The sequence below is a fragment of the Entelurus aequoreus genome, linkage group LG24 (assembly GCF_033978785.1).
Source record: "Entelurus aequoreus isolate RoL-2023_Sb linkage group LG24, RoL_Eaeq_v1.1, whole genome shotgun sequence".
NCBI classification, from domain to species: Eukaryota; Metazoa; Chordata; class Actinopteri; order Syngnathiformes; family Syngnathidae; genus Entelurus; species Entelurus aequoreus.
In genome coordinates, this window is record NC_084754.1 from 37,634,187 (window position 1) to 37,706,275 (window position 72,089).

Sequence of the window (72,089 nt, forward strand, 5' to 3'; positions counted from 1 at the left end):
GAACAGGCTGTCCCCACTCAGTCTCAGGTCCGCATTGAGCTGGAGGGGGCGTGGCCTCCAGCTCCGGCTGAATACCGGGAGGTTGTCGGGAGAGGCGCTGAATACCGGGATTCTCCCGCTAAAAACGGGAGGGTTGGCAAGTATGATAAAAACAGAATACAATGATTTGAAAATCCTTTTCAACCTATATTCAATTGAATGGACTGCAAAGACTCAAACTGGAAAGCTTTGTTATTTTTTGCAAATATTAGCTCATTTGGAATTTGATGCCTGCTACAAAAAAGCTGGCACAAGTGGCAAAAAAAAGACTGAGAAAGTTGAGGAATTCTCATCAAACACTTATTTGGAACATCCCACAGGTGAACAGGCTGATTGGGAACAGGTGGGTGCCATGATTGGGTATAAAAGCAGCTTCCATGAAATGCTCAGTCATTCACAAACAAGGGTGGGGCGAGGGTCACCACTTTGTGAACACATGCGTGAGCAAATTGTCGAACAGTTTAAGAACAACATATCTCAACCAGCTATTGCAAGGATGTAGGGATTTCACCATTACGGTCCGTAATATCATCAAATGGTTCAGAAAATCTGGAGAAATCACTGCCCGTAAGCGATGATATTACGGACCTTTGATCCCTCAGGCGGTACCGCATCAAAAAGCGACACCAGTGTGTAAAGGATATCACCACATGGGCCCAGAAACACTTCAGAAAACCACTGTCAGTAACTACAGTTGGTCGCTACATTGTGTAAGTGCAAGTTAAAACTCTACTATGCAAAGCCAAAGCCATTTATCAACAACACCCGGAAACGCCGCCGGATTCGCTGGGCCGGAACTCATCTAAGATGGACTGATGCAAAGTGGAAAAGTGTTCTGTGGTCTGATGAGTCCACATTTCAAATAGTTTTTGATAACTGTGGACGTTGTGTCCTCCGAAACAAAGAGGAAAAGAACTATCCGGATTGTTATAGGTGCAAAGTTCAAAAGCCAGCATCTGCATAATGCTGTATAATAGACTGTATTAGCGCCCAAGACATGGGTAACTTACACATCTGTAAAGGCACCATTAATGCTGAAAGGTACATACAGGTTTTGGAGCAACATATGTTGCCATCCAAGTAACGTTATCATGGATGCCCCTGCTTATTTCAGCAAGACAATGCCAAGCCACGTGTTACAACAGTGTGGCTTCATAGTAAAATAATGCAGATACTAGACTGGCCTGCCTGTAGTCCAGATCTGTCTCCCATTGAAAAATGTGTGGGGCATTATGAAGCCTAAAATACCACAACGGAGACCCCGGACTGTTGAACAACTTAAAGGCCTACTGAAAGCCACTACTACCGACCACGCAGTCTGATAGTTTATATATCAATGATGAAATCTTAACATTATAACACATGCCAATACGGCCGGGTTAACTTATAAAGTGACATTTTAAATTTGCCGCTAAACTTCCGGTTCGAAACGCCTCTGAGGATGACGTATGCGCGTGACGTAGCCCGGGGAACACGGGTATGCCTTCCCCATTGAATACAATACAAAAAAGCTCTGTTTTCATTTCATAATTCCACAGTATTCTGGACATCTGTGTTCGTGAATCTGTTGCAATCATGTTCATTGCATTATGGAGAAAGAAGCTGAGCAAGCAAAGAAGAAAGTTGTCGGTGCGAAACGGACGTATTTTTCGAACGTAGTCAGCAACAACAGTACACAGCCGGCGCGTCTTTGTTTACATTCCCGAAAGATGCAGTCAAGATGGAAGAACTCGGATAACAGAGACTCTAACCAGGAGGACTTTTGACTTCGATACACAGACGCCTGTAGAGAACTGGGACAACACGGACTCTTACCAGGATTACTTTGATTTGGATGACAAAGACGCAGACGTGCTACCGTGAGTATACAGCTTTGGCTTCTAAACATTTGATCGCTTGACCGTATGTGCGCAACTTTTTTTTTGCGTATGTACGTAACTTTTTTAAAATATATAAGCTTTATGAACCTTGTGTTAGGTGAACGGTCTTTTGGGCTGAGTGATTGTGTGTGTTGATCAGGTGTTTGAATTGTATTGGCGTGTTCTATGGAGCTAGGAGCTAGCATAGGAGCTAGGAGTTAGCATAACAAAGACGTAGGTGTTTTTATGCAGGATTAATTTGTGTCATATTAAATATAAGCCTGGTTGTGGCTAATAGAGTATATATATGTCTTGTGTTTATTTACTGTTTTAGTCATTCCCAGCTGAATATCAGGTACCGTGAGTATGCAGCCTTGGCTGCTAAACATTTGATAGCTTGACCGTATGTGCGCGTCACGTACGTAACTTTTTAAAAATATATAAGCTTTATGAACCTTGGGTTAGGTGAACGGTCTTTTGGGCTGAGTGATTGTGTGTGTTGATCAGGTGTTTGAATTGTATTGGCGTGTTCTATGGAGCTAGGAGCTAGCAGAGGAGCTAGGAGCTAGCATAACAAACACGTAGGTGTTTTTATGCAGGATTAATTTGTGGCATATTAAATATAAGCCTGGTTGTGTTGTGGCTAATAGAGTATATATATGTCTTGTGTTTATTTACTGTTGTAGTCATTCCCAGCTGAATATCAGGTCACCCCCGGCTCTCACAGCATCTTCCCTATCTGAATAGCTTCAACTCCCCACTAGTCCTTCACTTGCACTTTACTCATCCACAAATCTTTCATCCTCGCTCAAATTAATGGGGAAATTGTCGCTTTCTCGGTCCGAATCTCTCTCACTTCATGCGGCCATCATTGTAAACAATAGGGAACTTTGCGTATATGTTCAACTGACTACGTCACGCTACTTCCGGTAGGGGCAAGCCTTTTTTTTATCAGATACCAAAAGTTGCGATCTTTATCGTCGTTGTTCTATACTAAATCCTTTCAGCAAAAATATGGCAATATCGCGAAATTATCAAGTATGACACATAGAATAGATCTGCTATCCCCATTTAAATAAAAAAAAATTCATTTCAGTAGGCCTTTAAGCTGTACATCAAGAAAGAATGGGAAAGAATTCCACCTGCAAAGCTTCAAAAATTGGTCTCCTCAGTTCCCAAACGTTTACTGAGTGTTGTTAAAAGGAAAGGCCATGTAACACAGTGGTAAAAATGCCACTGTGACAACTTTTTTGCAATGTGTTGCTGCCATTAAATTCTAAGTTAATGATTATTTGAAAAAAAAATTTTGTTATAACAGGACGCAAATGGTCCACAGGGGCCAGGCTTTGGACACCATGTCCTTCAATAATTCTTCTTGAGTAAAATTGTACCTTTTGTTCTGAGGAGGGTGTCCAGCTGTTGGATGCTAAATGATGAAAAGAAGGGCAGGCGGATGGATGAATGTTAGCAGAGAGAGAGGAAGCCTGCAGTCGCTTCCAGATGTTTCAGGGTTTCTCGCCAAAAGCCAAAGAGGCAGCAGCAGCCAAAAGGAGCCATGCCTGGAAATATCAATTAAAAAAATAACGGTTATGTTGCAGCAATCCTGTTTGAGAAAATGCAAGTGCATTATTAAGAAACAGGTGCATTGTCTAGAAATATTTTTGGCTGAAGATAACTTGTTGCATTGAACATTATGCATGTTCCTTTTTGACTGTATTTGAATGTATAATAGACTGTATTTATATTATTCACATGTGAATAATGCTGTATAATAGACTGTATTTATATTATTCACATGTAAAAAATACCAAAGTGTTTATTATTTATTGTGAGCGACCTGTGGTGCTGAATTTCCCTCAGGGATCAATAAAGTACTTTCTATTCTGTTCTATTCTATTATTGAATGTCACCATGTGACACGCTGTATCGATAGATAAGGTTTGCTGAGATAAAATGCTAAAAAAAACAAACAAAAACGTGTCCACTCCTGTTGTATGAGAAGGTTCCGCAACAAAGATAAGTACTTACTTCAGTCTTTCCATTTTGTTTGGGTCTGTTGGTGGAACCAGAACACACTTTTTGCAACTATGATTTAGTAATTATTTGTGATAGGCTGCAGCCCTTCCTGCGCCATTGAGAGGGACAATTGCGGTGGAAAACTGATGGATTTGCTAAGCCACAGAAACTTTGTTCAATGAAAATGAAAATATGGTTTTGCCAGCCGCATCTGTGGACGTAACCTTTGGCTGTGACGTCACGGGCTTGCGTTTATGGTGTCATATTCTCTCTGCCACATGTTCACTTATGCGCACGTGTTTCTTGTTTTACCACAAGTTTTACAGTGTTCACGTCAATAAAACGTGGTTTTTTGTTTGTTTTTTTGTATTCATGTGGAAATCCAGTGCAGTCCGTATACTTTATTTGATTTCAGATTTTTTATTTTATTTTTTAATATCCAAAAACGTTAGTGAGTTCTACATAATGTAGGGCTGTGTTACCTTTTGTCGTTTTAAAAAAAATTAGAAATTAAAAAGTGACATTTATTTTGTTCATTTTCGTGTTCCGTGTCGCTGACGTCACCAGGGAGGCGTGGCTTATGGATGCCATTCACTTCCTGCTTTTTTCTTGTCGCCTGATCAGCTGCTGGAGCATTTCGTCAGACGAGAGACGGTCACCATGTCACACCAGACGGGCATTCAAGGTACATTCCAACCACATTTTGACGACTCAGACTTTTTCTTAATGTGACGAATTGTTTTCAACCCGTGACTGAATGTGAAGAAATAAAAAACGCCCGCGTCAAGTTTCCCAATCGCTCCGAGCTAGCCTTAGCTAGCTTGATGTTTGTCGGCAGACTCTTTGTGAGAGACATCTGTTAGTTTTTGTTTTTTTTACACGGAATATGTGTTGAAATCCATTCAAATACCTCGGTGTAGTCACACAATGTCAGATTATCCTGCTGAGTGAACGGGTGACGCCTTAATTAAAAAAACGCTACCTCTGACTGACTGGCCTGTTCCTACAGCCACTTGATCATCACTAAGCTGCTAGCAGTGTTGGTACCGGTACCAACATGTATTTCGATACTTTTCTAAATAAATATTGCATTATTGGCTTTATTTGACCAAAAAAATCTTAGGGTACATGAAAAAGGCTTAGTTAGCTCTTATTTCCAAAATTGTGTACACTACTGAATTGGGGTCTTATGGCCGCTTATGTGGACACTTATGCTGCCATCTGGTGGTGTCAGAAGAGTATAACATACAATGGAATTTGAAAAAAAAAAGTGTAAAAATAAGAATTAGCATGTCACTAAACATGAAGTACATGTTTGTTACTTATGGACTAAGTACATCATATCAAAAGATAGGGGTATAACGGTACACAAAAATTTCGGTTCGGTACGTACCTCGGTTTAGAGGTCACGGTTCGGTTAATTGTCGGTACAGTAAGAAAACAACAAAATATACATTTTTTGGTTATTCATTTACCAAATTTGCAAAAACTTCCACCAAAAATAGTTTTCTTAGTGGAATATTTGATGTGAAGTAATAGGAACCTTGGATAGGTCAATAATTCATAATAACATTGATTTTTATTCAATATTATGTTTTGAGCACTGACAGTTTGAAAGAAAAAAAACAGCTTTGTTTTATTAGTCAACATTGCAACTTTTTGTAAATTACATTTAACCTTTAGCTTTTTTATTTCACTTTTGTTATGTTTTTGTTTATTTAAATAGAATTTTGAGAATGTGCCGTGGGCCTTTAAAACATTAGCTGTGGGCTGCAAATGGCCTCCGGGGCACACTTTTGACACCCTTGCTATAGATAATAAAAAATTTAATCTGATAAATCTATGGATAAAAAGCAGAGCCTGGCGACGCATGCGCGTTTATCATAACTCTCTCGCTCTCTCTTTCTCTGCCCCTCCCTCACCAATGCTGCTGTGCGCACAATTTGTTTTGTTTTTAACCCCTTCTTAACCCTGAACGTACATTGAAACCACACGCAACCCTAACTCAAAATGCCGGACATTTGAGGCATTTAAGAAACTCCGCCCTGACAGATCCGCAAAAGAGGACATGTCCGGTGAAAAGAGGACGTATGGTCAGTCTATCGTAGCCCGTTCGCTGCTAGCATGCCGTGTGTTGTTTCTTATTGCAATTTTGTCCTTAAAGAAAATAGTGAACATACTAGACAACTTGTCTTTTAGTCATCATCATCGGCGGTCACTCGAAACGAGTATGACGATCATACTTGCCAACCTTGAGACCTCCGAATTTGGGTGATGGGTGGGGTGAGGTAGATGGGGTTTGGTGGTAGCGGGGGTGTATATTGTTGCCCGGAAGAGTTAGGGCTGCAAGGGATTCTGGGTATTTGTTCTGTTGTGTTTATGTTGTGTTACGGTGCGGATGTTCTCCCAAAATGTGTTTGTCATTCTTGTTTGGTGTGGGTTCACAGTGTGGCGCATATTTGTAACAGTGTTAAAGTTGTTTATACGTCCACCCTGAGTGTGACCTGTATGGCTGTTGACCAAGTATGTCTTGCAGTCACTTACGTGTGTCTGCAGAGGTCGCATACAAGATGTGACTGGGTCGGCACGCTGTTTGTACGGTGAAAAAGCGGACGCGACGGCAGGTTGTAGAGGACGCTAAAGGCAGTGCCATCACGGCACGCCCTCAATATTGTTGTCCGGGTGAAAATCGGGAGAAATTCGAGAGAATGGTTGCCCCGGGAGATTTTCGGGAGGGACACTGAAATTTGGGAGTCTCCCAGTAAAATCGGGAGGGTTGGCAAGTATGATGACGATCCTCCTGGTAGGGTTGTCTCCCTTTATGGAGGATGCCTGTGCGTGACTTAGTTTAGCGTGGGGAGACTGGTGCACAGACAGTCACCACACGACCTTTGACAGAATCGGGTCAGGGTCCAGTGGCATGGAGTCCAAGACGACTGGGGACCCTTTTCTGCTGCAGCCTTCTTCCGCCATCGCAGCCGTTGTGGTAGTTCTTAAATCTACCGTCTTCCGCCTGCTCCGCCGTTGAGGTCTTCACCGTATCCCTGGCTAGGGGGCAGTCAGGTACTAGGCCTTTGCCAAGGACCACCTGGGGTAACAGTAGGAAAGGGGTTAACCTCCTGTGCCCCAAGACCCCATAGAGGAGCCTCCACTGCCGGATGCACTTTAACATCATGCCCAGGACATGTCTTTTAGTAGTAAGTAAACAAACAAAGGCTCCTAATTAGTCTGCTGACATATGCAGTAACATATTGTGTCATTTTTCCTTCTATTATTTTGTCAAGATTAAGGACAGGTGGTAGAAAATAAATGGGTTATACTTGTATAGCGCTTTTCTACCTGCAAGGCACTCAAAGCGCTTTGACACTATTTCCACATTCACCCATTCACACGCACATTCACACACTGATGGCGGGAGCTGCCATGCAAGGCCCTAACCACGACCTATCAGGAGCAAGGGTGAAGTGTCTTGCTCAAGGACACGACAGAAGTGACGAGGTTGGTAGAAGGTGGGGATCGAACCAGGAACCCTCAGGTTGCTGGCACAGCCACTCTACCAACCGTGCCACAAAATGAATTATTAATCTACTTGTTGTTTTTCTGCTTACTTTCTCCTTTAACATGTTCTATCAACACTTTTGTTAAAATGTAATAATCACTTATTCTTCTGTTGTTTGGATGCTTTAAATTAGTTTTGGAGGATACCACAAATTTAGGTAACAATGCGATACCAAGTAGTTACAGGATCATACATCGGTCATAGTTAAAGTCCTCATGTGTCCAGGGATGTATTTCCTGAGTTTATAAACATAATACAAATTTTTAAAAAAAAGATTTTGTGATGCTAAAAAATATCGATGTCATCATAGTTTCTCACCTTTTTTGTAAGGGGCGCAGGAAGTTGGGAGACCCGTCAGCGGTCCTGTTCTGACTCCCTGTAATGTTTGTCTGCTCTTGAATGGGATTGTGCTGAAAATCTTAATTTCCCCTCGGGATTATTAAAGTAATTCTGATTCTGATAGTAGTATCGACTAGATACGCTCCTGTACTTGGTATCATTACAGTGGATGTTAGTTGCAGATCCACCAATGGCGTTTGTTTACATTTTGACACCGGTGAGCTACGGTGTGTAGTGAAGCATGTTTCGCTATTCCTTGTCCTGCAGCGATAATGATACTTGTAAGAAACTCACTTTATTTGTCGCCATGGAGACCAGGATTAGTGATTTAGAAGTAGCTAAAACACTGCCGACTGCGGCTGGACTTTAGCCGCGAACTAGCTAGCCATGTCTTAAAGCACCTCTTCCTGAGGGCGTTTCAGTGTTATAACTTCACCTTTATCTTTAGTTTTTAAGCCAAAATGCGTCCGTTCTCCCTTTTCTGTCTACACACTGTGTCTGCTTGTAAGTACTCTGTGTGTGTGCGCTGCTGAACATGCTCCTCTGCCGGCAGCCATGTCCTGCTGCTGCCATATCATCGCGTCTCGGCTAGTCAAAATTATTCTAGATTATGAATCATGCCTCTCATCCGGATTATAAAAGGATTTAGCCATAAATCTAGAAATTGTTCATCTGTGACATTCAATTCATACTCAGGGATGGAGACAAAGACACACAACCGATCATGATTAATTGTTCATCTAAAAGGGAAGATATGGACATCCTTTCAGTCGTCATCGAAGTAAGAGAAGACATTGTACGTTAAGATATCGTTTTATTATGTTTGTAGTTTGTATTTCTTGTTTCATGATGCTATAGTGTTTCACTAAAGCTGGATTTGTTTAGCAGAGCTTCTAAAACTTGTAGCTCACCCTCCTTATATTCAGGATTAACAATTGAAGGTTATTGATCAAAATTTTTCCATAGGTAATAATTGTTGGCTCTCACAAAGTCTGCTTGATTAGCATTGTTGTTGATGGGGAAAGGATCTGCGGTCCCTACCTCTACGTCACGCGATCACGTGACTGGCTTCCTCATTAACTCTCAAAATGGCTTGGGAATCTCTGAGATTGATACTATTTGGATCACATCTATTTATTCGCACATTTTGGAAGTCTTTAGGTGTCATAAATCAGATATATGATAATAGCTTCAATATAGAGGGAACTTGCTTTTCCACTCTACTGCTACTTTAAACAGCTCGTTTTGAGAGGCAAATGAACCCCTCCTCACCACACCCCCCCCGCGCAGCAGAAATGTTTTGTATTTTTTTTAGCTTTTATTGTACACTTTGGACATCGATGACCGGGCACCAGCCACCCGTTGTGAGTGACCTTTACCACAACATCAGTGAAGTCAACGGGCTCACCCTATTTTATTGTTGACGCAATAAGGAGACTATAGAATAGGGCTGGGCGATATGGTCTTTTATTAATATCTCAATATTTTTAGGCCATGTCACGATACACAATATATATGTCGATATTTTGCCTTAGCCTTGAATGAACACTTGATGCATATAATCACAGCAGTATGATGATTCTATGTGTCTACATTAAAACATTCTTGTTCATACTGCATTAATATATGCTCATTTTATACTTTCATGCAGAGAGGGAAATCACAACTAAGTCAATTTACCAAAACTGTATTTATTAAACAGTTATTAAGCAGTGGCACAAACATTCATGTCATTTCCAAAACTGAAAGTGCAAGATTGTCAGAGACTTTTTAAAACAAGCTATGAGTGCACTTTTGTGCATGATGTCACTAAGATGACATATCAAAACACGAAATTAAAGTGCACTTTTTGTGCAGAAGGCCACTACAATAGTTTAAAACAAATAAAGTGCACTTTTGTGCATGATGTCACACAAGATATTTCAATAACTGTCAAATGAAAATTAGCTGCATAATAGGAAATCAAATAGTGTACGTCCTTCGCTATGTGGTAGGTTCCTGCAGACGTTATCTCCTTCTGTTGTTGACTATGTTTTTCATACGGTGTTGATGTGGAAATGGTGTTGATGTGCAGGTTGCTTGGGCATTTTGTTGGTGTTGACATGCGGAGTTTCAAGCACTCTTCATTCTCTAGCGGGTGACTTTTCAAATGATGCTAGTAGTGCTGCTAATTTTTGTAGCAACGCTTTTGCCGCATACCTGACATACTACTGTTGTCTGTTCAACATCTTCCCGCTTGAAGCCAAACCACCTCCAGATGATGGACCCTGTGCTGTTTTTCTTGGGAATTAGATCTTTTCCCTCCATTTGTTACCAGATTCGCACCATCTCTCTCTCGTATTACCACTCGCACCGCTCCGCTTGCACTTGCCACAGAAGTTAGCTGCCACAGATAACTTTACCTATGGTACATTCCTCTCTACTATCTCCCTGCTCGGCGAGAGCGTATGACGTTGCAGGCGCGACGTGTGTAAAAAGATGCGCTTGTTTTATCTCTCTGTGAGAAGGAGAGACAAGAAAGAGTAAGAAACGGCTGTAGTGTAATGCCCGCAGCTAAAAACAACTGCGTGAGAACGTACAGTATACTCGAATACTCACGATATTGTCATTTTCTATATCGCACAGAGACAAACCCGCGATATATCCAGTATATTCCATATATCGCCCAGCCCTACTATAGAAGCATGTAGCTTAGTCATAGTCAAGTTCGGTCATGACACCACATTATTATGGTCTTTGCTGAGGGGGGGGGTAATCTCTCTTAGGTGCCGTGCTTATTTGTTGAAGCGGAATGTGCACCTAATTGAAAAACCAACAAGGATGTCATGTTTTTTTTAGGAGTTTGATAGTTAATTCTCAAACTTTTGCAGTATAAATGATTGCCTGTTTTAAAATGCAAGGATCCTGACATGTTTTATTCCCCAGCGGGCAATGATGTAAAAGACATTTTCGTCAGTGCCAAGAGTGGAGACGAATACCGCGCCTTGAAGATCATCATCGAGGAAGGTAAATGTAAATAAATAAAGATGTTGATGACAGCGCTAGGTTACAATAAAACTTCAGTCAAGATGTCAAACCAGTACGTTTGTGTTTGACTCATACGGCTGTTGCGTTTCCAGAGCAGCTGACTTTGGCCACCGCCAGGAAGGCGTCCAAGACGTGGGACCAGGAGTATGACTCTTTAGTGCTGCCCCTCCTGGAGGACTCCATGCCCTGCTACATCCTCTACAGGCTGGACTCCAGAAACAACCAAGGCTTTGAGTGGGTCTTCCTTGCCTGGACTCCTGACCGGTCTACTGTAAGCAGACTTCTTCTTCATGGTCTTTGTCTTTCTTTTTATTTTCCTGTCTTCTGGGCGGGCTCATCCACCTCAATCCTTCAATTGTTTCCACACCTCCTGGGAACATATTTCCCACCTGATTCAGTGATACTGTTATTTTGCTCGAGTGGAAGCTGAAGAACCGGTTTCAGCGCAATAAATGCATGAATAGACAAATGTTGTTTCTTTGGACAAAGGAATGTTACGAGGACATTACGTTGAAAGTGCGCTCTGATTGACGAGGCAGAGTTGAACATGTTTTGCCTTTTTTCTCAAAAACTAAAAAAAATTATTACACGCTCAGGCTTGTCTGGAACTTGCCAAACTATTTCATAACTTGCACCTCAAGGCTGGAATGAATGTCTGAATGGGTCCGTTTTGCTGCAGATGAAGCGTGTCAAAAAAGGGAAGCAGGGTGAGGACTTTTGCATCAATCAAAAGTGACCGATCGGAACGTGAAGAAAAAAACGGAAGAGGAAGCGGGTCTTTTAAAGTAAAAAATGGTTTCAAAGTAAGATTTGTCACTAAATGTATATAAACATTGTGAATTCTTAACAGGTAGTACCAAATCTTTTTGTGGTGGTCCAAATTTAAATTACTGTATTTTTCGGAGTATAAGTCGCTCCGGAGCATAAGTCGCACCGGCCGAAAATGCATAATAAAGAAGGAAAAAAACATATAAGTCGCACTGGAGTATATGTCGCATTTTTTTGGGGAAATTTATTTGATAAAGCCCAACACCAAGAATAGACATTTGAAAGGCAATTTATAAATAAATAAAGAATAGTGAACAACAGGCTGAATAAGTGTACGTTTTATGACGCATAAATAACCAACTGAGAACGTGCCTGGTATGTTAACGTAACATATTATGGTAAGAGTCATTCAAATAACTATAACATATAGAACATGCTATACGTTTACCAAACAATTTGTCACTCCTAATCGCTAAATCCCATCAAATCTTATACGTCTAGTCTCTTACGTGAATGAGCTAAATAATATGAATTGATATTTTACGGTAATGTGTTAATAATTTCACATATAAGTCGCTCCTGAGTATAAGTCGCACCCCCGGCCAAACTATGAATAAAACTGTGACTTATAGTCCGAAAAATACGGTAATATACACTACAGTGGAACCCTGATTTACAAATTTAATTGTATCTTTAACACGGTTTGCAAATAAAATAGTTTGTATATTGTATAACATTTCTTCATAAGAAACAATGTAAACATGAATAATGGGCTCCAAGATCGACAAAAGTCTATATTTTAGTGGAAGTTTGTCCACTTTGAACACTATATAAAATGCAAACAAGGTTGATGGACCAACTTTCTATTTTTTTTTAATTTTTTAATTTTTTATTTTTTTATTTATTTTTTTTATACCAACTTTCTATTTAATAACAAAGCCAAAACAGAACTGTCTTCATTGCAGCGACGCCCCCCCACCCCCCGCCCCCCCACCCCACCCCACACACACACACACACACACACACACTGTCACTAGCCCTGTGGTGCACCCACAGTTTGAATTCACAAAACTCTTTAACTTTACCGGCCAGGTTCCTACCATGATTAAGAATAAAAAGTAAAACATTAAAGTAAAATCCACTTTCCATGTTGAAGGCCATTGAGTGGGAACAGTGTCAACAACGCTGTGGATACTTCCTGAATGTTTCAAAGCACACATTGCTTGGCTATTGCTTTCTTTGAACTCATACTGAGTTAGCAAAACTAGAAACATATTGTAAAAAAGCTGCAAAAAACTCTTAAGAAGTAGCCAAAGTATCATTTAGCAGAAGGTGTGCTAAAAAAAGATTGACATCGCATTTTTTTCATTCAATTTATTCTGTTTTTAAATCGCTTCTTGATTTTTGGAATCGATTATAAAATATCTTTATTTATTCTTTTAAAGAATGCATTTTTGGATTAAAACATTAAACAACAATTATTGGTATTTTTATTATTGATACTGTTGCTTTTCTACATGCTTGGTATTCTTTTTCCATAGCATTGTATTTAATAAGTATTGTATTTATGTCTTCTCAATTGATTTGTACCGGTAAATGTCTGTCCAAAGTATTGTCAAGCTGGAATAAGTTTGCTCTATTTTCTTTTATTCGATTAACATTCTGTGATTTTCAAATAAGTGGCAAATGGCAGTAAGGAAGTGGCTAAATTGTTTTTACAATGTAATGACCGTTGTTACTTTTAAATGATAACTGTACAGTTAAAGGTTGTACAGTATGTTACAGTATTTTGACTGTGTACTATTAAAGTAAGGTTAAATAATGACCCATAGATAAAAGTAAACAGCAATTTTGCATTATAGCAAAAAATCTAAAATATTTGTTTCTTAAAAATTTTACAGGTGAGAAACAAAATGTTATTTGCCGCTACCAGAGCCACACTGAAGAAGGAGTTCGGGGGCGGCCACATCAGGGATGAGATGTTTGGCACCACAAAGGTTAGTTCCGACTCTGATCAGCTACCAATGGGTGAAGTTGTACCTCCGCTCACTCTAGTAATCAATACTTTGTCCTCCAGGACGACCTGAGCCTGAGTGGATATAGGAAATATCTGACCTCAGAGGCGGCACCGCTGCCCTTCACTGCTGCTGAGGAGGAGCTGAGACAGATTAAACTACAAGAGGTACACACTTGTCACTCATGATGGCCAGTTTGAAATGTATATATCCTAAATTGGTCATCAAGAAAGCTGGATTTAATTAATCAAATGTCTGTTACTGTTTGGAAGCATTGTAGTTGCTATTTGGCCAGCTGGCTAAATGGGCTGCTGGAGAAACAAATTTACCACAGAAGAAAATGATAATAAACTTTGCTGTAGGGCTGGGCGATATGGCCTTTTTTTAATATCTCGATATTTTTAGGCCATGTCACGATACACCATATATATTGTGATATTTTGCCTTAACCTTGAATGAACACTTGATGCATATAATCACAGCAGTATGATGATTCTACATTAAAACATTCTTCTTCATACTGCATTAATATATGCTCAATTTAAACTTTCATGCAGAGAGGGAAATCACAACTAAGTCAATTGACCAAAAGTGTATTTATTAAACAGTTATTAAGCAGTGGCACAAACATTCATGTCATTTCAAAAAACAGAAAGTGCAAGATTGTCAGAGACATTCTAAAGCAAGCTATACATGATGTCACTAAGATGACATCTCAAAACAACACTAAATTAAAGTGCACTTTTTGTAGAGAACGCCACTACAATAGTTTAAAACAAATAAAGTGCACTTTTGTGCATGATGTCACACAATATATTTCAATACCTGCCAAATAAAAATGAGCTGCATAATAGGAAATCAAATAGTGTACGTCTTTCGCTATGTAGTAGGTTCCGGCAGACGTTATCTCCTTATGTTGTGGACTATTTTTTTCATACGGTGTTGATGTGGAAATGGTTGCCTCAGCATTTTGTTGGTGTGGCACCGAACGGAGATGTTGACATGCGGAGTAAGCACTCTTCATTCTCTAGCAGGTGACTTTTCAAATGATGCTACATATTAGCAGTCATGCTACTTTTCGTAGCAACGCTTTTGCCCCACACTTGACAAATTACGGTGGTCTGTTCGACATCTTCCCACTTGAAGCCAAACCAACGCCAGACGATGGACCCCGTGCTGTTTTTCTTGGGAATTAATTCTTCCTTCATTTGTTACCAGATTCGCACCTTCTTTCTCTCGTATTACCACTCGCACCACAGCTAACGTTACCCATGCTGCTACCTCTCTGCTCCGCGAGGGCGTATACATATGTGACGTATGTAAGAAGGTGCGCTTGTTTAAGTCTCTGTGAGAAGGAGAGACTAGAAAGAGTGAGAAGAGCCTGTAGTGTAATGCCTGCAGCTAAAAGCAACTGCGTGAGAATGTATACTCGAATATCACGATATAGTCATTTTCTATATCGCACAGAGACAAACCCGCGATATATCGAGTATATCGATGTATCGCCCAGCCCTACTTTGCTGTAAATATTGCAGTATTGTTTACAACACTGACAGACAGAAAGTGAATGGAGTGGAGGTCCTTAGTTTCTTTGTTACAAGAATGTACAGGCATCATTTAATGATACGCAGGGCAGTATAGCTCGGTTGGTAGAGTGGCGGTGCCAGCAACTTGAGGGTTCCAGGTTCGATCCCCGCTTCCGCCATCCCAGTCACTGCTGTTGTGTCCTTGGGCAAGACACTTTACCTACCTGCTCCCAGTGCCACCTGCACTGGTGTAAATGTAACTTAGATATTGGGTTTCACTATGTAAAAGCGCTTTGAGTCACTAGAGAAAAGCGCTATATAAATATAATTCACTTCACACTTCACTTCATACAACTGGCTTTTATTCGAGGTTTGGTTTTGCCAGCATGTGTTGTGAGCCCTCAGCCCTTAAGTACATAGGCCACACCCATTCTTGTGGACTATGTTTAGCGCCACACACTGTTCCCTATTGTCTCATCTGCAGTGTGTGCGGGTCGGTGTGTTTGTGTGTGTGTGTGTGTGTGTGTGTGTCAAAAAGAAAGCGAGAGCTGCCTCCTTCCAAAACAACTCAAGGTCAGCAGCAGTATGCGTGTGCTTGCCCGGCAGTATCAACTCGATGCAAAACATGCTGACTCATCGGGATTGCGGCGTCTCTTGGGCTCATGTGGGTCACGCCCATTTGTCGTTTGAAAGCAGCGGTGGAGCTCATACTTGTGCAGTGAGAGAGCGCCGTGTGCACATGTGGGTCACGTGACAAGGAACTGTACACAACACTAATGTTGCATCATTTTGTCTTTTCACCATATATGGTCACGTTTAGACGCGCGCTACCTCTCCCGTGCAAAGTGCATTCGATCACTTAAATGCAACTAGGCAAACAGGAAGTGAGGCTCCTAGACGGTAATGAAGAAGAAGCTTTAAAATATTCAGCAGATGGATGAAAGACCTGCAGCCTTGTTTAATATGCGAGCTGGTCTCATCAGGACCTGAAAGATGTTCGCATTTGCTTCTAATTAGCGACACGAAACACGTTCGCGTCAATGCTTTTTCATCATCTTGCCACTGTTTGTTGTTGTGACCAACACGGAATATTGGTAACATTAAAAGAGCTGTTGAAGGAAAATGTACAATAAAAAAAAATGCTATTCCCCATGTGAACAAAATATTTGTTTCCATTTTCAGCTGCAACTTAATCTGGTGTTTTGATTAATCGGCCAATAAATGCTTTAAAATATAATATCGGAAATTATCGGTATCGTTTTTTTTAATTATATCTCTACGCTGCTGACCTGTCTCCGCTCGGGATGGTTTCCTGCTGGTCCCACTACGGACTGGACTTTCGCTGATGTGTTGGATCCACTGTGGACTGGATTTTCACAATATTATGTCAGACCCACTCGACATCCATTGCTTTCGGTCTCCCCTAGAGGGGGTGGGGGGGTTACCCACATATGAGGTCCTCTCCAAGGTTTCTCATAGTCATTCACATTGACGTCCCACTGGGGTGAGTTTTTCCTTGCCCGTATGTGGGCTCTGTACCGAGGATGTCGTTGTGGCTTGTGCAGCCCTTTGAGACACTTGTGATTTAGGGCTATATAAATAAACATTGATTGATTGATTGATTATCTGTATCGGTTGATATCAGTATTGGTATCGGTAATTAAGAGTTGGACAATATCGGAATATTGGATATCGGCAAAAAGCCATTATCGGACATCCCTAGTTTTGATATTTACTATATTTTACAGTGGTTCTCACAGAAGGGCAATCTATTAATGGCAGCCTGTAAGGTATCAAAATGATGTCAACATAATTTGTGTAAAAATCAAGTACTTTAAAAAAAAAAAAAAAAACATGCTACACATGTTTAAATACAAATGTCCTATATTAGTATCAACATTCATCATTTTGCTCTATTTTTGCTGTCTATTTTGTTATTGCAATGCAACACATGCTGTATTTTGTACACTTACATCATTCTGTCCTCCCTGAACATTGGAATAGTCTGGCAGAAAAGTAAACATTCCTTTTAATTACAGATGATACAAGCTTATAACCTGAGGTTGTTAAATCATAGTCTTCACAACAAAGTTACTGTAAAAGTAAGCACACAAAGGAAAGTACATGAATACACACACAAAGTGTACATACATGTAGGAGTCATATTAAATCAACAACACAGGATAAAAGTTATCTCTTATCCCACCAGCTTTATGCTAACAACAGTCGGTCCCCATTAACAGGCTAACAAAAATTTGCATCGCATTTTTGAAAACTTGTACAAACTTTTAACAATTGAGATTTTAACTGAACAAAACTGATGTGAAACGTGCTTACTTAAAGGCATATAAGCCACGTGCACATGGACAACATTTATTTAATCTCATCATCATTCGGATTAGAATGTTCCTGTGTACATGGACCCTGAAAAAAAGTATCTAATCATCATTTTCATGCATCACACCTTAAATCGGAATACTTTACTTTGACATGCGTAGAATCTAACATAACGGAGAGGTGTTTTATTTGTGCTATGGTGCCATCTTTTGGACAAGGTCACTCATTGCAGGTGCTGAATAAGCAGTGACTTCCACTGTAAACAAACATAGCTGTGTGCATTTCTGCTTTTTCAACAATATCACTGTATTTATTTATCATTTTTCCTTCTGTTCACTACTTTTGTTTTACCTCTCTTTTGAAATGGAGCTGTTCTGTGCTTTTTATGTTGTGATTATGTGCGGGTTGCGGCGCATATTCATGCTTCAACATTGTGTGTGTGTTTGAGGCTAGCAGTTAGCACTTGGAGTAGATGTAATATCGTGAATAAAACAGCTCGTTAAGACGACAACTAGATCCCTTTTATTGTTACATGGACACATGACTTTACAAACCATACTTTTGTGTTTGCTGGTCTCGTTTTAAAGCAACAAACAACAGTATATAACACTACTTATGTACATGTTGAATGGGGGAAACAGCAGCAAGACAATTTCTTTATTCCGAGACCATAAATATAGTCCTGCTCCACCACTAAAGTATAGCTGACATCAAAGACATGCGCAGTAAGGATAATTCTAACCCAAATTTCGGAGGATGTGTTTCCATGCGCTACAATCTGAATGACTTTCGGCATGAACCATCCGTCTCGATTAGAGATGTCCGATAATGGCTTTTTTGCAGATATCCGATATTCCGATATTGCCCAACTCTTAATTACCGATTCCGATATCAACCGATACCAATATATACGGTCGTGAAATTAAGACATTATTATGCTTAATTTTGTTGTGATGCCCTGCTGGATGCATTAAACAATGTAACAAGGTTTTCCAAAATAAGAGAACAACTTCAACTCAAATTATGGAAAAAAGTGCCAACATGGCACTGCCCTATTTATTATTGAAGTCACAAAGTGATTTTTTTTTTTAACATGCCTCAAAACAGCAGCTTGGAATTTGGAATATGCTCTCTCTGAGAGACCATGAGGAGGTTGAGATGGGGGTGGGGTGGGGGGGTGTACATTGTAGCGTCCCGGAAGAGTTAGTGCTGCAAGGGGTTCTGGGTATTTGTTCTGTTGTGTTACGTTGTGGATGTTCTCCCGAAATGTATTTGTCATTCTTGTTTGGTGTGGATTCACAGTGTGGCGCATATTTGTAACAGTGTTAAAGTTGTTTATTCGGTCACCCTCAGTGTGACCTGTATGGCTGTTGACCAAGTATGCCTTGCATCCACTTGTGTGTGTGAAAAGCCATAGATATTATGTGACTGGGCCGGCACGCAAAGGCAGTGCCTTTAAGGTTTATTGGCGCTCTGTACTTCTCCCTACGTCCGTGTACACAGCGGCGTTTTAAAAAGTCATAAATGTTACTTTTTGAAACCGATACCGATAATATTGAAACCGATACCGATAATTTCCTATATTACATTTTAAAGCATTTATCGGCCGATAATATCGGCAGTCCGATATTATCGGACATCCCTACTTGCTATAATGCGTTATAATAAATAAATGATAAATGGGTTTTACTTGTATAGCGCTTTTCTACCTTCAAGGTACTCAAAGCGCTTTGACACTATTTCCACATTTACCCATTCACACACACATTCACACACTGATGGCGGGAGCTGCCATGCAAGGCGCTAACCAGCAGCCATCAGAGGCAAAGGGTGAAGTGTCTTGCCCAAGGACACAACGGACGTTTTGTTTTAATACTAATGTCATTTATGTCTGTGTGGTGCGTTCAGGTGCAGACGGACATTAGTGTGGACTCCAAGCAGCAGACCCTTCAGGGCGTGGCCTTTCCCATTCATAAAGATGCAATGGCAGCATTGGAGCGTTTCAGGGAGAGGCAAATCAACTACGTACAGCTGGTGAGTGACAGGAAGGAGAGAGAGAGGGAGGGCAGGTGACTTTGTCAGAACAAAGAAGAATCCATCATGTCTTTTGTCAAAGTCTGACACAAAGCCTTGTTCATGTGGCCTAAAAGGCCTTTGTGAGGGGTTCAAAGTGTCACCGCACGATATCCGTGCTCAGGACAAAGACCACATTGTGCTTTACTTGAATTATAACCCCATTTGTCCCGTAGGAAATGGTCATCCTCTGTTCTGGGGTCAAAGTGTACCTGTGCATGTTCATGAAGTACCAAGGTGGTTTTTGCTTTCCTTCTTAAACAGCAAGTGGACGCGGAACAGGAGCTGATCCGCTTGTGCAGCACCGAGCAAACCGAGCTGAGGGACCTGCCGTCCAGGATCCCCAAAGACTGCGCACGCTACCACTTCTTCCTCTACAAACACTCCCACGAGGGAGACTTCCTGGAGTCCACGGGTGAGTAGCCTGTACTTCCTCCATCTTATCTGCTCTCATTTTGTTGATCTTCCTCTTTGCAGTCTTCATTTATTCCATGCCGGGCTACAAGTGCAGCATCCGAGAGAGGATGCTCTACTCCAGCTGCAAAAACCCTCTTGTTGACATGGTGGAAAACCAGCTGAAGATGGAAATCGAAAAAAAGGTGATTTTGTCCACACGTGAACAAGAAAACACAATCTTAACCAGTCAGGAACCAAAAACTTTACAAGCACAATTTTGTACTTTTATTATCAAAAAACCTTAAAGAAAGTCGTCATTTTACAATTAAAGGCTTAGTGGCCACATGCGTGGACAGCACCTTTTAGCTCTTATTTCCAAAATTGTGTACACTACTGAATTGGGGTCTTATGGCCGCTTATGTGGACATTTATACTGCCGTCTGGTGGTGTCAGAAGAGTATAACATACAATGGAATTTGGGAAAAAAAGTGTAAAAATAAGAATTAGCATGTCACTAAACATGAAGTACCGTATTTTTCGGACTTTCAGTCGCAGTTTTTTTCATAGTTTGGCCGGGGGTGTGACTTATACTCAGGAGCGACTTATGTGTGAAATTATTAACACATTACCGTAAAATATCAAATAATATTATTTAGCCCATTCACGTAAGAGACTAGACGTATAAGATTTCATGGGATTTAGCGATTTGGAGTGACAGATTGTTTGGTAAACGTATAGCATGTTCTATATGTTATAGTTCAGGGGTCGGCAACCTTTACCACTCAAAGAGCCATTTTGGCAAGTTTCACAAATTAAAGAAAATAATGGGAGCCACCAAAAAAAATTTAAAATTTAAAATGAAAAACACTGCATACAAAACTTAAATTGCTTTGTGCTATGTTAACCAGGGGTCTAGGACACACGCACTTTAATATGGAAATTTGATGTTAGTGCGGCCCGCAAGTTTTGAATGAATGGCGCTGGATAGCGTCATACTTGCCAACCCTCTCACTATTTCCGGGAGACTCACGAATATCAGGGCGTGATGGCACTGCTTTTAGCGCCCTCTACAGCCTGCCCATACAGTGTACCTGCTCGTCCACATGTAGAATGCAGCTTCAGCTTGCTCAAGTAAGTGACAGCAAGGCGTACTAGCTCAGCAGCCACACAGCTTACACTGACGGTATAAAACAACTTTAACACTGTTACGTTACAAATATGCGCCACACTTTGAACCCACACCCAAAAAGAATGACAAACACATTTCTGGAGAACATCTGCACTGTAACACAACATAAAGACAACACAACAAATACCCAGAATCCCATGCAGCACTAACTCTTCCGCTCAACCGACACACGGAGGGGGGGGTTGATGTGTGGGGGGGTTTGGTGGTAGCGGGAGTGTATAATCTAGACCGGAAGAGTTAGGGCTGCATGGGATTCTGGGTATTGGTTGTGTTGTGTTTATGTTGTGTTACGGTGGGATGTTCTCCAGAAATGTGTTTTTCATTCTTGTTTGGTGTGGGTTCACAGTGTGGCGCATATTTGTAACGTAACAGTGTTAAAGTTGTTTTTATACGGCTACCGTCAGTGTAAGCTGTGTGGCTGATGAGTAAGTATGCCTTGCTGTCTCCTACGTGTGCAAGTAAAAGCTACATACAACATGTGGCCAGGCTGGCACGCTGTTTGTAAATGCTATAGATGACAACTACTGCAGTGCAATTAGGGCACGCCCTTAATTTAGTAATTAGAGTAAAAATAGGATTGTATTTGCCCTGGGAGTTGTCTAGGAGAGACACTGAGATCCATAAGTCTCCTGGGAAAATCGGGGGGTCGGCAAGTATGCAGCTGAGCCGCATCAGAGTGGTCAAAGAGCTCCGAAAAATACGGTACACGTTTGTGTACTTATGGACTAAAGTACATCATATCAAAAGATGATTCTTAGTTTTTATTCTAATTAGGGTCCAGAAGCCCAAATAGCTAAGAGAAATAAAGAAAGCATGTAAACAAACAGCTTGAGCCTTAAGAGGTTAAAGAAAAATTCAAGTGTACAATGAAATGGCAATTTTTACGAGAAAAAAAATTAAATTAAATTCATGTTTTCTAAAAAAAAAAAAAGACTTTGTAATCACAGTGCATCTGGAAAGTATTCACAGCACTTCACTTTTCCCACATTTTATGTTACAGCCTTATTCCAAAATGGATTAAATTAATTTTAGGCCTCAAAATTCTCCACACAATACCCCGTAAGGACAATTTGCAAATGTATTAAAAATAAAGGAAGAAATCCCATGTACACAAGTATTCACAGCCTTTGCCCTGAAGCTCAAAAGTGAGATCAGCTGCATCCCGTCTCAACTGATCATTCTTGAGATGTTCCTGCGTCTTAACTGGAGTAAACCTGTGGTTAATTAAGTTACATGATTTGGAAAGGCACGCACTTGTCTATATATAAGGCACCGCACTTGACAGTGCATGGCAGAGCACAAACCAAGCATGAAGTCCAAGGAATTGTCTGTAGACCTCTGAGGCAGGATTGTCTTTCAGGCACAAATCTGAGGAAGGGTACAGAAAAATATCTGCTGCCTTGAAGGTGCCAATGAGCACAGTGGCCTCCATCATCTGTAAATGGAAGAAGTTTGGAACCACCATGTCTCTTCCCAAGTTGGTCGATCGTCTAAACTGAGCGATCGAGGGAAAAGGGCCCTGGTCAGGGAGGTGACCGAGAACCCCATGGTTACTCTGTCAGAGCTTTAGTATTCTTCTGTGGAGAGAGGAGAACTTTCCAGAAGGACAACCCACCAATCAGACCTGTATGGTAGAGTGGACAGACTGAAGCCCTTTATTAGTAACAAGTTTTCCAAAATGCACCTGAAATACTCTGACCATGACAAATAGAATTCTCTGGTCTGTTTATAGACAAAGAGATTAAAATCTTTGGTGTGAATGCCAGGCGTCATGGAAAAAACTAGGCACGGCTCACCAGGCCAATACCATCCCTACAGTGAAGCATGGTGGTAGCAGCAGTATGGTGTGGGGATGCTTTTCAGCAGTAGGAACTGGGAGACTAGTCCTTGCCCGTATGTGGGCTCTGTACCGAGGATGTCGTTGTGGCTTGTACAGCCCTTTGAGACACTTGTGATTTAGGGCTATATAAATAAACATTGATTGATTGATTGATAGTCAGGATAGAGGGAAGGGCGACATTTCATCTTTCAACAGCATAACGCCCCTAAGCTCACAGCCAAGATATCAAAGGAATGGCTTCAGAACAACTCTGTAAATGTCCTTGAGTGACCCAGCCAGAGCCCAGGCTTGAATCCAATCAAACATCTTTGGAGAGATCTGAAAATGGCTGGGCACCGACACTTCCCATTCCAACCTGATGGAGCTTGAGAGATGCTGCAAAGAGTGAAAGTGCCCAATCTTGTGGCATGGTATTCAAAAATACTTGAGACTGTACTGGCTGCCAAAGGTGCATCAGCAAAGTATTCAGCAAAGGTGAATACTAATGTACATGTGATTTTTTTAGTTTTAATACATTTGCAAAATAAAAATAAAAAAACCTGTCACATTGCCATTATGAGGTATTGTGTGTAGAATTTTGAAAGCAAAAATTAATGTATTCCATTTTGGAATACGGCTGTAACATAACAAAATGTGGAAAACGTAAAGAGCTGTGAATACTTTCCGGATGCACCGTACATCACAATAATAGACAAATAAAATACACTCATAATTGTACAAAGTACAAGATTGTCAGAGATTTTTTGAGGATAAAAAATATATAAATTGGTGGGAAAAAGCTGGTAATTTTATGATAAAAAGTAGTAATTTTATTTAATTTAAAAAAAATTAAATATTTATTTTACATTTCTTTTCTGTTTTACAAGGGTTGTAATATTCAAAGAGCAGACAGTGATTTCACAAGGTTGAAAATATAACTCTGCATAAAAAAGGTTTTGATTTTCTAAAACATTTTCTGAGATGGAAAGTATTAATACATAAAGCCCAGAGGAAAGTTGTAACATTAGAACACATTTCATGATAATTCATGTTCCTTTTTAATAGATTGTCACAGGAAAAAGTGAAATGAACAAGAATGACGTCATTTTGTGAGAACAAAAAACAGAACTTTTATAAGAATGTATTGTCAAAAAATGTCATGTTTAAAATCCCCCCAAAATTTGTCTGAATTTCATGCAAATTAAGTCACAATCTTGAGACAAATTAAGCAGTAACTTTATACAAAAAATATATATTTTATAAGAAAAACTACACAAATATGACCCAAACTGTCATATTAATAACAGTGTTTTATTTAGATTTTGTAAATGCTCATGAGAGGGGAAACATCAACTTTACAGCAGTAATATTTATAAACCTGCTGTAAACTCTCTTGTCCTGGTATAAACTGACAAACCTATGACGTCGTCAATATCATCAGCATTGAACGTTCTAGATTTGTCCCGATCACCTCTGTCGTTGTCTGTTTTTTAATAAATATTGAATAATGATAAAGTAGTAAAATGTTAATATTGATTTTTTTTGGATACTAGTTGGAAATCGACAACGGCGACGAACTGACCAGCGACTTCATGTATGAAGAGGTGCACCCCAAGCAGCATGCGCACAAGCAGGCCTTCGCCAAGCCCAAAGGCCCGCAAGGGAAGCGGGGCGGCCGCCGCATCACCCGACCCCCCGCCGACAGACAGGAGGACGATTAGGAACAGACCTCTCAGCACCTCCACACGCTGTGCACGTTCCACACTGGAACATCCTGAGATGGAGGCACCCATGTTGCTCGTTTTAAAAGAGAAAAAAAAAGGATGACGACCTCCTCGCATTCCCTAACAGGTTTTTTTTCAACCCCAGATTCAGCTATGCACGCCAAGGACACGTGAGCAACTGCACATTTCAGCAGTTTAGCTTTCTCCTGTTAGATCATTCCCAGCCAATCATTCCTAATATGTCATAACACCCCGCCACGTGTTTTTTTAGGTCGCCCAAATTCTTAACTTGCATTCCTTAAATCACTTAATCTGTGTTTAACGTGTGTGTGTGTGTGTGTGTGTGTGTGTGTGCGTGTGTGTGTGTGTGTGTGCGCACAAGCCTGGTGCTCCAAAGCAGAGATGATAATTATCCCACTCATAATTACATTTTATATTGCATTTTTTTATATATATATAACTGTGGTTTACATTGAGAGCATGAGTGAAAAAAACAAAAAATCATCTGCTGAGAAACATATTTTTCTATGCAAGTGCTGTAAATGTACATATTGTAGTTGTGTGTGTGTGTGTGTGTGTCTGTTTTCTGGCGGTGATGTCGTCGAGGATCACAGTGGAATTGAACACGGGGCTTCCAGAAATATTTCATTCATGTAAATGATTTGCCGCAGAGGAAGCTGTGTGAATAAGAGAAAGAAATAAGAGGCGTAGGAAAGGGAATTTATCCAAAATGTCACCACAGACACTCGTCTACTGATCACCATTATTAGGCTAACGACTACGACACCTCATCTTGTAATCATCCAGTGTCATTAGAAGTAGACAAGTTTGGTCTTATTTGTTTTCTTACAGATCTTTCTTTTTAAGGAAAATAAAATATTTAAATTGCACATCAGCTGGACATGGAGTCGCACTCCTTGTGTTCTTTGTCAGTCCAGTTTGCAATTGTATATACAGGGCATACCTCAAAAATAGTTGCCCTTAGGTATGTTTACACTTATAAGGTGCTAATATATGACACAGGCTCATAACATGCAGCTCAATATATTTCAAGACTTTCCATATCATTTTGACTTACAGCTTATGAAAATCTTAGGTTTTCAAAAACCGTCAGCCATGATCATCAAAACGACAAAAGCTTGACATAGTTCACTTTGCATGTACTGAGTTCATGGCACATATTTTCACAGTTGAAGCTGAATGGCTGACATGAATGGACTTTTCACCACCTGTATACATCCTGATTGAGTTTCAGTCCAAGGTGTGTCTTGACCAATGACTGACACCACCTGTTGACAGACACCAGGTTACATTGTTAATGTATTTGCTCATGTTTAATACCACAGCTGGGCCAGGGAGTACAAGGATAGAAGTGTGCACAGTAAGACCAAGGTGGGCCCTCGAACAGACCCCTGGGGGGACACCAAACTGAAACTTTGAATGAAAACATACCTTCAAATAATGATGCTGAGTTCATCCATTTATGACTAATGATTGTCATCTGTATTACAGATAGTGTCAACGTGTCAGAGGCGGGAAAAACATGATTTTGAGCATTATGTATGGATGTGATGTGTATATGTCACTAAATAGAGCCAATACTGCTTTTTAACACTCAAATTGAAAATGTTTAATGCACTTATTTGATGAGAATGCACTTTTACTGTATGATTGGTATTGTCAGTCATGGTCAACAAGCATGATTTGCATTTAGGCTGTACATTCACACTGTACTCTAATTATTCACCTTGTGTTTCAGTCCTAAGCGTAGGATTCCAGCGAAAGGGTCTTGACAACTCCCTTCAGCTCAGACACCACCTGTTGATGAAGACACTGCGTATGTGTGCCATCACTTCATAACACAGAAAATGCCCATTTCATAAAAAAGCTTTTGTTTTATGCTGACAAACATCAACCCCCTAAAAAGAAAAAAACCCCAGCCTAGTGCCACCTTTTTAGTACCTGCGAGACGAGCGGCCGCCTGTTCTTCCTCTCGTGGAGACAGCTGCTGGCCAAAACGTAGACGCTCTCCGCCAGGCTCAAGTCCCAGTCACTCATCCTCTTGTCCACAAAGGCCTCTAGGGTGAGGTCCTCGTCTTCGTCATCGATGTCATACCTCATGTCCATCTGCCGTAGAGGGGCAGGGGCGTTACCGTATTTTTAGTCCGCCTAGGCCAATACCCCAAATGACTAGAAGACTGTCTTACCAAAAACTGGGGCTCGCGGTTTTCATCTGCTGGAGAAAGTCCAGACAGGATTTCTAACAGCACCTGAAGATGACACATTAACAGTATTCTTGTTCATTCTGAATGCATTTGCTTCTGACTTTTAATGTACAGTTAGTAGAAGGGAAGAAGCATGCTCTAATGAAAATAAGTTGCCAAACTACAATGCAAACAGTCTTGTTGACCTATTATTAATGAACTGTAGTTAGTACAAGGGAAGAAGCATGCCCAATGAAAACAAGATGGGCCCTAAGATAGAACCCTGAGGGACACTAAACTAATATGCAAACAGTCTTGTTGACCTATTATTAATGTATAGTTAGTACAAGGGAAGAAGCATGCACAATGAAAACAATATGGGCCCTAAGATATAATCCTGAGGGACACCAAACTACAATGCAAACAGTCTTGTTGACCTATTATTAATGTAGTTAGGACAAGGGAAGAAGCATGCACAATGAAAACAAGATGGGCCCTAAAATAGAACCCTGGGGGACACCAAACTACAATGCAAACAGTCTTGTTGACCTATTATTAGTGTACTGGAGTTAGTACAAGGGAAGAAGCATGCACAATGAAAACAAGATGGGCCCTAAGATAGAACCTTGAGGGACACCAAACTACAATGCAAACAGTCTTGTTGACCTATTATTTATGTAGTTAGTACAAGGGAAGACACATGCAGAATGAAAACAAGACGGGCCCTAAGACAGAACCCTAAGGGACACTAAACTAATATGCGAACAGTTGTGTTGACCTATTATTAATGTAGTTAATTCAAGGGACACCAAGCAAGAAACAAAGTATGAAAAACAGGTGCCCAGTCCTAAAACTGGGAAGCTGGAATGTCCGAACTATGACACCCGGACACTCAAACGATCTCCAAGACATCAGTGATGCTAGAAAAACGGCTGTCATTAACAATGAGCTACTGAGACTCCAGGTAGACATAGCTGCATTGCAAGAGACCCGCCTAGCCGACTCGGGAACCCTCAGGGAGAAAGACTTTACCTTCTTCTGGCAAGGAAAGAGTGCCGGAGACCGCAGAGAGCATGGCGTTGGATTCGCTGTCAGGAACACCTTGTTAAAGATGGTTGAACCAGGAGACAAAGGATCCGAACGCCTGATGACACTCCACCTCCACACCTCTGATGTCCCAGTGACCCTAGTCTGCGCATATGCTCCCACTCTAATGTCTACAGCAGAAGTTAAGGATACATTTTATGCCAACTTGAATGACGTCATCAAGAACATTCCCCCCAAGGAACATCTCATCATCCTTGGTGACTTCAATGCGAGAGTGGGTGCTGACCATGACTCATGGCCTTCCTGTCTTGGACACTTCGGAGTTGGCAAGGTCAATGACAATGGGCAACGGCTACTGGAGTTCTGTTCCTACCATAACCTTTGCGTCACCAACTCCTACTTTCAGACGAAACCACAGCACAAAGTGACATGGCGCCATCCCCGCTCAAAGCATTGGCATCAGCTAGACATGATCCTGATCCGACAAGCCAGCCTCAAGTTTGTGCTCGTTACTCGTAGTTACCACAGCGCAGACTGCGACACCGACCATTCACTTGTCTGTTGCAAGATCAGGCTACAACCAAAAATGTTTCACAACTCCAAACAGAAAGGCAAGCCCCGCATTGATTCCACCAGCATGCATCTTCCAGAGAAAGTAGAAGAGTTTGCCAAGTCTCTCAACAACATCCTATCTGAAGAACACCAGCACTACTCTGCCTCTGAGAAATGGGGCCACCTCAGGGAGGCCATTCAGAAAACAGCCCTTGCGACTTTTGGGAGGAAGATCTTCAAAAACAACGACTGGTTTGTTGCCAAGTCCAGTGAGATGACCCCCGTCATTGAAGCAAAGCGAGCTGCCCTCGCTGAATACAAACGCTCCCCAAATGAGAAGTCCCTGCAAGCACTGAGAACTACAAGAAGCAAAGTGCAACAGACTGCAAGACATTGTGCCAATGAATACTGGCAACAACTCAGTGAATCCATCCAGTCTGCAGCTACCTCAGGTAACATCAGGGGGATGTACGAGGGCATCAAGACTGCTCTGGGTCCAACACAGAGCAAAACAGCCACCCTAAAGACCACCAGTGGGGAATATATCACTGACAAGGGCAAGCAGATGGACAGATGGGTAGAGCACTATTCAGAACTCTATTCCAGAGAGAACACTGTCGTCGCCTCAGCCCTTGATGCCATTGAACAGCTGCCCATCATTGAGGAATTAGATGCTGAACCAACACTTGCTGAACTTCACAAAGCGATCGACAGCTTAGCAACTGGCAAAGCACCTGGTACTGATGGCATCCCCCCAGACCTCATCAAGCGCTGTAAAGACACCCTCCTGCAGCCTTTGCATGATGTCCTCTGCCAGTGCTGGAAAGAGGGAGCCGTGCCGCAAGACATGAGAGATGCCAAGATTGTCACCCTTTACAAAAATAAGGGTGACAGGAGCGACTGTAACAATTACAGGGGCATCTCCCTCCTGAATATCGTAGGGAAACTCTATGCCCGTGTTGTGCTTGTCCGCCTTCAAAAACTTGCTGAGCGCATTTACCCGGAATCTCAATGCGGCTTTCGCGCCAAGCGCTCTACAGTGGACATGATATTCTCCCTACGCCAACTTCAGGAGAAATGCAGGGAACAACAGAAGCCCCTGTACATATCCTTCATTGACCTGACCAAGGCTTTCGACCTGGTTAGCAGAGAAGGGCTCTTCAGCATCCTACCCAAGATCGGATGCCCTCCAAAGCTCCATAGCCTCATTAGATCTTTTCATGACGACATGAAGGCAACCATCCAGTATGAGGGTAGCATATCCAACCCATTTGACATTAAGAGCGGAGTCAAGCAAGGTTGCGTCCTTGCTCCTACCCTTTTCGGCATCTTCTTTGCCCTGCTCATCAATCATGCTTTTGGGACTGCAACAGAAGGGGTATATCTACGTACCAGATCTGACGGCCGACTTTTCAACCTAGCCCGTCTTAAAGCAAGGACCAAAGTCCGTGAGACAATCATTCGGGACATGCTTTTTGCTGATGATGCCGCCATCGTTTCACACACTGAACAAGAACTCCAGTGCCTTATGGACAGATTCTCCCAGGCCTGCAAAGACTTCGGGCTTACCATCAGCCTAAAAAAGACCAATGTGCTGAGTCAGGAAGTGGACACTCCACCAGCCATCACAATCGATGAGTACCAACTCAAAGTCGTACACCAATTTACATACCTGGGATCCACCATCAGTGACAATCTGTCCCTCGACGGTGAGATCAACAAACGTATTGGCAAAGCTGCCACAACCCTAGGGCGCCTCACGACCCGCGTCTGGGAGAACCGGAAGCTGACAACTCCTACCAAGATGGCAGTGTACAACGCCTGCATCGTCAGCACTCTTCTCTACGGCAGCGAAACATGGACAACATACTCCAAACAGGAGCGCAAACTGAACACCTTCCACATGCGCTGCCTTCGCCGCATCCTCGGCATCCATTGGAGTGACAAGGTGACGAATGCCCAGGTCCTCGAACGCGCTGGTCTTCCTACCATGTTCACGCTGCTCAGACAACGCAGGCTGCGTTGGCTCGGCCACGTGTGCCGTATGGAGGATGGACGTATCCCAAAGGACATCCTGTATGGCGAACTTGGCTCTGGCAAGAGATCTGTTGGCCGGCCAAAACTGCGCTTCAAAGATGTCTGCAAGCGGGACATGAAAGCCCTGGACATAAACACTGAACACTGGGAAGATGCAGCAGCTGACCGCAGCAAATGGCGCAGTGTCCTTCACAAACAGCTGAAGACTGGCGAGGAAAAGATCCATGCCACAGCCAATGAAAAAAGAACCAAGCGGAAGACACGCACTCCTGCAGTTGCGCCTTCCAGCTACATCTGCAGTAAATGCGGCCGTGTTTGCCTCTCCCACATCGGACTCATCAGCCACAGCAGGCGTTGTCGCTGAGTTTAAACTTGACCTCTGGACTGGCGCAGTTTCCATAGTCGTTACGACTGACGGAGGCCTGATGATGATTCAAGGGAAGAAACATGCACAATGAAAACAATACAGGCCCTAAGACAGAACCCTGAGGGACACCAAACTAATATGCAAACAGTTGTGTTGACCTATTATTAATGTAGTTAGTACAAGGGGAGATGCATGCACAATGAAAACAAGATGGGCCCTAAGATAAAACCCTGAGGGACACCAAACTACAATGCAAACAGTCCTGTTGACCTGTTATTAATGTATAGTTAGTACAAGGGAAGAAACATGCACAATGAAAACAAGACGGGCCCTAAGATAGAACCTGAGGGATACCAAACTAATATGCAAACAGTCTTCTGTGACCTATAATTAATGTATAGTTAGTAGAAGGGAAGAAGCATGCACAATGAAAACAAGATGGGCCCTAAGACAGAACGCTGAGGGACACCAAACTACAATCTTTCTGACTTGAGTTCCTCCCTTGTAATTCTTCTTTCTGTTTTGGTAGTGGAAGAGTATCAATGCAGCCAGCCTACCACTCCGAAGCTAAAGATGTCAGATTTCGGCGAAATTTCCCCCCTCAGCGCCTCGGGTGCCATGTACGCGCAGGTACCCACAATCCTCTCTGTCATCACGGTCGTTGCTGTGCGCTTAGCCGAGGCTCTCGTCAGTCCGAAATCTGAGATTTTGGCCGCTAGGTTTTCATCCAGCAGGATGTTGGCACTGCGACAAGAAGAAGACTGAGGTTAGTGAGGCTTTAATGGAGAACTGCACTTTTTGGGGGGGATTTTGCCAATTGTTCACAATCATTAGAGAGACAAAAAGACAAAAGGTTTAGTTTTTTTTGCTTTCTAACGTATAAAAATCGTCTCATTCTCGATGGCTAGCAATGTAGCTAATGGGAGCAATCAATTCTACCTCTAAATCACTTTAAAAATGCATTCAAAAACTGTCAATACTTCATTTACGTTCTGTAACCTGAATAATAACCAAACTGTATCAACATTGTTATTGTACGAGTGAGCACTGAGGAACTCTTTCTAGGTGTGCTACGGTATTAGCTGTGAAAGCTAACTACAGCAAGAGATAAGCTAGCAACTGCGTCAACACGAAACACGTTTTGAGATAGTAATGCACAACACTGTGATAGAACACCAATTTGTACTGAGTGAAAAACAAAGAATTATATTACAGTATCTGTAAAGTATTATTTCATGTTTTGTTTGTACACAGCTAGCCAGACAGTGTATGTACTGTAGTTGTACTAACACACATGACGTGCTGCGTGTATCTTGATCGATATTAAAGTGACTCACTCGATGGACAGTTGTTTGTCTGGTCCAGCTGGCCGGGGACGTTTCCTATTGATTTTGGGTAAGCACTCTACTTATGACAAAATAGCTTGTTTCCAAATTCCATATTTTAAAGCTTTGATTCACTTTCATGGCTTCAGTCTGCTCCAACGTCTCACTCTTACTTCATGCTCGCTTCTAGAAGCAGCAGTTCATCCTCCATAAATTCAGATTCAAAAAGATAACGTTGTAAATCCTGATTTGTCCAAAAATTGTTGTCTTTGTTGTTTGTTACCAAGGCTGCCATGATTAGAAAACACACAAGCGTTTTGTTTCCGGAAGTAGGAACACACTGGAAGTCATAAAATGAGCAAAATACGGTAAATATCGAACATATTACATATTGTTATGAAGGTGTCTGTTACTACATTATATATATACTTGCAGTGTGTATATAAAACATTACATATTGTTATGAAGGTGTCTGTTACTACATTATATATATATACTTGCAGTGTGTATATAAAACATTACATATTGTTATGAAGGTGTATGCAACTACATTATATATATACTTGCAGTGTGTATATAAAACATTACATATTGTTATGGAGGTATCGGTTACTACATTATATATATATACTTGCAGTGTGTATTTAAAATATATTACATATTGTTATGGAGGTGTCGGTTACTACATTATATATATATACTTGCAGTGTGTATATAAAACATTACATATTGTTATGAAGGTGTATGCAACTACATTATATATATACTTGCGGTGTGTATATAAAACATTACATATTGTTATGGAGGTATCGGTTACTACATTATATATATATACTTGCAGTGTGTATTTAAAATATATTACATATTGTTATGGAGGTGTCGGTTACTACATTATACATATACTTGCAGTGTGTATATTGTACATATTAAATATTGTTTTGAAGGTGTCTATTACATTATATATATACTTGCAGTGTGTATATTGTACATATTACATATTGTTATGAAGGTGTCTGTTTGTACATTGTATATATATATATATATATATACTTTCAGTGTGTGTATAAAACATTACATATTGTTATGAAGGTTTCTGTTACTACATTATATATATACTTGCAGTGTGTATATTGTACATATTACATATTGTTTTGAAGGTGTCTGTTACTACATTTTATAATTACTTGCGGTATGTATATTGTACATATTACATATTGTTATGAAGGTGTCTGTTACAACATTATAGATGTGTATATATATACTTGCAGTGTGTATATTGTACATATTACATATTGTTATGAAGGTGTCTGTTACAACATTATAGATATATACTTGCAGTGTGTATATTGTACATATTACATATTGTTATGAAGGTGTCTGTTACTACATTATAAAAATACTTAGTGTGTACATAAAACGTTGATGGAGGGTTTTGAAGTTGTTTTAGAGACTTTCAAGGCTACAACGGTGACTCTCATCAGTTGCATCTTACAAGCGTTTTCTTAAAATCCTACAGTTTTTTTTAAAAAAGACGTATGTTCTTGTCTCTCATAATGATTGTGAACGACAGGCAAATTTCCCCAAAAAAGTGCAGTTCCCCTTTAAAAAGCGGCTGACTCACACATGTTGGACACTTTGACATTTTAAGGGCAACGTGCTTCCACTCAGTTGCGTTGCCAAGAGTGACAGGAGGTCCAGTCCACTCTGATGTGAAAATAAGCAGCTATTCCTTATCACCGGTCAACACATTACTCGTTTGGATAAAACCCAGCTGACTCTCTGATGCATGATTATTGTCACTTTAGCCATATGGTGCTGAGCAGCCAGGACAGATAACAGACATGTAAGGATAGTTGCAAACTAAACTAAGATGTTTTAAAATCCATTTTCTTAGGACCAATCATTTGAGAAAGATTGGTCCTTTCATACTTCTTCCCTTAGAATGACCCCCTCTTTTTCAACACCTGTTTTTGGCAATATATTTTTTCCAAAATTACCAAAAATATATACAGTATATATATATTTTTTCATAACAAGTGAAAGAATACCGTAAATTTCGGATTATAAACCGCTACTTCTTTCCCATGCATGCAAAGACACTGAAAAGGTGTGCTATTGTCTGTGCTATGGCGCCATCTTTTGGACAAGTGCGCTCACTGCAGGTGCTGCTGGGTTAGTGTCTACAGTGTTTGCTGCTGTTTAAAGCCTTAAACCGGAAGTACAAGTGCGGTTCTGTCTTTTCCATTTATCACTCCAAGCAATGTTTGTAAGTTTTACATTATAACTAAAACAATTCTTACTTACTTAATCGTCCCATGTGTGATGTTTGTAGGAGTGTTTTCATGCGTATTTGTACGTGCTACTGTAATTTAGCGTCGTTAGCATGAGCTTATATGCTAACACGTTTACAAGTCTCTGTGTTAGTATTATTACCTTACAGTGGCATTCTTTTTGTATTGCTTCAGGTAAATTTACCAAAACGTCACCGCGGAGTTATTGAGTCTGTTTAGCTGATTGGAGAGCTAGCTTTGGAGCTAGTGGGTCCATGACGATGACTTCTGTTTTGTTTGATCAGCCATTTTACTGCCGTGTTACAGACACCGCTTGGAAACAGTTAGGGTATGTAAATCATACTTGCCAACCTTGAGACCTCCAATATCGGGAGGTGGTGGGGCGTGGTGGGGGGCGTGGTTATTTACAGCTAGAATTCACCAACTCGAGTATTTCATATCTATCTTCATATATATATATATATATTTATTTTATTTACATAAAAGAAATACTTGAATTTCAGTGTTCCGGTGGCTAACCATTAGATGGCAGTATTGTCCTGTTTAATTTCTCCGTTCATGAATGAGTATATCATTCACCAGCCACCGTGTTCAATGGAGAAGTCTGTTCTACATATTTACAGGCAACATACACCTTCCCCTTCGAACTGTCCTGGATGAACTGAAATTCTTGTTTCCATTCGTTTGAATTCGTTAGGCAAGCTGTTTATATTGCGTGAGAACAGGCTGTCCCCACTCAGTCTCAGGTCCGCATTGAGCTGGAGGGGGCGTGGCCTGCAGCTCCGGCTGAATACCGGGAGTTTGTCGGGAGAAAATCCCTGCAGGGAGGTTGTCGGGAGAGGCGCTGAATACCGGGATTCTCCCGCTAAAAACGGGAGGGTTGGCAAGTGTGATGTAAATAAACATTTACAGAAATGTTATGTATAAATACCTCATTTCGCAAAGTACATATCTGCAGCTTATAGTCCGGTGTAGAGATGTCCGATAATATCGGACTGCCGATATCATCGGCCGATAAATGCTTTAAAATGTAATATCGGAAATTATCGGTATCTGTTTCAAAAAGTAAAATGTATGACTTTTTAAAACGCCGCTGTACGGAGTGGTACACGGACGTAGGGAGAAGTACAGAGCAGTTGCGTCTCCCAGTCATACTTGCCAACCCTCCCGATTTTCCCGGGAGACTCACGAATTTCAGTGCCCCTCCCGAAAATCTCCCAGGGCAACCATTCTCCCGATTTCCACCCAGACAACAATATTGGGGGCGTGCCGGCCCAATCACATAATATCTACAGCTTTTCACACACACAAGTGAATGCAAAGCATACTTGGTCAACAGCCATACAGGTCACACTGAGGGTAACCGTATAAACAACTTTAACACTGTTACAAATATGCGCCACACTGTGATCCCACACCAATAAAGAATGACAAACACATTTCGGGAGAACATCCGCACCGTAACACAACATAAACACAACAGTACAAATACCCAGAACCCCTTGCAGCACTAACTCTTCCGGGACGCTATAATATACACCCCCCCGCTACCCCTCCACCTCAACCTCCTCATGCTCTCTCAGGGAGAGCATGTCCCAAATTCCAAGCTGCTGTTTTGAGGCATGTTAAACAAAATAATGCACTTTATGATTTCAATAATAAATATGGCAGTGCCATGTTGGCATTTTTTTCCATAACTTGAGTTGATTTATTTTGGAAAACCTTGTTACATTGTTTAATGCATCCAGCGGGGCATCACAACAAAATTAGGCATAATAATGTGTTAATTCCACGACTGTATATATCGGTATCGGTTGATATCGGAATCGGTAATTAAGAGTTGGACAATATCGGAATATCGGAGATCGGCAAAAAAGCCATTATCAGACATCTCTAGTCCGGTGTGGCTAATATAAGGAAAAATATATTTCTTCTAAAATCTAGTGGGTGTGGCTTATATACTGGTGCATTCCATATTAGAAGACGGAACGGCATTGTACTTCTGGTTCAAAGCTTTAAACAGCACCTGCAGTGAGCAAACTCGTCCAAACGTTGGCGCCGTAGCACAAATTATAACACACCATTTTAGTGTCTTTGCATGTGTTTCGTGAGAACTATTTGCATTACGGCCGTCAGCGAAGAAAAATCCATAAATCCACCGCACCGTTTCATAAGCCGCAGGGTTCAAAACGTAGGAAAAAAGCAGATTGGGTCAGCAACTCTTGCTGTACCTTTTGACATCTCTGTGGACGTGATGGTTGCTGTGCAAATAATCCAAACCTCTCGCTGTGCCGTTAGCTATCAAGCACCTTTGTTTCCAGGACAGAGGAGGACTTCCTTCCTAGAGGACACACGGGAACCGTGACGAAGGCGAAGACTAATGGTGTAGAATCAGCGTGAAGAGGCGGCGCTCACCCAACATGCCAGTCTGTCCAACAGAGAGCCGTTGGCCATGAAGGCGTACACCAAACACGGGTACTGCCCATCACAGGAGTATCCCACCATGTCCACCAGGTTCTCATGTTTCAACCTGATGAAATACAAGTAACATTAATGTCAGAATAATTGTATCTAAGTTATCACAAAACGTTGTGTTTCAATGAGTTCCCGGCGAGCAGACAAAAGCTGTCTTTAATCCTACCAAGAAGAAGGCTTGTAAAACTCCACTGTGTAGGACGGGAAGTAGGGATGATGTTTGATAAGAAATTATCGAATTCGAGCCCATTATCGAATCCTCTTATCGAACCGATTCCTTATCGATTCCAGATAGGTTGTTGTATATGGAAAAAAACACAATATTTGGTTTAACAAAAGCTCACTTTTATTTTATAAGAAAAAAAAAAATATATATATTGACTGTTACCCCCCTAAAAAAATTTTTAAAAAAATATTGACTGTTGTTACCCAAAGTATATTAAGTGGGATTTTTCAGAAAAACAAATATATACAGTAACACAAAAACAACCTGTCTTTGTGATCACTATAGGTGTATAAATAATAATATAGTGTTAAATAAAATCAGTCCCTTGGGCACAAAACTGAAAATAATACAGCTCTCCAAAAAGTGCACTTCTGCTGCTATTGGAACATACTAACTACACACACTATGACACTAAGAACACCACAGTCATCAATCAACAATTCTTCTTCCCTTACATGAGAGCGAAGCCTGGCAATAATTGCATATTGCCTGTTCTGCCCTCACTATACGTGTTGAGGTTATACAGCTTGGCAGACAGCTAACAAACAATCCAAGACGTCTAATAAAGTTCCAAAGCAGATTAATCCATTTAGGCTCTTTATTAATGTTGATCTTGCTTTGTCTTTTCCTATCTTTACTTTTGTCTTGCACTGGACTGTTATTTTATTATTTTTTTTAAACTGAAATACACACAATGACAAATGTATAAACTATGTGATTCAATTAACATACTGAAATGTAATACACAATATGTAAATATTAGCTACACACACATATACAGTACTATCATCAAACAAATACTTCTGAGCGTTGAAACTATTTCGATGGTGGGAATACACGACTGGCAGCCATTGTAAGTCCTCAAAACATCCATTGAAACAGTGCACAAACATTGTTTTTCAATAGACATCTTACTATCAAATTGAAACACTTTCCACCTTAATATTGAGTTACATAAACAAGTTAAACAGTTTACTTACAGACTTATCTTTTCCAAGGCTTGTAGGAGCTAACACAACTTGTCTACTTCTCAATGGTCTCATGAACTGAACTGACTCGCCAACCCGGAAGTGCCCAAACTAATGACGCGTAGTATTTTCATATCGCCACAAAGTGTCAGTAAGAGTCTACAATCAAATGGGCATAACATTGTGTCACAGGGCATTTCCTGTGGGAAGGGATTCGTTCTCAGGGATTTGAATGAATAACCAACTCTTTTTCTTTACTATAGTGGTCTCAATAACGGGTACTGGTTTTCAAAAAGGGATTCGAGTCCGAGGACTCTGTTCTTTTCTTATCGAACAACCGGGAAAAACGGTTTCGAGCGTTACCCCTAACGGGAAGCAACATGAAGGTATTCTGTTTCTTTCATGTATTGTAATCAACAGAAAGATTTTGTCTTGACCCAAGAACTACAAAGCGAAGAGGAAGCAGGACCAGACTCCCCTCAAGGCGACCTCTTCTTTGAACTCTTTTACGACCTTTTCTGTGAACTGTTTACGACCTTCTCTTTGAACTGTTCTGTAACCAAAGGCGATGGCTGTTTACGACCCCCTTCCCTTAGAAACAGCTGTTGCCATGTAATCAGGGAAAGTCCAAATAAAAGAGGATGGCGTACAATCTTTCGTCTGAGCGTGCTGAGACACTGCAAGGGCACAGTGTCCAGGTGTCTCTCCTCAAATTGAGCCACATTTAATTATTTGCTTCTTGTCTTGTTTAATAGATGTCATCAGTGTTTGAACCTGACAATTAAGGTCTTGTTTCGCCACCTCTTTTATCAAGCCACTTACACTTTCAGCGCTTGGACCTCTTGGTTGAACTGAGTTTGCAGCTCCTCAGGTGAGACGTCGTCTACCTACACACAACACACCAGTCACGCACAGGCAGCACTTTGGGGGGATGACTTTGGACTCACTGGGTTGAGCTTTTTCACCGCCACAGCTTTGTCCCCAAGGAGGCCTTTGAAGACGGTCCCGAAGCCTCCTTCCCCCAGCCTGCGGCCACCGGCCGACACGGGACGCTCGTCAAAGTTTCCGGTAATGTTCATCAGCTGGTTGTATGAGAAACTAGTGAAACCTGAGGAATGGCAGCAGCAACACCACCTTAGTTTGGAGCTCACTACTGCCACCTGTCCATAAAATGTTGGAAACTGTCGCCATTGCAAACCCTTCACACTCTCACTCAGATTTTGTTTACCTCTGCATGCACTTTAAAATGTCTGTGGCTCTACTCAGCTGTGTGAAAGTCAACTGTTAATGCTGACCTTATCAATAATCCATCATTGGTTCTGTTGCTGCTGTGTTGGAGCAATTGTTCACTTTCTAAACCAGGGGTCCCCAAACATTTTGACTCGGGCCACATTTAGTTGAAATAATTTGACCAGGAGCCGGGCTATATATAAACCCAAAACTAGTGAAGTTGGAACATTGTGTAAATGGTAAATAAAAACAGAATACAATGATTTGCAAATCATTTTCAACCTATATTCAATTGAATAGACTGCAAAGACAAGATACTTAATGTTCGAACTGGAAAACAAATATTAGCTCATTTGGAATTTGATGCCTGCAACATTTTGCAAAAAAGCTGGCACAAGAGGCAAAAAAGACTGGGAAAGTTGATGAATGCTCATCAAACACTTATTTGGAACATCCCACAGGTGGACAGGCTAATTAGGAACAGGTGGGTGCCATGATTGGGTAAAAAGCAGCTTCCATGAAATGCTCAGTCATTCACAAACAAGGATGGGGCGAGGGTCACCACTTTGTCAACAAATGCGTGCGCAAATTGTCAAACAGTATAAGAACAACATTTCTCAACCAGCTATTGCAAGGAATTTAGGGATTTCACCAATATAATCATCAAAAGGTTCAGAGAATCTGGAGAAATCACTGCACGTAAGCGGCAATGCACATGACCTTCGATCCCTCAGGCGGTACTGCATCAAAAAGCGACATCAGCGTGTAAAGGATATCACCACATGGGCTCAGGAACACTCCATTTATCAACAACACCCAGAAACGCCGCCGGCTTCGCTTGGCCCGAGTTCATCTAAGATGGACTGATGCAAAGTGAAAACGTGTTCTGTGGTCTGACGAGTCCGCATTTCAAATTGTTTTTGGAAACTGTGGACGTCGCTCCTCAGGAACAAAGAGGAAAAGAATTGTTCTAGGCGCAAAGTTGAAAAGCCAGCATCTGTGATGGTATGGGGGTGTATTAGTGCCCAAGACATGGGTAACTTACACATCTGTGAAGGCACCATTAATGCTGAAAGGTACATACAGGTTTTGGAGCAACATATGTTGCCATCCAAGCAACGTTACCATGGACGCCCCTGCTTATTTCATCAAGACAATGCCAAGCCACATTCTGCACGTGTTACAACAGCGCAGCTTTGTAGTAAAAGAGTGCAGGTACTAGACTGGCCTGCCTGTAGTCCAGACCTGTCTCCCATTGAAAATGTGTGGCGCATTATGAAGCCTAAAATACCACAAAGGAGACCCCCGGACTGCTGAACAACTTAAGCTGTACATCAAGCAAGAATGGGACAGAATTCCACCTGAAAAGCTTCAAAATTGGTCTCCTCAGTTCCCAAACGTTTACCGAGTGTTGTTAAAAGGAAAGGCCATGTAACACAGTGGTACAAATGCCCCTGTGAAAACTTTTTTGCAATGTGTTGCTGCCATTAAGTTAATGATTATTTGCAAAAAAAAACCCACGTTTCTCAGTTCGAACATTAAATATCTTGTCTTTGCAGTCTATTCAATTGAATATAAGTTGGAAAGGATTTTCAAATAATTGTATTCTGTTTTTATTAACCATTTACACAACATGCCAACTTCACTGATTTTGTATATACATGATGTATATACAGTATATATACTGCATGTATGTGTGTGTATATATATATATGTATGTATGTCTATCAATCCATCTTCTACCGCTTGTCCCTTTTGGGGTCGTGGTGTTGCTGGAGCCTATCCCAGCTGCACTCCGGCGGAAGGAGCCACCTCATGACAGGCCCACACAGACAGACAACATTCACACACGGACTCATTTAGTGTTGCCAATCAACCTATCCCCAGGTGCATGTCTTTGGAGGAAGTTGGAGTGCCCGAAGTCACAGGGAGAACATGCAAACTCCACATAGAAAGACCCCGAGCCCGGGGCTCGAACCCAGGACCTTCTTATTGTAAGACACACGCACTACACTAACCCCCGTTCCACCGTGCTGCCCATGTAATTTCCCCCTATGTCTTCTTTTTTTCCTTTCCTTTTTCTATTCCTAGCTGAGCCAAACACAAGAGAAGTATCCAACACTCTTCTTTTCTATAGTAAATCTGTACAGCAGATGTGATCATCTACATCAACAATATGATTTGCCTAAAGGGGCTGGACAGGACCGGCCGGATCGGGCCCATGGGCCGTACATTGGGTATCCCTGTTTTAAAGTAACTACATATCTATAATTAATCATTATAACAGAGCCACCTTGTTTAAGGTTTGGTTCACTCTCCTCCGGTTGGATGCGTGGTTGCGGCTCAGCAGGCACTAACTCAGTCTTCTCTGTCTCATTTAGCTTCCTGGTTGGAGAAGTTGGAAGGCTGCTGAGTGTTTGTGTTGCAAAAGAGGCACGGGTCACCTCCATGGAAACATCCTCTTCCACTGTAAGTATAAAAAAACACTTTTAATCAACCATCAGTGATGTCATGGACTGAGATGCTTCTATGGTAGATTAGTAACATAGGAGATAAGTTTGCAAAAACAACTATATTTGTGTGATTATAGACCACAATGTACCCCACAGAGCATCTTTAAATTGATTATGCAAAAAAAAAAAAAAAATATATATATATATATATACAGTATATTTATTAGTCATACCAGGTAAGAGCACACTAGCAGCTGCCAATAACTTGTGGCTCTTGAGGATGTCCACAAGTTCTCCCACCGTGGAGTTGGACACGCCCCAGTCGTGCAGCAGCTCCACTGTGGGACTCTTCCCCTGTGTGACCAGGCTCTCAAATCGCCTGCAAATAAACATACAAAATACAGTACATAACTTGTAGGATGCATATGTTAAAAGATACAACGGCACAGGTTTAAAGAACTAGGGTCACACTAAAAAGGAAGGAAAATAATGAGCAATTAAATTATAATATATAAAAGGTTAGTTTATTAGTACCCAAAGGTAAACTTGTTTTGCAGCCAGCAAAAATCAAGACATCCATTAAACATACAGGAAAAAGCAAATAATAATAAAAAAATATAAATACATTTAAAAATAAAATATATATATAAAATAAAGATCATTGTGGTTGGAGTGTCCGCCCTGAGACTGGAGGGTGGTGAGTTCAAAACCGAGTCATACCAAAGACTATAAAAATGGGAACCGTTGCCTCCCTGCTTGGCACTCAGCATCAAGGGTTGAAATTGAGGGATAAATCTCCAAATGATTCCCGAGCGCGGCCACCGCTGCTGCTCACTGGTCCCCTCCCCTCACCTCCCAGGGGGTGAACATGGGGATGGGTCAAATGCAGAGGATAATTTCACAGCACCCAGTGTGTGTGTGACAATCATTGGTACTTTAACTTTAAACAGGTGTTTAAATAAAATTATTTGTAACATTATTTGGAGAGAATCATATTATTTGTACTCGACTGTAAACTTGTTTTGCATTCAGCAAGGACATTCATTTGGATAAAAAAATCAATTTAAAAAAATAAAAATAAAATTATATATATATATATATATATATATATGTATATATATATATATATATATATATATATATATATATATATATATATATATGTATATATATATATATATATATGTATATATGTATATACAGCGTAAAAATCAGAGTTAAATATACAAGTATAATGTCAAATGTAATTAGATGACCTAAATGGGATTCATTGGTCTTATATTAATTAATAGGATCAATAGTCTACCATCCATCCATCCATTTTTCTACAGCTTGTCCCTTTCGGGGTCGCGGGGGGTGCTGGAGCCTATCTCAGCTGCATTCGGGCGGAAGGCGGGGTACACCCTGGACAAGTCGCCACCTCATCGCAGTCAATAGTCTTTATAATAATGGTAATGCTAATACAACACAAGAAATAATAAGAATGTCAGATACCTATGAGAATAAAGTTCTATTTTTCGTCAACAAAATATGACTTTTTTTTTTGTCAATTTTTAACTTTTTTCGTGGAAATATTTTGCCCCTTTTGTCTTTATTTTGTTAAAGATAGATAGTAATAGAATATTAAATGTTTAAGTTGTTACATCTTTAACAGGAAAATGTTCCTCTAAAATTTCCTGATTAAATTACTAAAAAAAACCACAAACCACATCCAGCTGTATAATCACTCACCATACAGCAATATTACCTGACCGCTTCTATGTTAGCTACCTCTTATTGTTTATAATGTATATTTTCTGCTGGATCTACTCTTTATTTTATGCTGCCCTTTTTTTTTTTTTTTTGGCCTCAGCTGTTACATATACTGTAATGTTGTACATGGTAATTGGGATTTGTTATATATTGTATATATCATATCAAATCAAATCAAATCAACTTTATTTATAAAGCACATTTAAAATTTACCACAGGGGTAGCCAAAGTGCTGTACAATGGGCAGGTTAAAAATAATACGAGAACCGAGCAAACACAACACAAACAGAACACGATAAAAAATAAATAAATAAAATATAAAAACATAAAAACAGGTTCACAGCAGGTGTATTATGGGGCGCCATTGCAGGATGGATATCACTCAGTGTTAAAAGCCATGGAATAAAAGTATGTTTTTAAGAGAGATTTAAAAACAGGAAGAGAGGAGGCTTGTCTAACACTCAGAGGTAGGTCGTTCCAGAGCTATAAATCATATAACAAACAAATCAGATCATATAAAAAATACTACAGTATATAATATATCAGTATATATTATATACTGTATAAATAATATGTAAATATTACATATGTTATATTTTATATTGCTACTGTGGTACATTTTTTGTCTACTTTATACCTGCATTATCCTTTCCATCCTTTGTAACTGAGCTACCGTGTAGAACCATTTCCCTTGTGGATCAATAAAGTTTGTCTAAGTCAAGTTTAAAAAAACATTGACTATATGTTAACATTTAAACCTAAAGTTTGGACGCTTTGTTTATTATAAATATTACAGTACTACTTACATTATTTGGTCATTCTGTGTATTTATTGCAGTAATTGTTTCTATAATTTATAGCTGTAGAATCATAGTTGACGACAGATAGAAATAACAAATGATGACATTAGATAGATAGTTAGATGGATAGAAATAATAAATGATGACATTAGATAGATAGAAATAATAAATGATGACATACTTGACATGATGCTGAGAGTACCTAAAGTCGCCATCTGACTTCCGGATGGACGTGATGACGTCTTTCCATCGGTCCTGTGGATCTAAAAAGTCGGCCAACCTGCACAGCAAACTGTACCGTAGTTTACGAATATAAGTAGAAGGCGTCACCGAGTTATTTGACATGCTGTCATAAAGTCAATTAACTCAATTAGTATTTACGTCTTCTTTTTACGCTGACATGTTTTTAAGCAGCAACTCCATCAAACGTGTGTTCTTCTTTTTCCCATATTGAGCAACTTCCTCAAACGCAACACTCGCTCCTCCTCTTCCTACTCCATGCGGAAATAATCAGAAACCGTGACGTTAAATGCTTATTCTGCTCTTTGTAGTGCCCTAAAATTGATAGTAAGTCGAACTTCTTGGCTATAAGTTATTGTTTTGTTTGAGTTTGGTGCTTCTGTCGGTTTTTAAGATTTAAAATCGGCGGCAACAAGTGAGTTAGATGTCACAGCGTCACAGTGACACCCAATGGATGGCTTTGGAATTACACCCATCAACAGCAGACTCAAGTCTTGTTATATTATGTTGTTTTCAACATTTTTTATACAAGTATCCTAAGTCCCACAATAGAATATTGGCAAACATCTAGCCTTTAATAAGTTTGAAAGTTATTTTGGTAAGCGAGTTTAGCGCAGAGCGGGGATGACCACGCCCCGCTCTCATCGGAGCTCATTTGATTGGTCGCTGCAAAGTCCCTTCTTCTTCTTCTTCTTCTTCTGCTACTCTCACTGATTTCTCATGCAATGCGCCACTTTTGCCCCCATCGGCCGCTGAGGGGGAATTAATGTCTGTCTTTTTCATTATGACACCTGCTGAATGAAGGAAGTATTCTGAAGGTAAAGATGGGATGACAAGTTGACACATTCGCCAGTCGTTATCATGCTAAATGCGAAATGTACACGCTGCCAGCAGCCAGGAAGGAGGAACATCCACTTTTAGGGGTAGGTTAGACCATGATATTAATACTGTTAAATAGGATGACACTGCATGCTCTAGTCCAGTGTTTTTCAACCACTGTGCCGCGGCACTATAGTGTGCCGCGAGATGTTGTTTGGTGTGCCGTGGGAGATTTTATAATTTCACCTAATTGGGTTAAAAATATTTTTTGCAAACCAGTAGTTATAATCCGTAAATGTGCCGTTGTTGAGTGTCTGTACTGTCTAGAGCTCGGCAGAGTAACCGTGTAATACTCTTCCATACTAGTAGGAGGCAGCAGGTAGCTAATTGCTTTGTAGATGTCGGCAACAACGACAATGGTTTGCAGGTAAAAAAGTGTCTAATGCTTAAAGGCGAGTGCCGCTAAGAAAAGGCATTGAAGCTTAGGGAAGGCTATGCAAAACTAAAACTGAACTGGCTGGAAAGTAAACAAAAACAGAATGCTGGAGGACAGCAAAGACTTACAGCGTGTGGAGCAGACGGCGTACACAAAGTACAATCAACAACAAAATAGGAGCGTAAGACAAGAACTCAAACACTACACACAGGAAAACACCAAAAAACTCCAAATAAGTCACGGCGCGATGTGACAGGTCGTGACAGTACACCTACTTTGAGACAAGAGCTTTTTCTTTTAGATTGATTCATTGAGACTTTTATTAGTAGGTTGCACAGTGAAGTACATATTCCGTACAATTGACCGCTAAATGGTAACACTTGAATACGTTTTTCAACTTGTTTAAGTCGGGGTCCACTTAAATTGATTCATGATACAGATATGTACTATCATCATAATACAGTCATCACACAAGATAATCACATTGAATTATTTACATTATTTACAATCCGGGGTGTGGGGGGGTTAGGTTTGGTTGTTATCATCAGTCATCAACAATTGAGAACAGAGAAATGGATATTGGAACAGTGTAGGTCTGACTTGGTAGGATATGTACAGCAAGTAGTGGACATAGAGAGAGAGAGAGAAAGAGATCAGAAGGCATAAGAAAAAGTATCTGCATTTCATTGTTTACATTTGATTATTAACAATCCGGGGAGGGTGTTAGTTTAGGGTTGTAGTTGCCTGGAGGTGTACTATTATTGTGGTTTTGAAGGAGGATAGAGATGCCCTTTCTTTTATACCTGTTGGGAGCGCATTCCACATTGATGTGGCATAGAAAGAGAATGAGTTAAGACCTTTGTTAGTTCGGAATCTGGGTTTAACGCTATGGTGATGCATGCTTGGTTATGGTTTGAATTCATATCAAACAATTGCGAGAACGACTTTTTATTGTCAATATCGGCTGCTGAGTTTAATGTTTTAATGTTTTCTGCTGGTGGCGTGCCTCAGAATTTTTTCAATGGGAAAAAATGTGCCTCGGCTCAGAAAAGGTTGAAAAACACTGCTTCTCGTCTATGCTATCGCTATGTGGCCCTTTGTTGTGAAAACTTCTTCACAAGCTGTAATGTTTTCCTTCACAAACTATTAAGAACCCCGATGATTGAACTTTGTTACACAGACACTTGATATGTGTTGTAGACGGTGCTTAAACAATATAGGTAATCTAAAATGGACTTAAGTATACCTGATGGCAACATGCATGCTGCATAATTGTCCTTCAACCTCTTGTTTCGGCCTCAACATGATTTGATATACAGGTTTTGTATGATGTATACATTACTTAACACTATTGGCCCACTGTACCTGTATGGAAGTAGAATTGTCTCACATCAACTTATATATATCAATATGATAATAATACATATGCATATATTAATAATCATACAAATACAAATGTGATATACAAATAAATAAATTTGTACAAATAAACACGTATTTGTAAATACATTTTTTAGATTTGAAAATATATACAAAAACATGTATAAATATAAAAATGTGACATACAAATAAATCAAGAATTTGTATAAATAAACATGTATTTGTGAATATATTTTTGAGATTTGAATATAAATATGCTTGATTTTGTATTTGTATTTGTATTGAACTTGCATATGCGGATCGCTTTTTTGCTTTTGTGCCGATGAGACATTCCTACCACAAACCAGATGCACAAATAAATGTGACCTAATTTGAATGTGGAGTTACACACTCCCCTGAACAACCAGCAGAGGGCACTGCAGCCAGAGCGGTCTGGGTCACAGACATGGTCAGACACTGGCAAGCCAATCAGAGGCACATTAGGGAGGGTCATATAGTGGATTAAATGGATGGGTAAGTAATAACTAGTATTGATAACTGTTTCAGGTGTGTTGTAGTAGTGCCATGGTTGTATCTTCTAGATAGTTTAGTCAGTCAGGGGTTAATAATTAAAAAAAAATGTATATAGAAACATACTGTAATAACTTGAAGTAAATAATGAAGATTAAAAACCAATTACAAATAAAAAATAACTAAAAGCTTACCTTTTTTATATTTGCATAGTATGTATATATTGATAATGTTGTAAATACAAATATTTATATATCTAGAAAGGGTGGTCCTAATGAGGTAGGCATTTTTCGGAGGTCTGAAGAAGGTAACAAATACAAGAATGTGTGTGTGTGTGTTTTTGTGTGTGCCCGTTCATTATAGCGTGTCTTATAAGTTTAGCACACATTTCCTCCTAATGTCACTATTGCGAGCACATATAATTCTAATGTATAGATTGAGGTCATAGCTACTGCCATTCTGTAGTTTTTGTTGTACATCTCATCATAGAGATCTCTGTGAGGCAAAACTACAAATGTCGGCCATTTTGCAAGTTATGCACGTAATCTATTAAAAAAGTAGAGTTGTTTCCTTACTCAAGACACAAGCCAGAGACTTTGCAGCGACCAATCAAATGAGGTTCGGGGGTGTGGTCATCCCTGCTCCGCGTAGGGTTTCTAAACTCGCCTCCATGCGGAAATAAGCAGAAACCCTGATGTTTAATGCTTATTCTGCTCTTTGTAGTACCCTCAATTGATAGTAAGTGGAACTTCTTCTTTGTTAGAGTTTGGTGCTTCTGTCGGTTTTAAAATTGAGGCGCGAACGGAAAGTTTGTTAGACGTCACAGTGACACCCAATGAATGTCTTTGGAATTACACCCATCAACAGCAGAATCAAGTCTTGTTATATTATGTTGTTTTCAACATTTTTAAACAAGTATCCAAAGTCCCACAATAGAATATTGGCAAACATCTAGCCTTTGATAAGTTTGAAAGTTATTTTAGTAAGCCTAACTGGGCACACTGCTTTTTGTGTATCTGTAGCTTTGATGCTAATGAGCTGTGTTTGAGATAGATAGTACTTTGTTGATTCCTTCAGGAGAGTTCCCTCAGGAAAATGAAAATTCCAGCAGCAGTGTACAAAATTGAGATCGAATTTAAAAAGTAAAAAGTAAATAATGGGGGTATAAATGGAAACAAAATAGAAAAATATTACAATAGAATAAAAAATAAAAAGCAACAATGAGAATAAAAATATAACAGTAACATAAGAATATAACAAAGAAACTAGGCAGTAGTGACCATGTTATGAAAAAGTATTGCACTGTTATTGTTTTGCATCCCCTGTCATTCTAGTTCTACGCCTCCCCCCCAGAGAGGAGTTGTACAGTCTAATGGCGTTTGGGACAAAGGAGTTTTTTAGTCTATTAGTCCTGCACTTGGGATGAAACAGTCTAGCACTGAACAGGCTCCTCTGGCTACTGATAACGGTATGCAGAAGGTGACTGGCATCATCCAGGATGCTCACTAGTTTTTCCACAGTCCTCTTCTCTGCCACCGTCACCAGTGAGTCCAGTTTTATTCCGATCGTAGAACCGGCCCGCCTGATCAGTTTCTCCAGTCTGGAGCTGTCCTTCTTAGATGTACTGCCCCCCCCCCCCCCCCCCCCCCCCCCAGCACACTACGATGTAGTACAGAACACTGGCAACCACAGACTGGTAGTACATCCACAAGAGTTGAAGTTGAAGGAGTGCAGCCTCCTCAGGAAGTACAGCCTGCTCTGTCCTATCCTGTACAAGTGGTCCGTGTTAACAGTCCAGTCCAGCTGTTGTCCACCCACACCCCAAGGTACTTGAATGAGTCCACGGTCTGTACCTCGACTCCCTCGATCACAATGGGTTGTGATCTTGGACTCCACCTCCCAAAGTCAATGACCAGCTCCTTGGTCTTTGACGGATTGAGCTGCAAGAGGTTCCTGTGGCACCAGACAACAAAGTCCCTCACCAGCCTCCGAAACTCCTCCTCTCTGCCGTCCCTGATGCACCCGACGATGGCTGTGTCATCCGCGTACTTCTGGATGTGACACAGCTCTGAGTTGTAGCAGAAGTCAGCGATGTACAGGGTGAAGAGAAGAGGGGCCAGCACCGTTCCCTGCGGTGCTCCGGTGCTGCTGATCACAGTGTCAGATGTGATGTCCTTCAGTCTGACGTACTGTGGCCTATGGGTGAGGTAGTCTGAAATCCAGGCAACCAGGCAGGTGTGTGGCTCAAAGAAACGCCATAGTGCATTTTAGACTTAGGCAAACTTTATTGATCCACAAGGGAAATTTTTCCACACAGTAGCTCAGTTACAAAGGATGGAAAGGATAATGCAGGTATAGACTGAAAATGTAACATATTAGCAATATAAAATATAGCATTTATGTAATATTTACATATTATATATACTGATACATTATCATATTATATTATCATATTATTATATGTTTATATATTATATACAATATATAACAAATCCCAATTACCATGTACAATATTACAGTATATGTAACAGCAGCATAAAATAGAGAGTAGATCCAGCAGAATATAAACAAAGAGAAGTAGCTAACATAGAAGGTGTCAGGTAATAGACAGATATCATCTATTGCTGTATGGCGAGTGATTATACAGCTGGATGGAGTGCGGAATGAAGGAGTTCTTGAATGGAACACTGTGGGGAAGAAACTGAAGGAGCCTGTTGGAGTATGAACGCCGCTGTCCGTCCATTGTCTGGTGGAGTGGGTGGGCAGGATTGTCCATGATGGCTAGCAGTTTGTCCAGTGTCCTCCTGTCCATCACTGACACAAACGCCTCCAACTGCATGCCAATATTTGGCCGGCTTTCCGGATCAGTTTGTCAATCCGGTTTAAGTCCCTTTTGCTGGTGCTGCTGCCCCAACAAACCACTGCAAAGTACAGGGCACTGGCCACAACAGACTGCTGTTCAAGTGGACTCCCAGGTACTTGTACTGCCACCTCCCAGCCCTGGATTTTAATGGGCTCCCCAGGGGTAATTTTCTTCTTGAAAATGTTATCCACATTCTAGTGCACTGTAGCTGCATTTTTACGTCGTAATAGAAGCCATATCATTAAGGAGTAGGACAGGAGGACACACACATACACAACATTAGCGTAGCTATGTTAGCCACAGTGCTAACATTACACTCACGTTTTGACAACATCATGCTAGGTTAGCCTAAATTTAGCTGGTTGACATAGTTCCAGCCTGCATTTGAAGATGTGTAGCAAAGCCTAAAGTGGACGAGCCATCTTCATGAAGATACTTGCCCACAGTGTTTATTAATGTTGTTGTCCCAGTGTGTGGTACTGGCACTTTAGAATAGAATAGAATGGACTTTATTGTCATTATATTTGCATATAACGAGATTAAGGACTCCAATTTAAGGTGCGGTTGTGGAAACAAGTATGGAATAAAAATAAATCACACAAGAAGTAATAAAGATCAAAAATAAGAATTGAAATAAACAGACTACTATCCAATAAAAACAATAAGCAATCCTGTACAATATACAAAACAATATACAAAATACTGTACAATATACAGAACAAAACAAGAGTACCGGAGTAATAAAGTAATAATCAGTGTCGGACATATTGCACTCGAAGGGTAATATTGCACAGTAGGATATCGTATAGGGGTGAATTATTTATTACAAGTTTGAGTTCAAGATGGTGACAGCTCTGGGAAAGAAGCTGTCTCTGAGCCATACTTGCCAACCTTGAGACCTCCGAATTCGGGAGATTGGGGGGGTAGGGGGTGGGCGGGGTCGGGGGAGGCGGGTCAGGGGGGCGGGGTTAAAGGGGGAGGAGTATATTTATAGCTAGAATTTATCCATCCATCCATCCATTTTCTACCGCTTATTCCCTTCGGGGTCGCGGGGGGCGCTGGAGCCTATCTCAGCTACAATTGGGCGGAAGGCGGGGTACCCCCTGGACAAGTCGCCACCTCATCGCAGGGCCAACACAGATAGACAGACAACATTCACACACTAGGGCCAATTTAGTGTTGCCAATCAACCTATCCCCAGGTGCATGTCTTTGGAGGTGGGAGGAAGCCGGAGTACCCGGAGGGAACCCACGCAGTCACGGGGAGGACATGCAAACTTCACTGAAATTATATTTTATAAATTATATTTATTTATTTTATATATATATATATATATATATATATATATATATATATATATATATATATATATATATATATATATATATATATATATATATATATATATATATATATATATATATGTATGTGTATATATATATATATATATATATATATATATATATATATATATATGTATGTGTATATATATATATATATATATATATGTATGTGTATATATATATATATATATATATATGTATGTATATATATGTATATATATATATATATATATATATATATATATATGTATGTATATATATATATATATATATATATATATATATATATATATATATATATATATATATATATATATATATATATATATATATGTATATATATATGTATATATATATATATATGTATATATATGTATATATATATGTATATATATATATATATGTATATATATGTATATATATATGTATATATGTATATATATATATATATATATATATATATATATATATATATATATATATATATATATATATATATATATATATATATATATTACAGTACACCGTAATGAAAACACAGTTGTTCTACTAACTGTACTGTACTTGCTGCTTACTTAAAAAAAAAAAAAACAACGGGATGTTGCTTGCAAGGTGGCCCATAATACTGCGTTGCCGCCACCTTGTGCTTCTCTGACCGTTCATGAGTGACTATATCCATTCGGCCACTGTGTTATGGGTTATAGATAAACCTATGGATAATGGAGACATATATAATAGTCTCCTTTTCAGGTGAGAGGACGCTAAAGGCAGTGCCTTTAAGGCACGGCCCCAATATAGTTGTCTGGCTGGAAATCGGGAGAAATTCGGGAGAATGGTTGTCCCGGGAGAGGCCCTGAAATTCGGGAGTCTCCCGGAAAATTCGGGAGGGTTGGCAAGTATGCTGTGAGCCTGTTTGTTCTGGCTCTGATGCACCTGTAGCGCCTGCCCGATGGTAGCAGGTCGAACAGGTGGAAGCCAGGGTGTGTGCTGTCCTTGGTGATGTTTTTTGCTCTGTTGAGGCAACGGGAGTTGTGTAAAACCTTCAGGGAGGGGAGGAGGCAGCCGATGATTTTTTGTGCAGAGTTTATGACCTTTAGTGTTATGTTGTGTGTGTTTGTTTGCACTGTAGTTATTTTCCCTACCCAACAATTTGACCTGTAAATAGTTCTGGTGCCTGCAAGGTGTTATTACTTGTATACAATTCTATGTGGGAACTTACCTGAACCTGATTTTGGCCCTGGAAATGGAACAAACGCGTACCTTGGAGTCCAATAATTAAGTGTGTGCACTTCCAAAGGCCTTGACTCTTGGTTTTCCGGTGGTGGAGCAGCAAGCAGGTGGCAGCAGGGCGTAGGAGGTAGGAGGCAAGGAAATAAGGAAGGATAAGGAGAAAAGTCTCCTGCAGCTCAGGAACAAGGGCAGGGGGAGGAGTAAGTGCCATAGTTGCTTAAATCAGCACAGGAGGAGGAATTGATCACGGGAAGTCATGGAAAAAAGTTATGGATGCCTAAAACGTCCAGTCATCATTCCACACTCTGCTTTTATTCAGTCTTTTTAAAAAAATGCTTGGAAGTTTTCTGCTCCGAATTTGGAACACTAGCTTGCCGCTTTTGTTTCACATTACACTTTCACTTTAGGAAAAATAAACCTTGAAGTCTCATTTCAAAATTAAAGGGGAGCAGCACTTTAATGGAATTTTGCCTCTCATTCACAATCCTTGTGTTAAACACATGTTTTGCTTTTTCAATGCATTCTAACTCGTAAATAAACATTAGCAAAAGTCAGCTAACTACAGCTATGTGCACATGGACACATTTCATCGGATTAAAAGCCTAACTGGAATAAAAATGCTTCATGTAAACACACCATTAGGAATATTGTAACCCGACCACACGTTTGGATCAAAATTTCATTCCGATGGAGACGGGTGGTTTATGCCGAAAGTCATTCAGGCATGGAAACACATCTTCCGAAACTCAGGTTAGAATGATCCTTACTGCACATGTCTTTTGATGTCAGCTATACTTTGGTGGTGGAGCGGGGATTCCATTTAAAAGTCTCGTAATGACCCCGAAAGGGACAAGCGGTAGAAAATGGATTGGAGGGAAATGAAATGAAGCGATTGTCTTGCTGCTGTTTCCCCCATTCAACATGTACAGAAGTAGCGTTATAGACTGTTGTTTGTTGCTTTAAACCAGGGGTCTCAAACATGCGGCACACGGGCCAATTGCGGCCCGCGAGACGTTATTGTGCGGCCCCCACCTTAATATGACAGTTTAATGTTAGTATGGCCGCGAGTTTTAAATGAATGGCGCTTAACAGCGCTGTGTGCGGAGCTGATGGAATCTACCAATCATGGTGTGGTATGAGGCTCTTGACAATATCGAGAGCATACCATGATGGCACCGCCTTTAGTGTCCTCTAGAAACTGTCACCGCATCACCTTTTTCACCATACTAACAGCATGCTGGCTCAGACACATGTTGTAAGCGGCTTTTGCAGATACATGCAAGCTATTGCAAGACATACTTGAGGAGCAGCCACACATGTCACACTGAGGGTGGTCATATTTTATTAAATTTATTTTTAACACTGTTACAAATATGCGCCACACTGTGAACCCACACCAAACAAGAATGACAAACACATTTCGGAAGAACATCCGCACCTAAACACAACATAAACACAACAGAACAAATACCCAGAACCCTTTGCAGCACTAACTTTTCCGGGCTACAAAAACACACACCTCTGCATCCAGTGGCCCCCAGGTAAATTGAGTTTGAGACCCCTGCTTTAAACCGAGACTAGAAAACACAAAAGTATGGCCTGGAGTGTCATGTGTCCATGTAACAATAAAAGAAGGGATCCAGTGGTCGCTTTAATATGCTGTTTTATTCACAACATTACAACTGTTAGCCTCAAACACATACACACAATGTTGTAACAAAGACGCGCCGCAACCCGCACATAATCACAACATAAAAAGCACAGAACAGCTCCATTTCAAAAAGAGAGGTAAAACAAAAGTAGTGAACAGAAGGAAAAATGATAGATAAATACTGCGATAATGTTGAAGAAGCAGAAACGCACAAAGCTATGTGTGTTTACTGTGGAAGTCACTGCTCATTCAGCACCTGCAGTGAGCGACCTCGTCCAAAAGATGGCGACATAGCACAAATAAAACACCTCTCCGTTTATGTTAGGTTCTGCGCATGTCAAAGTATTCCGATTTAAGGTGTGATGCATGAAAATGATTTACCCGTTTAAAAAATTGTCCGAGGAGCGGGACCTTAAATGCTGGTTTAGTGTGGCTGACACGGGGCTTAGGCTGAATAATTATTTGTTTAAGGGGTTAAACAAATTAGTGTTGACATGTAGTCTACAGATGGAGGGTCCTCTCATTATACTCTCTAAAAACATCCAGAAACTGCCAACAATATCCCATTTACATATCGTGACCTGAAAATGAACCAAATATGCGTGATATTGTTATTACAAGCGCTGACGCAGACGGACTATTTTAGCGGCGCATTGATAGCAGTGAGTGCTGTTGTTGACACACTAAACCAACAGCTGCTTCTGCTTGGTCTCAAACTTGCTAAAAGTAAATTCTAGATTATAATTCATGCATATCTCACCTGCTAGTAGACAAATGTGGCCATGGACTGACAAGCTGGTCCACTTTCACATCCCCCGAGATGTCAAAATAGACCCCACAAGACGCTTCCTGCAGGACCTTTTTTTTTTAACCCTTCATAGACTTAGACTTCCTTTTATTGTCATTCAAATTTGAATCAGAACACATTTTTGTTGGATTAGCTCGTTGTAGTGCAGGATAAAAGAGCAAAAAGGTGCAGATATAAATAGATTACTGTACAAATAAATATATTGCACTTTTGCATATCCATCCATGTTTATGGATGTATGCTATATTGTCTTTTTATTTTTTTTCAACCCTTCATGAGGATTTGATTGAATCTTCATCTAAACAGAATTATGTGAGCGTCTCGTCGGTCGGCATCCCAGCGAGAGCGGAAATATTACAGTGTTTGTTTTATTCTGGTTTGTTATTGTTAGTTTGTATGTTTAGCACCTAGCAATGCTGCAAATGCTATAGTGCAGTAGTTCTTAACCTTGTTGGAGGTACCGAACCACACCAGTTTCATATGCGCATTCACCGAACCCTTCTTTAGTGAAAAATAAAATGTTATTTTTTTTCAAATTCAAGACAAAGTTATATGTTTTTGGTAACACTTTAGTATGGGGAACATATTCTAAGTAACAAAGACTTAATTTAGTGTCATTTGTTAGGGTCAGGATTAGAGGGTTAGGGTTATAATAAGGCCATGCCGAATAAGGCATTAATAAGGACTTAATAATGACTAGTTAAGAGCCAATATGTTACTAATTTGCATGTTAATAAATAAGCAACTAATTAATGGTGAATATGTTCCCCATACTAAAGTGTTACCATGTTTTTTTACTGGTGCATAAAATGAACCGTGCATGAGCATCACATCTCTCGTTAATGTTTTACTTGGTAAACCCTTGAACGCAACATTTTTACTATTAATGTACTTAATAGACATTTGAGCGCAACAATCTCGTTAATGTTTTACTTGGTAAACACTTGAACACAACATTCTTACTTTTAATGTACTTAGTAGACATTTGAATGCAACACTATTATTTTACTTGGTAAACACTTGAACACACCATCCTTACTATTGATGTACTTAATAGACATTTGAACGCAATATTCCCACTATTATTTTACATGGTAAACACTTGAACACACCATCCTTACTATTGATGTACTTAATAGACATTTGAACGCAATACTCCCACTATTATTTTACATGGTAAACACTTGAACACAACATTCTTACTATTGATGTACTTAATAGACATTTCAACGCAACAATCTTGTTAATGTTTTACTTGGTAAACACTTGAACGCAACATTCTTACTATTGATCTATTTAGTAGACATTTGAACGCAACACTCTCGTTTATGTTTTACTTGGTAAACATTTGAACACAACATTCTTACTTTTAATGTACTTAGTAGACATTTAAATGCAACACTATTATTTTACTTGGTAAACACTTGAACACACCATCCTTAATATTGATATACTTAGTAGACATTTGAACGCAACACTCCCACTATTATTTTACTTGGTAAACACTTGAACACTACATTCTTACTATTGATGTACTTAGTAGATATTTGAACGCAACACTCTCGTTTATGTTTTACCTGGTAAACACTTGAACACAACATTTTTACTATTGATGTACTTAATAGACATTTGAACGCAACAATCTCGTTAATGTTTTAATGTTCAGACAACAAAACCAACACAGTGCATAAACTCACAACAAATTACACACCTGCAAACCAGTCATCTGTTGCCGTATCCGTAATACGCCGATAGGGAGAAGTTTGTATTTACACGATGAGTCGGGTGTGTTTTGACAGGGTTCGGCCGACTCACCGAACCCAGAGGGTTCGATCGAACCCAGGTTAAGAACCACTGCTGCAGTGTCACAATGAAACTGCATACGTCACTCGGCTTCTAAAACCTATTGCTCATCCTCTTTGTGTTCGGGCTCAAAAATATAAGTTCTTGGATCATAATTTTTCCAGAAGCAACCGTTGTTGGCTCTCACAAAGTCTGCTTGATTCGCATTGTTGTTGATGGGGAAGGGATCTACGTTTTTAGCGCGACGTCACGCGATCACATGATTGGCTTCCTCATTATCTCTCAAAATGGCTCGGGAATCTCTGCGAGATTGATACTTTTTTGATTATATCTATTTATTCTCAAACTTTGGAAGTCTTTGGTGTCATAAATCAGACATGTATGATAATACCGGTAGTTTCAATATAGAGGGAACTTGTTTTTCCACTTTAGTGGTACTGAAAGCCCATGTAGTTTACCTTTGGCACCTATAGAGGGCAGTAGCTCACCAATCCTACTCATTGTTTGCCAGCACAATCCACACATTCCACATGAAATATTGTATGTCAACAAGAATCCCTACTGGGATTTTACAATGTTTGGGATTCCCTTGAAGTGCATTAAAGGAAAGTATATAATTATCTGCGTGGGTGTTAGAGGTCTCACAAATAGCTGTGGTTTATTTACGACATGAGGCAACATAATCCGAAATTGGGTGAAATGTGAAAGAACTTCTCGCTTCATTCTTCCAGTTTGGCTGGCAGCACATTTAGGGAGTATTTGTTGTGACTTTTACTGGCTGTTACATTGCATTGCACTCCAGTGGTCAGCAACACCGTTTGATCGCAGGAGGCTGAGCCTCCTTTCACATTTACTCTCAAGTCTCCTGGCTACGCTCCCATATTGTGTGTGCAACAGAGCATACCACAGGAAAAAACTGATTTAAAAAAAAAAAAAAGAGGAAAAGAACCTAATACTCTGGCACTTCCACTACTGTACTTCATGGCAAAATTGTCCAAGCAAATACTGTATATGCAAAATGTGTGGAAATGGTATTAACAAAATATAAATGTTTGAAGTCATTTACATAAAATCAGTTATCAATGAACATTCTAGAACTAAAACCTTAATTGCACAATTGAACTACAAAATCCAAAACCAGTGAAGTTGGCACGTTGTGTAAATGGTAAATAAAAACAGAATACAATGATTTGAAAATCCTTTTCAACTTATATTCAATTGAATAGACTGCAAAGACAAGATACTTAACGTTCGAACTGAGAAACATCATTTTTTTTTGCAAATAACTTAGGATTTAATGGCAGCAACACATTGCAAACAAGTTGTCACAAGGGCATGTTCACCACTGTGTTACATGGCCTTTCCTTTTAACAACACTCCGTAAACGTTTGGGAACTGAGGAGACACATTTTTTAAGCTTTTCAGGTGGAATTCTTTCCCATTCTTGCTTGATGTACAGCTTAAGTTGTTCAACAGTCCGGGGGTCTCCGTTGTGGTATTTTAGGCTTCATGTTGCGCCACACATTTTCAATGGGAGACAGGTCTGGACTACAGGCAGGCCAGTCTAGTACCTGCACTCTTTTACTATGGCATTATCTTGCTGAAATAAGCAGGGGCGTCTACGATAACGTTGCTTGGATGGCAACATATGTTCCTCCAAAACCTGTATGTACCTTTCAGCATTAATGGTGCCTTCACAGATGTGTAAGTTACCCATGCCTTGGGCACTAATACACCCCCATACCATCACAGATGCTGGCTTTTCAACTTTGCACCTAGAACAATCCGGATGGTTCTTTCCCTCTTTGTTCCGAAGGACATGACATCCACAGTTTCCAAAAACAATTTGAAATGTGGACTCGTCAGACCACAGAACACTTTGACACTTTGCATCAGTCCATCTTAGATGAGCTGAGGCCCAGCGAAGCCGGCAGCGTTTCTGGGTGTTGTTGATAAATGGCTTTGGCTTTTCATAGTAGAGTTTTAACTTGCACTTACAGATGTAGCGACCAACTGTAGTTACTGACAGTGGTTTTCTGAAGTGTTCCTGAGCCCATGTGCTGATATCCTTTACACACTGATGTCGCTTTTTGATGCAGTACCGCCTGAGGGATCGAAGGTGCGTAATATCATGGCTTACGTGCAGTGATTTCTCCAGATTCTCTGAACCTTTTGATGATATTACAGACCGTAGATCAGGGGTCACCAACCTTTTTGAAACCAAGGGCTACTTCTTGGGTACTGATTAATGCGAAGGGCTACCAGTTTGATACACACTTAAATAAATTGCCAGAAGTAGCCAATTTGCTCAATTTACCTTTAACTCTGTTATTATTAATAATTAATGATATTTATCTTTGTGGAAACACTGATCATCTTAATGATTTCTCACAATAAATATATATAGAAACAGATAAATATCAATATGCAACACTTTATTTTTATATTTTCTCTAAGTGCACATTTTTCAAATTGAACATTTTCAAATGATCACTTCTAAGACAGTCTTGTGAAATCACAATATCCCATTTTAACTAGCTAGCCACTAACATTTTTTAACAAATCATGAATTACTTTGCACCATGTTTGTACAAATAATAACTCATGTAAAATACAAAAGTAAACTCTCCAATTTTTAAATCATGTCACACTTTGAACTGGACACCAAATCTGTTATCTGTTTCTTTGTCAGTTAGTGGGAAGCCTGGCATTGCATGCTGTTAACTAGTGTGTTGTACTCTGGTGTGTAACTTGACACTGCAACTCTGAGTGAGTCTTGCAGATGTGCATCAGTGAGGCGTGTTCTGTGTTTGTTCTTGATGAAGTTCATGTCAGAAAAGGCTGATTCACAAAGATAAGATTTTTCCTCATTGTTTGCGGAACCTTCTTAATCTCTTGGACATATTTTCACAGCAATCTGGCCTTAAGCTTAATTATGATAAATGTAAAATGTTAAGGATCGGAAATCTAAAGGGAACGTCCTTTCGAATGGAATGCAAAGTGCCTGTTTTGAGGACAGATGGACCAGTTAACATACTTGGTGTTGTTGTCCCAGAAAATTTGGAAGATCTAGGCCAGGGGTCACCAACCTTTTTGAAACCAAGGGCTACTTCTTGGGTACTGATTACTGCGAAGGGCTACCAGTTTGATACACAAAAATAAATTGCCAGAAGTAGCCAATTTGCTCAATTTACCTTTAACTCTGTTATTATTAATAATTAATTATATTTATCTTTGTGGAAACACTGATCATCTTAATGATTTCTCACAATAAATATCAATATGCAACACTTTATTTTTATATTTTCTCTAAGTGCACATTTTTCAAATTGAACATTTTCAAATGATCACTTCTAAGACAGTCTTGTGAAATCACAATATCCCATTTTAACTAGCTAGCCACTAACATTTTTTTTAACAAATCATGAATTACTTTGCACCATGTTTGTACAAATAATAACTCATGTAAAATACAAAAGTAAACTCTCCAATTTTTAAATCATGTCACACTTTGAACTGGACACCAAATCTGTTATCTGTTTCTTTGTCAGTTAGTGGGAAGCCTGGCATTGCATGCTGTTAACTAGTGTGTTGTACTCTGGTGTGTAACTTGACACTGCAACTCTGAGTGAGTCTTGCAGATGTGCATCAGTGAGGCGTGTTCTGTGTTTGTTCTTGATGAAGTTCATTTAAGAAAAGGCTGATTCACAAAGATAAGATTTTTCCTCATTGTTTGCGGAACCTTCTTAATCTCTTGGACATATTTTCACAGCAATCTGGCCTTAAGCTTAATTATGATAAATGTAAAATGTTAAGGATCGGAAATCTAAAGGGAACGTCCTTTCGAATGGAATGCAAAGTGCCTGTTTTGTGGACAGATGGACCAGTTAACATACTTGGTGTTGTTGTCCCAGAAAATCTGGAAGATCTAGGCTCAGTAAATTATGATAATCGACTAAGAAAGCTGGACAAAATTATGCAATTATGGAAAGGGAAATCCCTAACCTTGTATGGTAAAATGTCTATTGCCAACTCGTTAATTATTCCTCAATTTATTTATTTGTTTTTGTCATTACCAGCTCCATCACAAAACTTTTTTAAGATTTATGAGCGGAGGGTCTTCGATTTTGTCTGGAACGGCAAACCAGAAAAGATTAAAAGAAAGGTTTTGTACAAAGAGTATGAATATGGGGGCCTGAAACTTCTCAACCTTGAAGCTATGTGTCTGTCTTTAAAAGCATCAATTGTTCCAAAGATGTATTTAAACATTGAGTGGTACACAAATGTCCTGTTGGACAAAAAACATGTACTGTATCAAAAGAAATTGTATCCTTTTTTACAAGTGATCCCCTCCCAGAGAGTCTGCTGGGAAACATGGCGGGGTTCATAAAGGAAACAATCCACTCATAGTGGTGTTTTCAATTTTATGTGCCAGAAAAAAGAGACGATATTTAGCAGCAGTTAATATGGATGAACTCTAATATTGTAATAGATGGAAAGCCTTTCTTTTGGAAAAATATGTTTGAAAGAGGAATCATTTTAGTCAATGATATTATCAATGAGAATGGTAAAATTATGAAGTATGATGAATTTAGAGCTATGTATGGTGATGCTTGCTCAAGCTTTTCATTTTATCAACTAACTGGAGTAATTGAGAAAAGATGGAAACAAATAATTAATTATGGAACTAGTAAATTATTAGTTTGTAAACCTCTAATAAGAAATTGTAGTTGGCAAAAAGGAACTAAAATAAATAGAAAAATATATAATTTTTATTTAATAAAGAAATCTTTGAAGGCTGCCTCACACAACACAAATGGAAAATGGGAGGACTTTTTTGACTGCCCGTTGCCATGGGATGCCATATTCAAACTAATCTATAAAACCACTATCGATGTGCAAAATCATTATTTTCAAATTAAAATTATTTATAACTTCTTACCCACAGGGAAAATGTTAAAATTATGGAATATGACAGAGTCAGATGATTGCCGATTTTGTTGTCAGGAGCCTGAATCCACCCTGCATTTGTTTTGGTATTGTCATATTGTGTCTTTGTTTTGGGTGGAAGTTGAAAAAATGTGTTTAAGGATTGGTTTGTTTATGAAGCTTAATGTGGTTTCTGTTATTTTAGGAGAGTTCATTGACAATCATGATTTAGTCAATTTAATTATAGTACTCGGTAAAAGGTTTATTTTTAAGGCCAAAAACAGATATTCACTTAGTATTACTTTCTTTAAAACATTTATTCAGTATTTTCTAACTTTAGAAAGTTACATGGTTGAAAACGATAATGATGCCAAAAAACATTAAAAAAAAGATGAGAAGTCCTCAAAGGCTTATTTTGAAAGTATAATTATGTTTATAGATTATATGATATCTGTTGTTGTGTTCCCTAATTTGAGTGACCTGGACATAATATGGACTGTACATAAATGCTTATTTTGAAAATGTAATTTTGTTTATAAATTATATGCAATCTGTTGTGTTCCCTAATTTTTTTCTGTGTACATGAATGAAGGTGTGTGTTGCTGAGTCCGACTTGGACATTATCTGGACTGGGCCTAGTTTAAAAAACCCTTTAAACAAATCTAATTTCATTGACAACCTGGTCTGTTGAAGATAAGGCCCTTTTTTTTTCAAATAAAATAAAATAAGATAAATAAATAAAAAACATTTTCTTGGATAAAAAAGAAAGTAAAACAATATAAAAATAATTACATAAAAAATAGTAATTAATGAAAATGTTAGTGGACCAGCAGCCTATACAATCATGTGTGCTTCAGGGACTGTGTCCCTTGCAGATGTGTTGTCTATGTTGTGGGAACCAGAATGTTAGTAGCAGAAAGAAATAACCCCTTTTGTGTGAGTGGGTGTGGATGAGTGTGCATGGGGGAGGTTGTTTGGGTTGATGCACTGATTGAAGGTGTATATTGTGTTTTTTCTATGTAGATTTAATTTTAAAAAAAAATAAAAATTTTTTTCTTTTTTTTTTTAAATATATATATATATTTTTTTAAGAACAGGCCCGCGGGCGACTCATCTGGTCCTTACGGGCGACCTGGTGCCCGCGGGCACCGCGTTGGTGACCCCTGCCGTAGATGGTGAAATCCTTAAATTCCTTGCAATAGCTTGTTGAGAAATGTTGTTCTTAAACTGTTGGACAATTTGCTCACACATTTGTTCACAAAGTGGTGACCCTCGCCCCATCCTTGTTTGTGAATCACTGAGCATTTCATGGAAGCTGCTTTTATACTCAATCATGGCACCCACCTGTTCCCAATTAGCCTGTTCACCTGTGGGATGTTCCAAATACTTGTTTGATGAGCATTCCTCAACTTTATGAACATTTGACAGTGATTCATAGCAGGGAAGCTAACATCAGCCTACAGTGACAGCCAAAATATCTACTAACGTTACTTACCGCGATGTGCTTCCTCAAATTTGACGTTGAGATCATGTAAGCTTAAGCTTGTTAATCATGTGACCGCCTGGCTCTGTTTGATTGGTGAAACGGAGTCAAATGTCACCAGTGACTGTATTTGATTGGTGAAACGCAGGCATGCGACAGATCCTACTTTGAAGGTCTGTCTGACAAACCAAAACAAACAAAGCGTGCATTAACAGATCGATAAAAATCAGTAGCGAGTAGCGAGCTGAATGTAGATAAATGGAGCGGTGTAAAAGTAGCGTTTCTTCTAAAAGTATGTTGCATTAAAACTACTTTAAGAAGTCCAATTTATCCCAAAAGTTACTTAAGTAGATGTAACGGAGTAAATGTAGCGCGTTACTACCCACCTCTGGTGACTGCCATCTACTGGTCATACTTAACATTACACCTTATACCCCAGCCAGAATTCATACATACCTGTATACCGTATTTTCCGGATCATAGGGCGCACCGGATTATAAGGCACACTGCCGATGAATGGTCTATTTTCAATCTTTTCTCATATATCAGGCGCACCGGATTATAGGGCGCATTAAAGGAGTCATATTATCATTTATTTTTTTCTAAATAGAAAACACTTCCTTGTGGTCCCCAACCTTTTTTGCACCACGGACCGGTTTAATGTAGGTGTGGAGGTCTTACTCCTCCGGGTTCTTTGGACCACCAATCACTGAGATGCCAGGCGCTTCCATGGTTACAATAATGTTTATTGTCAGAATTGTGCAAAGTCTCTGTGCTTTTCAGCCATTGTCTGTCAGTCTTTCCTGGCTCGCTCTCGCTTGGGCTCGTCCTTTCTCTCCACCATCAACAACCCCCCTCTCCTTCCCGACTGCTGCCTTTAACAGAGCGACAGGTGATCAGACAAACACTCTCAGCTGTGTCATCTACGCACCTGTCACTGATCTCGAAGCCGGTCCTGGCACACCCCGCTTCGCTGCAGGTTTCGCAGGCCACGCCCCCCCCCCACAGTAGGCATTATTTCCAGGGACCGGCTTTCCACTTGTGCCAGATAAATACAGCAAAAATAAGTGCATGAAAAATACAACTCAGGGAGCCCTGTGCTGGTTTCTTGGCAACGAGATGCAGATGGAAATCAGCCTTGGGCTACAATCTGTCACGTTTATATTTCATATGTGCATTAATGTGCATTGTATCATGTCACAAAGTTATAACAAATATAACAAACGGCAACAAATGGTTTTATTGTACATCTATAAACAAACTTATTGGTGCGTCTAGTTCGGGGGTCGGCAACCCGCGGCTCTAGAGCCGCATGCGGCTCTTTAGCGCCGCCCTAGTGGCTCTCTGGGGATTTTTCAAAAATGTATGAAGAATGGAAAAAGATGAGGGGGAAAAAAAATCAATTTTTTTGTTTTAGTATGGTTTCTGTAGGAGGACAAACATGACACAAACCTCCGTAATTGTTATAAATCACACTGTTTATATTAAATATGCTTCACTGATTCAAGTATTTGGCGAGCGCCGTTTTGTCCTACTTATTTTGGCGGTCCTTGAACTCACCGTATAGTCTGTTTACATGCATAACTTTCTCCGACTTTCTAGGACGTGTTTTATGCCACTTCTTTTTCTGTCTCATTTTGTCCACCACACTTTTAACGTTGTACATGAGTGCACAAAGGTGAGTTTTGTTGATGTTATTGACTTGTGTGGAGTGCTAATCAGACATATTTGGTCACTGCATGACTGCAAGCTAATCGATGCTAACATGCTATTTAGGCTAGCTATATGTACATATTGCATCATTATGCCTAATTTGTAGCTATATTTGAGCTAATTTAGTTTCCTTTAAGTCCTCTTAATTAAATGTACATCTCATGACACATGTAATATGGCTTTTAATTTTTTGCGGCTCCAGACAGATTTGTTTTTGTTTTTTTGGTCCAATATGGCTCTTTCAACATTTTGGGTTGCCGACCCCTGGTCTAGTTGGACAGGCGAAAGTTATGTCAGAGAAAATGCTGTTGTTTATAAATGATTTATTATTTCTCTGCGGCCCGGTAGAAAATGTCACGGACCGGTACCGGTACACGGACCTGTGGTTGGGGACCACTGGTCCACTAACATGTAATGGTGGTTCTTTGGTCAAAATGTCAGCAGGTACCAGAACGTACGAAAAGTTGCTTTTGCATAATAATGTGAAACAAAACGGCAGATAATGTCTTACCTTATACTCACACCATAATAATACTCCTTTGTTTAATGCGACGACAATCCTTCAAGCGGTGCGGCTTCTTAGCTTACCAAAGTCGTACTAAAACATTTTGATAGATTTTTGAGCGCCGTGTGTAATGTTCTATATTTTCAATGGAACATTTAAAAATGTTGGTGTTGTTTACTTGAGACATGTTGCCATCATAGTGCAGCCTACACTTATATGTTATGTTTGACTGCCATCTACTGGTCACACTTATCATTACACCATGCACCAAATAAAATAGCTTCGGGGTGGGTAAGCTCAACCAAACTTATTCCTAATATTAGGCGCAGCGGGTTATAAGGTGCACTGTCAAGTTTTGAGAAATTGCAAGGATTTTAAGTGCGCCTTATAGTCCGAAATAGAGATGTCCGATAATGGCTTTTTTGCCGATATTCGATATTCCGATATTGTCCAACTCTTAATTACCGATTTCGATATCAACCGATACCGATATATACAGTCGTGGGATTAACACATTATTATGCCTAATTTTGTTGTGATGCCTCGCTGGATGCATTAAACAATGTAACAAGGTTTTCCAAAATAAATCAACTCAGGTTATGGAAAAAAAAATGCCAACATGGCACTGCCATATTTATTATTGAAGTCACAAAGTGCATTATTTTTTTTAACATGCCTCAAAACAGCAGCTTGGAATTTGGGACATGAGGAGGTTGAGGTGGGCGGGGTTGGGGGGCGGCGGGGTTGAGGGGGGTGTATATTGTAGCGTCCCGAAAGAGTTAGTGCTGCAAGGGGTTCTGGGTATTTGTTCTGTTGTGTTTATGTTTTGTTACGGTGCGGATGTTCTCCCGAAATGTGTTTGTCATTCTTGTTTGGTGTGGGTTCACAGTGTGGCACATATTTGTAACAGTGTTAAAGTTGTTTATACGGTCACCCTCCGTGTGACCTGTATGGCTGTTGACCAAGTATGCCTTGCATTCACTTGTGTGTGTGAAAAGCCGTAGATATTATGTGATTGGGCCGGCACGCAAAGGCAGTGCCTTTAAGGTTTTTTGGCGCTCTGTACTTCTCCCTACGTCCGTGTACCACTCCATACAGCGGCGTTTTAAAAAGTCATACGTTTTACTTTTTGAAACCGATACCGCTAATTTTGAAACCGATACCGATAATTTCCGATATTACATTTTAAAGCATTTATCGGCCGACAATATTGGCAGTCCGATATTATCGGACATCCGTAGTTCGAAACATATGGTATTCACTTTAAGAAATCTGAGTCATGAGGGCAACCTGTTTTAGGTTAAGGCTGGTACTGAACATCAGTTCAAAATACTAATGTTCTAAATTCAGCAGCGAATGGTAATATAAGTACCTTCTTCAAAATGAAAATAATCTCAGAGGTCTTTAATTAGTGCAAAAATACAGCTGTGGCTGTAAGCACCCTTCTGATGAGTCAACTCCACAAGATGGCAGTATCTGCATTTGACATGTGTATGTTGAAAGAGCCATATTGGACCAAAAATACAAAAAACAAGTCTGTCTGGAGCCGCCAAAAATTAAAAGCCTTATGCAAGTGTTTTAATGAACATGATGTAAGTGTCTATAATAGCTTACTATCACAATGACTTTAAAAGCCTTATATAAGTGTTATAATTAAGACAACACATGATGTAATTGTCTATATTAGCTATATTAGCCTACTATCAGAGGCTGACGCAAATCTTCGTTAACAGAAATGTTGTATTTAAATTTTTATTCTACACATTTTTGCAACATTGGAAATTATTAGTAAAATGGAGGCTTCTCACAGGGTGAGATAACTTCTGAAAATGACTGGCTCAGAATGGCCAAAGGTATAGATGTGTGTGTCCACGTTTAAGGAAACGTCAGGCTGTCTTCTAATGGATTTATTACAATCTTTGCGAGCTTGGTAACGTTTGCTCATTACCTACAGATAATGTGTCATGAGACATGCAAATATAAAATTAACACACAGAGGACATGAGTCAAGGAAATTAAATGAGCTCAAATATACCTACAAATGAGGCATAATGATGCAATATGTACATACAGCTAGCCTATTTAGCATGTTAGCACCGATTAGCTTGCAGTCATGCAGTGACCAAATATAAATGATAATGATAAATGGGTTATACTTGTATAGCGCTTTTCTACCTTCAAGGTACTCAAAGCGCTTTGACAGTATTTCCACATTCACCCATTCACACACACATTCACACACTGATGGCGGGAGCTGCCATGCAAGGCGCTAACCAGCAGCCATCAGGAGCAAGGGTGAAGTGTCTTGCGCAAGGACACAACGGACGTGACTAGGATGGTACATATGCCTGATAAGAACTCTAGCAAATCAATAACATCAACAAAGCAATCAATCAATCAATCAATGTTTATTTATATAGCCCTAAATCACAAGTGTCTCAAAGGGCTGTACAAGCCACAACGACATCCTCGGTACAGAGCCCACATACGGGCAAGGAAAAACTCACCCCAGTGGGACGTCGGTGAATGACTATGAGAAACCTTGGAGAGGACCGCATATGTGGGTAACCCCCCCCCTCTAGGGGAGACCGAAAGCAACGGATGTCGAGTGGGTCTGACATAACATTGTGAAAGTCCAGTCCACAGTGGATCCAACACATCAGCGGGAGTCCAGTCCACAGCGGGGCCAACAGGAAACCATCCCGAGCGGAGACGGGTCAGCAGCGCAGAGATGTCCCCAACCGATGCACAGGCTAGTGGTCCACCCGGGGTCCCGGCTCTGGACAGCCAGCACTTCATCCATGGCCACCGGACCTATGCAACTCCCCCTCGCAAGGGACAGGGGAGAAGAGGAGAGAAGAAAAGAAACGGCAGATCAACTAGTCTAAAAAAGGGGGGGTCTATTTAAAGGCTAGATTATACAAATGAGTTTTAAGATGGGACTTAAATGCTTCTACTGAGGTAGCATCTCTAACTGTTACCGGGAGGGCATTCCAGAGTACTGGAGCCCGAATAGAAAACGCTCTATAGCCCGCAGACTTTTTTTTGGCTCTGGGAATCACTAATAAGCCGGAGTTCTTTGAACGCAGATTTCTTGTCGGGACATATGGTACAATACAATCGGCGAGATAGGCTGGAGCTAAACCGTGTAGTATTTCATACGTAAGTAGTAAAACCTTAAAGTCGCATCTTAAGTGCACAGGAAGCCAGTGCAGGTGAGCCAGTATAGGCGTAACCTTTAAAGCTCACCTTTGTGCATTCACGTACAGCATAAAAAGTTTGCTGGACAAAATGAGATAAAGGAGTGGCATAAAACACATCTTTCTGTGGCAGCATTAGAGAAAGTTGTACATGTAAACAAACTACGGTGCGTTCAAGGATCGCTGAAATTAGTAGGACAAAACGGTGCTCGCCAAATACTCATCAGTGAAGCATGTATAACATGAACAGTGGGATTTCTAACAATTAGGAAGGTTTGTGTCATGTTTGCCCCCTTACAGAAAATATATTAAAACAATCCAAAAAAAAATCTCAGAAAGAGGCCCAGGGAGCCGCTAAGGTGGCGCTAAAGAGCCGCGGGTTGCTGACCCCCGACCTAGGATGAGTGGTCCACATCCACCTCGCCCTCTAAAAGTGGATCGTTGTTGCCAGAGTCATGCGTGTCACACTTGTTGTACTGTTGTTGCTAGTAATGCTGACAACGTTGGTTGTGTTGTGCAATTTGGGAGATCCACAGTACCTTGTTTTTGTTTTTGGAATTTCTCATGCTCTGACGTGCTTGAGGCTCAGTGCTTTGACGTCTGATTTTAGTTCATGTTCCAGAAAGCTATCATTGAGGTGTTTCCTCAGCAGGTGGGCTCCTGACACTAATCTCCCCCGCATACAATAGCACATTTGGATGGTTTACAACTTCCCTAATTGGTTTTCAGACATCCTGATCACTCTTTTTGTCAGGTTTTCACTCTTTGGAAATACCCTCCTAGTCTTTTTGTTGGATACACAACCTGGGGGCGGATCGTAGGCTTGGCTGGAGTCGCTTCAAAGAAATGTGTATGTTCCACAAAAGTGGCGCTATAAGACAATGCAGCACCTTTTATGTGCCGGGTGGGAACCTGACAAGATGCGTACAATACAAACCCTAAAACCAGTGAAGTTGGCACTTTGTGTAAATGGTAAATAAAAACAGAATACAATGATTTGCAAAATCTTTTCAACCTATATTCAATTGAATAGACTGCAAAGACAAGATACTTAATGTTTGAACTGGAAAACCTCATTTTTTTTGCAAAAATTAGCTCATTTGTAATTTGATGCCTGCAACATGTTTAAAAAAAGCTGGCACAAGTGGCAAAAAAGACTGAGAAAGTTGAGGAATGCTCATCAAACACTTATTTGGAACATCCTACAGGTAAATAGGCTAATTGGGAACAGGTGGGTGCCATGATTGGGTATAAAAGCAGCTTCCATGAAATGCTCAGTCATTCACAAACAAGGGTGGGGCGAGGGTCACTACTTTGTGAACAAATGCGTGAGCAAATTGTCGAACAGTTTAAAAACAACATTTCTCAACCAGCTATTGCAAGGAATTTAGGGATTTCACCATCTACGGTCCGTAATATCATCAAAAGGTTCAGAGAATCTGGAGAAATCACTGCACGTAAGCCATGATATCACGGACCTTCGATCCCTCAGGCGGTACTGCATCAGAAAGCGACATCAGTGTGTAAAGGATATCACCACATGGGCTCAGGAAACACTTCAGAAAACCACTGTCAGTAACTACAGTTTGTCGCTACATCTGTAAGTGCAAGTTAAAACTCTACTATGCAAAGCGAAAGCCATTTATCAACAACACCCAGAAATGCTTAGCTGGGCCCGTGCTCATCTAAGATGGTGGAAAAGTATTCTGTGGTCTGACGAGGCCACATTTCAAATAGTTTTTGGAAACTGTGGACGTCGTGTCCTCCGGACCAAAGAGGAAAGGAACCATCCGGACTGTTTTAGTTGCAAAGTTGAAAAGCCAGCATCTGTGATGGTATGGGGGTGTATTAGTGCCCAAGGCATGGTTAACTTACACATCTGTGAAGGCGCCATTAATGCTGAAAGGTACATACAGGTTTTGGAGCAACATATGTTACCATCTAAGCATCTGCCATTAAATTCTAAGTTCATGATTATTTGCAAAAAAACAAAAAAAGTTTCTCAGTTCCAACATTAAAGAAACCCACTACTACCGACCACGCAGTCTGATAGTTTATACATCAATGATGAAATCTTAACATTGCAACACATGCCAATACGGCCGGGTTAGATTACTAAAGTGCAATTTTACATTTTTGCGCTGAAATATCCTGCTGAAAACGTTTCGGTATGATGACGCCTGCGCGTGGCGTCACGGATTGTAGCGGACATTTTGGGACAGCATTGTGGCCAGCTATTAAGTCGTCTTGTTTTCATCGCAAAATTCCACAGTATTCTGGACATCTGTGTTGGAGAATCTTTTGCAATTTGTTCAATGAACAATGGAGACAGCAAAGAAGAAAGCTGTAGGTGAGAAGCGGTAAATTAGCGGACGGCTGCAGCAACACAAACACGTAGCCGGTGTTTCATTGTTTACATTCTCGAAAGATGACAGTCAAGCTTTACCATTGGCCTGTGGAGAACTGGGACAACAGAGACTCTTACCAGGAGGACTTTGAGTTGGATAGCAGACGCGCTACCGTGAGTACGCAGCTGCTGCTTTCAAACATTTGATCGCTTGCCCGTACGTGCGTGCCGCTATGTGCATGTCACGTATGTAACTTTGGGGAAATATATGTGCTGTATGAACTTTGGGGAGGTGAACGGTACTTTGGGCTGTGGGATTGAGTGTGTTGTGCGGGTGTTTGAGTTGTATTGGCGGTTATATGGACGGGAGGGGGGAGGTGTTTGTTATGTGGGATTAATTTGTGGCATATTAAATAT

General features: G+C 40.2%; 2 protein-coding genes across 2 annotated transcripts; one reads left to right on the forward strand and one right to left on the reverse strand.

The window, feature by feature from the left end:
• The first annotated feature begins 4,478 nt into the window (after positions 1 to 4,478).
• On the forward strand, positions 4,479 to 25,653 carry LOC133641757 (twinfilin-1-like). Its single transcript, XM_062035736.1, has 9 exons — positions 4,479 to 4,599; positions 10,738 to 10,818; positions 10,932 to 11,110; positions 13,509 to 13,604; positions 13,685 to 13,789; positions 19,394 to 19,519; positions 19,823 to 19,973; positions 20,036 to 20,157; positions 24,516 to 25,653. Exons 1-9 carry the CDS (start codon positions 4,575 to 4,577, stop codon positions 24,681 to 24,683), a joined length of 1,053 nt encoding a protein of 350 aa, XP_061891720.1. The 5' UTR covers positions 4,479 to 4,574; the 3' UTR covers positions 24,684 to 25,653.
• On the reverse strand, positions 25,105 to 44,856 carry irak4 (interleukin-1 receptor-associated kinase 4). Its single transcript, XM_062035735.1, has 12 exons — positions 44,594 to 44,856; positions 42,095 to 42,240; positions 41,702 to 41,875; positions 39,126 to 39,286; positions 39,001 to 39,065; positions 36,925 to 37,039; positions 36,741 to 36,850; positions 31,451 to 31,637; positions 26,894 to 26,956; positions 26,649 to 26,813; positions 26,434 to 26,504; positions 25,105 to 25,975 (listed from the first exon to the last, which is right to left on the reverse strand). Exons 1-11 carry the CDS (start codon positions 44,755 to 44,757, stop codon positions 26,448 to 26,450), a joined length of 1,407 nt encoding a protein of 468 aa, XP_061891719.1. The 5' UTR covers positions 44,758 to 44,856; the 3' UTR covers positions 25,105 to 25,975; positions 26,434 to 26,447.
• Positions 44,857 to 72,089: the final 27,233 nt, after the last annotated feature.

Bases quoted from the DNA above. Each gene is read 5' to 3' on its own strand.
- LOC133641757 (XM_062035736.1), top strand. From the start codon at position 4,575: ATGTCACACCAGACGGGCATTCAAG. The intron at 13,605-13,684 runs GTTAGTTCCGAC...TTTGTCCTCCAG, and splicing joins AGATGTTTGGCACCACAAAG to GACGACCTGAGCCTGAGTGG. The intron at 19,520-19,822 runs GTGAGTGACAGG...CTTCTTAAACAG, and splicing joins AAATCAACTACGTACAGCTG to CAAGTGGACGCGGAACAGGA.
- irak4 (XM_062035735.1), bottom strand. From the start codon at position 44,757: ATGTCAAATAACTCGGTGACGCCTTCTACTTATATTCGTAAACTACGG. The intron at 42,241-44,593 runs GTATGTCATCAT...GTTTATTTGCAG, and splicing joins TACTCTCAGCATCATGTCAA to GCGATTTGAGAGCCTGGTCA. The intron at 41,876-42,094 runs GTATGACTAATA...TTATACTTACAG, and splicing joins TGCTAGTGTGCTCTTACCTG to TGGAAGAGGATGTTTCCATG.